Source organism: Salmo salar, chromosome 06 (genome assembly GCF_965601325.2).
Source record: "Salmo salar chromosome 06, fSalSal1, whole genome shotgun sequence".
In the NCBI taxonomy this organism is placed as follows: Eukaryota; Metazoa; Chordata; class Actinopteri; order Salmoniformes; family Salmonidae; genus Salmo; species Salmo salar.
In genome coordinates this window covers 10,572,525-10,644,613 of record NC_138296.1, presented here as the reverse complement: position 1 = coordinate 10,644,613, position 72,089 = coordinate 10,572,525, and the positions used below count along the sequence as shown (strand labels likewise).

The 72,089-nt window shown below is 43.8% G+C and overlaps 3 protein-coding genes across 5 annotated transcripts in view; 1 reads left to right on the top strand and 2 right to left on the bottom strand.

Annotated features, from left to right (window-relative positions):
• The window catches only part of LOC106601980 (epsin-3), a 63,384-nt gene extending 46,835 nt beyond the window's left edge, over positions 1-16,549 (bottom strand). For 2 of the 3 annotated variants that reach the window (XM_082976310.1, XM_082976312.1), the window contains exons 1-6: positions 16,195-16,549; positions 6,547-6,830; positions 4,428-4,586; positions 4,093-4,176; positions 3,813-3,926; positions 1,776-1,953 (exon numbers count right to left, since the gene is read on the bottom strand). In XM_082976310.1, the coding sequence (XP_082832436.1) occupies positions 1,776-1,953; positions 3,813-3,926; positions 4,093-4,176; positions 4,428-4,586; positions 6,547-6,615 (604 nt within the window). In that variant the 5' untranslated portion in view covers positions 6,616-6,830; positions 16,195-16,549. The remainder of the gene's footprint in view (positions 1-1,775; positions 1,954-3,812; positions 3,927-4,092; positions 4,177-4,427; positions 4,587-6,546; positions 6,831-16,194) is intronic. The other variant, XM_082976311.1, reaches the window with a different exon arrangement.
• Positions 16,550-38,753: 22,204 nt separating this feature from the next.
• Positions 38,754-40,219, top strand: LOC106601903 (dexamethasone-induced Ras-related protein 1). The gene is made up of 2 exons (XM_014194334.3): positions 38,754-39,496; positions 39,693-40,219. The coding sequence occupies exons 1-2, from the start codon at positions 38,812-38,814 to the stop codon at positions 40,217-40,219; spliced, it is 1,212 nt and encodes a 403-aa protein (XP_014049809.1). The 5' UTR covers positions 38,754-38,811.
• A 5,610-nt stretch (positions 40,220-45,829) lies between these two features.
• Positions 45,830-70,918, bottom strand: LOC106606365 (radical S-adenosyl methionine domain-containing protein 1, mitochondrial-like). The gene is made up of 10 exons (XM_082976317.1): positions 70,493-70,918; positions 69,875-70,008; positions 68,977-69,181; positions 67,826-68,048; positions 67,328-67,470; positions 66,378-66,441; positions 65,845-65,992; positions 60,517-60,571; positions 47,706-47,809; positions 45,830-46,624 (listed from the first exon to the last, which is right to left on the bottom strand). Exons 1-10 carry the CDS (start codon positions 70,634-70,636, stop codon positions 46,459-46,461), a joined length of 1,386 nt encoding a protein of 461 aa, XP_082832443.1. The 5' UTR covers positions 70,637-70,918; the 3' UTR covers positions 45,830-46,458.
• Between the last annotated feature and the right edge of the window lie 1,171 nt (positions 70,919-72,089).

Genomic DNA, 72,089 nt, shown 5'->3' with positions numbered 1-72,089 from the left:
ACTTTAATCATGTTTACATACTGTTTTACCCACTTCATATGTATATACTGTATTCTAGTCAAGGCTCATCCTATATAACTACTGCTGTACACACCTTTTCTATTTATATAATGTCCATTTATATAGAGTACCAGTCAAAAGTTTTGACACAACTATTCATTCAAGGGTTTTTCTTTATTTTTACTATTTTCTACATTGTAGAATAACAGTGAAGACATTAAAACTATGAAATAACACATATGGAATCTTGTATTAACCAAAACAGTGTTAAACAAATCAAAATATATTTTAAATATATATTATTCAAAGTAGCCACCCTTTTCCTTGACAGCTTTGCACACGCTTGGCATTCTCTCAACCAGCTTCACCTGGGGTCGAGTCCTGAATGCTGATTGGCTGAAAGGCGTGGTATATCAGACTGTATCCACGGGTATGATAAAACATTTATTTTTACTGCTCTAATCACATTGGTAACCAGTTTATAATAGCAATAAGGCACCTCTGGGTTTTGTGATATATGGCCAATATACCACGACTAAGGGCTGTATATAGTCACTCCACGTTGCGTCGCGCATAAGAACACGATATTGGCCATATACCACACCTCCTCAGGCCTTATTGCTTAAATATACAGTACCAGTCAAAGGTCTGGACACATATCAGTTAAAAATAGAACGTCATCATGTTTTGGTCACAAAGAAAAAAACACTTGGCTAGCTAGTTGGCTACAGCTGGTTGTACCATTTCACCATAGCCTGTAATCACTAGTTATTACTTCTAAACAAAATACCTTTTAGGGTGGATTCTTGTTGTTTGGTTTACTGTTTGAACAGTTGCTGAGATTATATTTGGTTATCAATGCAAAATAAGCAACTTTGATGAATAGCCTATATATTGTATAGATCAGATCTAGGAACCAAGTGACAACACTGCCCCCACAGCTGCAGAAGGAATGATATGGCGTCTCAATGTTAAGGAAGTTAAAGAAAATATGTTGAATGCCTGAGCGTATTTACAAGGAGCCGCCCCTTTTGTGACAAAAAATGATATTGCAACTCCATAGACCGTGTAGTAAGCTTTAGAATAATTAGGTTAAGGTTAGGAAAAGGATTTGGGTTAGCTGAAATGAAAAAAAATTGTCCCTGACCCGACTCAAACTTATCTAGCCACAACCTGGCCCGACCTCAGAATAGCCTTCTGTCACGTCCTGACCAGTATAAGGGGTTATTGTTTATTGTAGTTTGGTCAGGACGTGGCTGGGGGTATTTGTTTTATGTGGTTTGGGGTTTAATGGTATATGTATTTATGTAAGAGGGGTGTTTGATTTATCTGATCCGGGGTTTTTGGGTAATGTTCTTGTTTTGTATTTCTATGGTTTTCTATGTTGTGTATTTCTTTGTGTTGGCCTGGTATGGCTCTCAATCAGGAACAGCTGTACATCGTTGTTGCTGATTGAGAGTCATACTTAGGTAGCCCTGTTTCACCTGTCCGTTTGTGGGAAGTTGTTGTTGTACTGCTGTGTGTTAGCATGCAACACTGTTCGTTCGATTGTTTCCTGTTTTATGGTTGTTGGAGGTGTTTCTCCCAACCATGTATTTTTGCTGTGGGAGAAGTTTTATTGTGGTTTTGAGTAAATACGTTTTTGTTTGCACTCATCGCTGTGTCCTGTGCCTGACTCCGATACTTCTCCTAACGAAATCATTACACCTTTGTTTCCAATAACGCGATTGGGTGGGTGTGTGTGTGCATATTCCCAGTTGCATGGTACTACTCACAATTGAAAGAGGAATGGGACTCTCTGGACCGGCTGAAGTCATCCCCGTAGAGTGCAGTCATGCTGGGCTGGCTGGTACGGCGGCCTGGGTAGGGAGGAGGTAGAGAACCAGATCCCATCCCTGACCCTGCGGCTGCTCCAGCCATCCTCTCCTTGGTCTTCAGGGCCAGGGTCCTCTCCTAGACAAATAGATAGCTACTTATTTACAGACTGTAGATAGAGATTTTATTCATCACCGAGGGGACAATACCAGGACGGTTTCCTGGACACAGATTAAGCCTAGACCAGGACTAAAAAGTCCTGGTTGTATTGTGTAATGTGTCTGGAAAAACACCCTTTCATGTCAAACAGAAGTCCAGGACCAGGCATAATGTGTCTCATGTCAAACAGAAGTCCAGGACCAGGCATAATGTGTCTGATGTCAAACAGAAGTCCAGGACCAGGCATAATGTGTCTGATGTCAAACAGAAGTCCAGGACCAGGCATAATGTGTCTGATGTCAAACAGAAGTCCAGGACCAGGCATAATGTGTCTGATGTCAAACAGAAGTCCAGGACCAGGCATAATGTGTCTGATGTCAAACGGAAGTCCAGGACCAGGCATAATGTGTCTGATGTCAAACAGAAGTCCAGGACCAGGCATAATGTGTCTGATGTCAAACAGAAGTCCAGGACCAGGCATAATGTGTCTCTTGTCAAACAGAAGTCCAGGACCAGGCATAATGTGTCTGATGTCAAACAGAAGTCCAGGACCAGGCATAATGTGTCTCGTGTCAAACAGAAGTCCAGGACCAGGCATAATGTGTCTGATGTCAAACAGAAGTCCAGGACCAGGCATAATGTGTCTCATGTCAAACAGAAGTCCAGGACCAGGCATAATGTGTCTGATGTCAAACAGAAGTCCAGGACCAGGCATAATGTGTCTGATGTCAAACAGAAGTCCAGGACCAGGCATAATGTGTCTGATGTCCAACAGAAGTCCAGTACCAGGCATAATGTGTCTCATGTCAAACAGAAGTCCAGGACCAGGCATAATGTGTCTGATGTCAAACAGAAGTCCAGGACCAGGCATAATGTGTCTGATGTCAAACAGAAGTCCAGGACCAGGCATAATGTGTCTGATGTCCAACAGAAGTCCAGGACCAGGCATAATGTGTCTGATGTCAAACAGAAGTCCAGGACCAGGCATAATGTGTCTCGTGTCAAACAGAAGTCCAAGACCAGGCATAATGTGCCTGGGAAAACACCCTTTCATGTCAAACAGAAGTCCAGGACCAGGCATAATGTGTCTCATGTCAAACAGAAGTCCAGGACCAGGCATAATGTGTCTGATGTCAAACAGAAGTCCAGGACCAGGCATAATGTGTCTGATGTCAAACAGAAGTCCAGGACCAGGCATAATGTGTCTGATGTCAAACAGAAGTCCAGGACCAGGCATAATGTGCCTGGGAAAACACCCTTTCATGTCAAACAGAAGTCCAGGACCAGGCATAATGTGTCTCATGTCAAACAGAAGTCCAGGACCAGGCATAATGTGTCTGATGTCAAACAGAAGTCCAGGACCAGGCATAATGTGTCTGATGTCAAACAGAAGTCCAGGACCAGGCATAATGTGTCTGATGTCAAACAGAAGTCCAGGACCAGGCATAATGTGTCTGATGTCAAACAGAAGTCCAGGACCAGGCATAATGTGTCTCGTGTCAAACAGAAGTCCAGGACCAGGCATAATGTGTCTGATGTCAAACAGAAGTCCAGGACCAGGCATAATGTGTCTGATGTCAAACAGAAGTCCAGGACCAGGCATAATGTGTCTCGTGTCAAACAGAAGTCCAGGACCAGGCATAATGTGTCTGATGTCCAACAGAAGTCCAGGACCAGGCATAATGTGTCTGATGTCAAACAGAAGTCCAGGACCAGGCATAATGTGTCTGATGTCAAACAGAAGTCCAGGACCAGGCATAATGTGTCTCATGTCAAAGAGAAGCAGACACACATACTGTACAAAACCAAACCAACAGAATACAGGTACCATGTCATACCTGTTTCAGCCTCTCCTCATCCCTCATCAGGGCCACCAGCTGCTTGGCCTTCTCCCTAACATTCACCCCCTGGTCCCTGCCATCCCTGTCTGTGAACTGGAAGTCCCGTAGGGTCTAGAGAGGAGGAGGAGAAAGAGGAGGAAGTATACTTTATAATACTTTTTTTGCAGATAGTTTTTTTGGTTTCAACCCCCCTGAGAAAGAAACCATTCAGTAGCCAGCTCAGTGCACTCCCAGACATTTATCCCGACAGACTCGGGATTCGAACCGTCAACCTAACCTGTATGGTGTAGACGTTCTCCCTGCACTGCTGCGCCACACGTTCCGAGCCCGTTTTGATCAGGTAGTCGAGTAGTGTCAGGGCCTAGTAATAAAATAATAATCCACTTCACTTATACACAGCACATTTCAAACAGACACCGCACAACTCTAACAGTAGATAAAAAGACAAGGCACAGCGTTAAACAATAAAAACAGAATATGATGATAAAACATTTACAAAATACATAGGAACAGGATATTTAAAGAATGAAGGAATACTAACAATTGTATGTTGTAAATATCATAGAGAAAACAGTTAGTTTCCAAAGCCAGAACAAACAGGTGAATGTTGACCTTGTAGACGTGTCTCCAGTTCTTGCCGCTGTCGTTGAGGCGTTTCCAGATCATACCCATGACCTCAGTGAACGCCACCACGTTGAAGGTCAGGTCAGCGATCTCTGACATCAGAGAGGAGGGGGGGCCCCACGGGTCGTTGGAGGTCGCCTCGCGGACCTTAATATAATAATATTAATACATATTTAGTTTGAAAAAATATAATTCAGGCCGGGATTCAATCCGATCTCATTTTGTCAGCTATGCGCCATTTAAAAAGTCATTTCTGAATGAGTCGACATATGCAGCATCCACCGTTAATGGCGTCTCCGAAACATTCCCTTTAAAAGCACCAACAAAGCACCATCGGTTTGAATCCCAGCCTAAGATAAATTATAAACTTCAATACATAAGAATGATATATGATGGCTCTTTCCTCAGACCCAAAGAAGCTTTACAATATATACAGTTGAAGTTGGAAGTTTACAAACACTTATGTTGGAGTCATTAAAACTCCACCAATTTCTTGTTAACAAACTATAGTTTTGGCAAGTCGGTTAGGACATCTACTTTGTGCATGACATAAGTAATTTTTCCAACAATTGTTTACAGACAGATTATTTCACTTATAATTCCCTGTATCACAATTCCAGTGGGTCAGAAGTTTACATACACTAAGTTGACTGTGCCTTTAAACAGCTTGGAAAATGTCAGAAAATTATGTCATGGCTTTAGAAGCTTATGATAGGGTAATTGACATAATTTGAGTCAATTGGAGGTGTACCTGTGGATGTATTTCAAGGCCTACTTTCAAACTCGGTGCCTCTTTGCTTGACATCATTGGAAAATCTAAAGAAATCAGCCAAGACCTCAGAAAAAAAATCGTAGACCTCCACAAGTCTGGTTCATCCTTGGGAGCAATTTCCAAACGCCTGAAGGTACCACGTTCATCTGTACAAACAATAGTACACAAGTATAAACACCATGGGACCACGCAGCCGTCATACCGCTCAGGAAGGAGATGCGTTCTGTCTCCTAGAGATGAACGTACTTTGGTGTGAAAAGTGCAAATCAATCCCAGAACAACAGCAAAGGACCTTGTGAAGATGCTGGAGGAAACAGGTACAAAGTATCTATATCCACAGTAAAACGAGTCCTATATCAACATAACCTGAAAGGCCGCTCAGCAAGGAAGAAGCCACTGCTCCAAATCCGCCATTAAGAAAAACTGACTACGGTTTGCAACTGCACATAGGGACAAAGATCGTACTTTTTGGAGAAATGTCCTCTGGTCTGATGAAACAAAAATAGAACTGTTTGGCCATAATGACCATCGTTATGTTTGGAGGAAAAAGTGGGAGGCTTGCAAGCCGAAGAACACCATCCCTACTGTGAAGCACCGGGGGGGGCAGCATCATGTTGTGGGAGTGTTTTGCTGCAGGAGGGACTGGTGCACTTCACAAAATAGATGTCATCATGAGGACGGAAAATGATGTAGATATATTGAAGCAACATCTCAAGACATCAGTCAGGAAGTTAAAGCTTGGTCGCAAATGGGTCTTCCAAATGGACAATGACCCCAAGCATACTTCCAAAGTTGTGGCAAAATGGCTTAAGGACAACAAAGTCAAGGTATTGGAGTGGCCATCACCGAGCCCTGACCTCAATCCTATAGGACATTTTGGGCAGAACTGAAAAAGTGAGTGTGAGCAAGGAGGCCTACAAACCTGACTCAGTTATACCAGCTCTGTCAGGAGGAATGGGCCAAAATTCACCCAACTTATTGTGGGAAGCTTGTGGAAGGCTACCCTAAACGTTTGACCCAGGTTAAACTAATTAAAGGCAATGCTACCAAATACTAATTGAGTGTATGTAAACTTCTGACCCACTGGGAATGTGATGAAAGAAATAAAAGCTGAAATAAATCACTCTACTATTATTCTGACATTTCACATTCTCTTAAAATAAAGTGGTGATCCTAACTGACCTAAGACAGGGAATTTTTACTAGGATTAAATGTCAGGAATTGTAAAAAACTGAGTTTAAATGTATTTGGCTAAGGTGTATGTAAACTTCCGACTTCAACTGTAGGTAACCATACAAATGTTAAATAGCAACAACAACAATCACAACAACAAACCTTGATCTCTGCCTCTGAGTATTGGTTGACCATGTTCTTCACCTGGCGGCGGAGAGATGATGTCTGCATGGTGATTGGTCAGTGTTTCACAGGTGTTAAGAAGTAGGTAATGGAATCGTACAGTGGGCCCGCCCACTAGCTTTCTTCTCACAGGTAGAGTTAAGATGGGGGAGTCTTATACTGGGTTGGAGGAGGGAGGTGGGGGGGGTCAGTAGAGTTAAGATGGGGGAGGAGATGAGATGTGGTCCTCTAGATGAGTTCAGTGACGCCCAGAGTGTGTGTTCCTGGTCAGGAAGAGAACATCACAGTTTGACTGACATACAGATGCACACTGTAATATCAGTGACCAATAGACCAGGGCTGTGTCCCTAATGCACCCTATTCCCTATATACTGCACCCCATTAGATCAGGGCCCAAATGGCACCCTATTCCCTATATAGTGCACTACTTTAGACCAGGACCCATTGGGTAGAAGTGGTGCACTAAGTAGTGTACTAGGGAATAGGGTGCCTTTTGGGGTGAGAAGAGAAAGAGAGAAAGAGAAAGAGAGAGACATAGTGGGACATGACCACACACAGAGAGCTGACTATAGACGATCTACCATCCCTCTCTGTCCAGTCAGCCATTTCAGAGAGAGAGAGACATGGTGGGACATGACCACACACAGAGAGCTGACTATAGACGATCTACCATCCCTCTCTGTCCAGTCAGCCATTTCAGAGAGAAAGAGAGAGACATAGTGGGACATGACCACACACAGAGAGCTGACTATAGACGATCTACCATCCCTCTCTGTCCAGTCAGCCATTTCAGAGAGAAAGAGAGAGACATAGTGGGACATGACCACACACAGAGAGCTGACTATAGACGATCTACCATCCCTCTCTGTCCAGTCAGCCATTTCAGAGAGAAAGAGAGAGACATAGTGGGACATGACCACACACAGAGAGCTGACTATAGACGATCTACCATCCCTCTCTGTCCAGTCAGCCATTTCAGAGAGAAAGAGAGAGACATAGTGGGACATGACCACACACAGAGAGCTGACTATAGACGATCTACCATCCCTCTCTGTCCAGTCAGCCATTTCAGAGAGAAAGAGAGAGACATAGTGGGACATGACCACACACAGAGAGCTGACTATAGACGATCTACCATCCCTCTCTGTCCAGTCAGCCATTTCACAATCATCAAGGACAAAAGGACGTTTCTTTTTTTTTACAGGAATACAAATATTAGTTTTGAGGAGGGGGACTTAACCGTAAGGACACAGCCCTTTATAGCACACTACTTTTGACCAGAGTCTATAAGGGGACATATAGGGGATAGTGTGCATTTTGGGATGCATCCCTAGATAATAAAATCCTACACACTGCCATTGTCAGTATCACTTGTTTGTCAAGCTTACAGCCTTCGTCAAAGCTTTTGCTTTCATTTTGAGGGTGTAAAAATAACCAGTTAGGGCCCATCCCAAATGGCACCATATTCCCTATATAGTGCACTACTTTTGACTAAAAATAATCAGTTAGTGCCCATCCCAAATGGCACACTATTCCCTATATAGTGCACTACTTTTGACCAAAAAAAAGAATCAGTTAGGGCCCATCCCAAATGACACCCTATTCCCTATATAGTGCACTACTTTTGGTAGTACTTTTGGTAGTGCACTATATAGGGAATAGGGTGCCATTTGGGACGGGCTCTAACTGATTCTTTTTAGTCTGTAGTCATAGGAATTTTCTTCTTTGAAAGTTTTGTTATCACAACAGACAGGGAGGAGCCCACCCCCTGCTTGTTTTTCTAACAGGATTCCATCATCACCATGGCAGCAGAGCAGAAAAGTGGCTTGGGCACCTAAGGTGAGAGTTACTAAACAGCTACGGACAAACCTGTTACACTACTGTAACAGGAAACGGCTGTGGATTTACCTGTTACACTACTGTAATAAGAAAGTATAAGGCCCACCTGTCTGCACACTCTAACACACACCTGTCCCAGACCTGACCAAGATCCTTATAGGATACAAACGTTGTCAACTTATAATCATACATGTTGGAGAAATTCATTGTGCGGGACTATTTTCCTATTACAAGATTGTTTCATCCCAGCAGCACCCCACGAAAAGTGATGTGACTAACTACATACACTCTGGTAAAACATTATGCACTCTCTTCTGTGTCCAGTCTTTTAGAAGAAACAACAGGTATAGAATAGTACAACAACAGAACAGAACAGGTCTGGACTGGACTACAACAAACTACTTAATGTGTACCAGCATGCTGCCAGGGCCCTGAGTCAGCCCAGGTCTGGACTGGACTACAACAAACTACTTAATGTTACCAGCATGCTGCCAGGGCCCTGAGTCAGCCCAGGTCTGGACTGGACTACAACAAACTACTTAATGTTACCAGCATGCTGCCAGGGCCCTGAGTCAGCCCAGGTCTGGACTGGACTACAACAAACTACTTAATGTTACCAGCATGCTGCCAGGGCCCTGAGTCAGCCCAGGTCTGGACTGGACTACAACAAACTACTTAATGTTACCAGCATGCTGCCAGGGCCCTGAGTCAGCCCAGGTCTGGACTGGACTACAACAAACTACTTAATGTTACCAGCATGCTGCCAGGGCCCTGAGTCAGCCCAGGTCTGGACTGGACTACAACAAACTACTTAATGTTACCAGCATGCTGCCATGGCCCTGAGTCAGCCCAGGTCTGGACTGGACTACAACAAACTACTTAATGTTACCAGCATGCTGCCAGGGCCCTGAGTCAGCCCAGGTCTGGACTGGACTACAACAAACTACTTAATGTTACCAGCATGCTGCCAGGGCCCTGAGTCAGCCCAGGTCTGGACTGGACTACAACAAACTACTTAATGTTACCAGCATGCTGCCATGGCCCTGAGTCAGCCCAGGTCTGGACTGGACTACAACAAACTACTTAATGTTACCAGCATGCTGCCAGGGCCCTGAGTCAGCCAAAACACCACCATCATGCCAGTAACTTTCCTCTCATAATTCAGCAGTACCTATTAAACAAAGTGTTAAGAGCAAGCAGACTGAGGATCTATCCTCGAACTCAGTCAGAAGTTGACCTGGCCGTACATCTCCATGTCTGAAACTTCTAGAGGCTTTAGGATTGAAGGCTGGTTAATTAGTGAATGGTACACTATATATACAAAAGTATGTGGACACCCCTTCAAATTCGTGGATTCGGCTATAACATCCACACCCGTTGCTGACAGGTGTATAAAATTGAGCACAACGCCACGCAATCTCCATAGACAAACAGCCCGGCCCATACTGAAGAGGTCAGTGACTCTTCAGTTGACATCCTAGGACGCCGTCAACAGTTGGGGAAGGCCCTTTCTTGTTTCAGCGTAACAATGCCCCCGTGCACAAAGTGAGGTCCATGCAGAAATGGTTTGTCGAGATCAGGCTTAATCGCCCAACATCAGTGCCCCACTAATGCTCTTGTGGCTGAATGGAAGCAAGTCCCCGCAGAAATGTTCCAACATCTAGAGGAAAGCCTTCCCAGAAGAGTTGAGGCTGTTATAGCAGCAAAGTGGGGAACAACTTCATATTAATGCCCATGATTTTGGGATGAGATGTTCGACGAGCAGGTGTCCACATACTGTTAGTCATGTAGTGTAAATGGTGTGTTTTAGAAGCAGTGCTATTGACTTGTATTGATCCAGCTGAAGCCCTCTTGAATGTATCGATCCAGCTGAAGCCCTCTTGAATGTATCGATCCAGCTGAAGCCCTCTTGAATGTATCGATCCAGCTGAAGCCCTCTTGAATGTATCGATCCAGCTGAAGCCCTCTTGAATGTATTGAAAATGTGATTTAATAATCTGGCCGCATTACCAAAGTCCCAGAGAAAAGAAGTGCTTCGTTGCAAAACCTGGTTTTTGACAAGACTGGTATATAGATTATAGATATTTACTACTAATAAACCCTAATAAACCTTAATAAACCCCCTAATAAACCCCCTAATAAACCCCTTATAAATAATTTATAAAGTCCACCTTCATGTAAAATGTTACCTAGATAAAACAAGTCTATTCACCAATACATAGATGACAAAATGATCAACAATTAAGACAACAGGTACATTGACATTAACAATTATTCAGTAGAATGTCAAGTAACTCTTTTCATGTGAACGCTGGCCTCCGGCCTGCTAATGTCACAAGTGTTGGGAGAGAGATTACAGGTAACTGACTAGAATAAGATCATGACTCAGTAGGTGTACCTAGCCTCCATTGCTGTGATATAGGGCCATATGGCTACAACTGTACAGTAACATCAGTGTCATAGTCCTGGTTGAAAATAGACTGGTGTCTGATGAAAACAGCCATGGATGCTTCCTGTACGGTCAGATGACCACTACCACTATCTCCAGTGGTCCTTACACATCCAGGCCAGAAACAACCCCACTACCACTATCTCCAGTGGTCCTTACACATCCAGGCCAGAAACAACCCATACTTCTTGACCTCTTATATTAGGGGTGGCAAGTAGCCTAGTGGTTAGTAACCGAAAGGTTGCTAGATCAAATCCCCAAGCTGACAAGGTAAAAATCTGTCGTTCTGCCCCTGAACAAGGCAGTTAACCCACTGTTCCTAGGCCGTCATTGTAAATAAAAATGTGTTCTTAACTGACTTGCCTAGTTAAATAAATAAAATAAAAAAATATTAGTTAGATGGAACCTTCCCCATAGGATTCACACTGACTTCAGATCTCCACAAGTCAAGTATCCCACTACCAGGGGTCGTTTTGACAAGGGCCTATAGGGGATAGGGGTCGTTTTGACAAGGGCCTATAGGGGATAGGGGTCATTTTGACAAGGGCCTATAGGGATAGGGGTCGTTTTGACAAGGGCCTATAGGGGATAGGGGTCGTTTTGACAAGGGCCTATAGGGGATAGGGGTCATTTTGACAAGGGCCTATAGGGATAGGGGTCGTTTTGACAAGGGCCTATAGGGGATAGGGGTCGTTTTGACAAGGGCCTATAGGGGATAGGGGTCATTTTGGCAAGGGCCTATAGGGGATAGGGGTCGTTTTGACAAGGGCCTATAGGGATAGGGGTCGTTTTGACAAGGGCCTATAGGGGATAGGGGTCGTTTTGGCAAGGGCCTATAGGGGATAGGGGTCGTTTTGACAAGGGCCTATAGGGGATAGGGGACTTTCTGTACAAGGCCTCAGTCACCAGGCCAGTTCAATGTTCAGCTCCTAGCTACGTATGCATTGTATTTGGCTTCATTTCCTCCCTCTACCATCTACTGGCCCTGGGACAACACTGATGTATTCCTGGCATTCCTGTGTTGGAGTCTGTACAGGAAATAGCTATAAAAATGCTCATGTTAGAGAACCCTGTGCCCTGCAGGAGAGAGTGGAGTTGGGAATAGATGGAGGGTGTATGTGTGTGTGTGTGTGTGTGTGTGTGTGTGTGTGTGTGTGTGTGTGTGTGTGTGTGTGTGTGTGTGTGTGTGTGTGTGTGTGTGTGTGTGTGTGTGTGTGTGCGCGCATCACAACCTAAAGGTCATCATTCCATTGGTCCATAGTGATCAATCCCCTACTTCACAAAAAAAAAACTATAATATCCTGTTAGGGCTAGGGGGCAGTATTTACACGGCCGGATAAAAAACTTACCCGATTTAATCTGGTTATTACTACTGCCCAGAAACTAGAATATGCATATAATTATTGGCTTTGGATAGAAAACACCCTAAAGTTTCTAAAACTGTTTGAATGGTGTCTGTGAGTATAACAGAACTCATATGGCAGGCAAAAACCTGAGAAGATTCTGTACAGGAAGTACCCTCTCTGACCATTCCTTGGGCTTCTTGGCTCTGTTTATTGAAAACTTAGGATCTTTGCTGTAACGTGACACTTCCTACGGCTCCCATAGGCTCTCAGAACCCGGGAAAAAGCTGAATGATGTAATTCCAGCCCCTGGCTGAAAAACATTAGCGCCTTTGGTAAGTGGTCTATCAGAGTACTATGAGACTGAGGCGCGTGCACGGGGCGACACCATGTTTTTATTTTCTCTCTCTTTGTACTAAAACACGATTTCCCGGTTGGAATATTATGGCTTTTTTACGAGAAAAATTGCATAAAAATTGATTTTAAACAGCGGTTGACATGCTTCGAAGTACGGTAATGGAATATTCTTTACCCTTTCGGATAGTGTCTTGAACACACGAACAAAACGCCGCTATTTGGATATAACTATTGATTATTTTGAACCAAACCAACATTTGTTATTGAAGTAGAAGTCCTGGGAGTGCATTCTGACGAAGAACAGCAAAGGTAATAACATTTTTCTTATAGTAAATCTGACTTTGGTGAGGGCTAAACTTGTTGGGTGTCTAAATAGCTAGCCCTGTGATGCCGGGCTATCTACTTAGAATATTGCAAAATGTGCTTTCACCGAAAAGCTATTTTAAAATCGGACATAGCGAGTGCATAGAGGAGTTCTGTATCTATAATTCTTAAAATAATTGTTATGTTTTTTGTGAACGTTTATCGTGAGTAATTTAGTAAATTCACCGGAAGTTTGCGGGGGGTATGCTAGTTCTGAACGTCACATGCTAATGTAAAAAGCTGTTTTTTTATATAAATATGAACTTGATTGAACAAAACATGCATGTATTGTAAAACATAATGTCCTAGAAGTGTCATCTGATGAAGATCATCAAAGGTTAGTGCTGCATTTAGCTGTGGTTTGGGTTTATGTGACATTATATGCTAGCTTGAAAAATGGGTGTCTGATTATTTCTGGCTGGGTACTCTGCTGACATAATCTAATGTTTTGCTTTCGTTGTAAAGCCTTTTTGAAATCGGACAGTGTGGTTAGATCAACGAGAGTCTTGTCTTTAAAATGGTGTAAAATAGTCATATGTTTGAGAAATTGAAGTAATAGCATTTCTAAGGTATTTGAATAACGCGCCACGGGATTCCACTGGCTGTTACGTAGGTGGGACGAAATCGTCCCACTGGCCCTAGAGAAGATATTATCCTGTAGTTAATTAAATTATTCTGCAGCTAGGACCTAGCCTGGTCCCAGATCTGTTTTCTCCTTCTATAGCCTGGTCCCAGATCTGTTTTCTCCTTCTATAGCCTGGTCCCAGATCTGTTGTCTCCTTCTATAGCCTGGTCCCAGATCTGTTGTCTCCTTCTATAGCCTGGTCCCAGATCTGTTTTCTCCTTCTATAGCCTGGTCCCAGATCTGTTGGCTCATCCTATAGCCTGGTCCCAGATCTATTTTCTCCTTCTATAGCCTGGTCCCAGGTCTGTTGTCTCCTTCTATAGCCTGGTCCCAGATCTGTTTTCTCCTTCTATAGCCTGGTCCCAGATCTGTTGTCTCCTTCTATAGCCTGGTCCCAGATCTGTTTTCTCCTTCTATAGCCTGGTCCCAGATCTGTTGTCTCCTTCTATAGCCTGGTCCCAGATCTGTTGTCTCCTTCTATAGCCTGGTCCCAGGTCTGTCGTCTCCTTCTATAGCCTGGTCCCAGGTCTGTCGTCTCCTTCTATAGACTGGTCCCAGGTCAGGCTAGGTCCTAGCTGGAGTAACATTCAGGCTAGGTCCTAGCTGCTGTAACACTCAGGCTAGGTCCTAGCTGCTGTAACACTCAGGCTAGGTCCTAGCTGCTGTAACACTCAGGCTAGGTCCTAGCTGCTGTAACACTCAGGCTAGGTCCTAGCTGCTGTAACACTCAGGCTAGGTCCTAGCTGCTGTAACACTCAGGCTAGGTCCTAGCTGCTGTAACAGTCAGGCTAGGACCTAGCTGTAACACTCAGGCTAGGTCCTAGCTGTAACACTCAGGCTAGGTCCTAGCTGTAACACTCAGGCTAGGTCCTAGCTGTAACACTCAGGCTAGGTCCTAGCTGTAACACTCAGACTAGGTCCTAGCTGTGACACTCAGGCTAGGTCCTAGCTGTAACACTCAGGCTAGGTCCTAGCTGTAACACTCAGGCTAGGTCCTAGCTGTAACACTCAGGCTAACTAGGCCTCTGTTTTCTATCTAAATCAGGAATTGGTTCTATTTCCTTTCTCTTTCCTCACTCCATCCATAATGCAGGCTTGAGGATAGAACTACACCCTGTGTACCTAACAGTATATCCACCTTGACATGCCTACACGGTACCAGCTCCTTCTTTCATTCAGTCAGTGGGTCAAAGAGAAACAGTGGGCACTGGGCAGCTCTCACACACACACACCAACACACCAACACACTTCATATATACTCACAGACAAACAGGGCTGGTCTGACAAACCAACACTCCACTCCGACCCTAAAGACAAACTCATCAATACAAAACAAATATAAGAGCATACTTAAAGGGGCAATCCGTAGTTGAAACAATAACAAAGTGTAGCCCTCGTCACTGTTTCTGTAAAAACCTGAGGGATGGGGCTGGAGAAATTTAACCAATCTCATATTCATAGACAGAGCTATGGATGCAAAGACTGACCATCCGTGATAAAATGATAGTTTTAACCGTGTTTTGAGGCTACACGGTGTTTGTTTACGTTTACTTTGTTTACATAAATTGGAGTAAAACCAGTTTATATTTTGGGTTGTGATGGGGTACGACAGTTGAACTAAGCTCCTGAGGAAGTTATAAGTTATATTCTTCAATAATCAATGGATACATATTATTCATTTCTAAGTCTGATGTAGCAACGGCAGATTTCCCCTTTAATATGTGTTGTCTCTAAGAGGACATAATGATTGCCTCATACAACTGAGAGACCATGACCTAGCCCTTGATTAAACAGACCTCCCACCCTGCATGAGCACAAGTACAGTACAAGTTATAAATGATGTATGACTAAGCATGAAGACGTGTTATAGGCCTATTCTTGATGTAGGATCAAAGGCCTGCAAGTGTAGACAGCACTGGTGGGTAGGGACCTGTACATCCCTGGGTTGGACACAGGTAGACCTACGTGAGTTTATGTAGCCTAATGCTGGACAGGTAGACCTACATGAGACTGTGTAATGTAGGTGGAATCATGGTTTCATTTGAATGTTTAAAACCTTAGAAAGAGGCCCACAAATCATGTCTGACAATAGTCCATCTCTGGATTGATTTCAGAATTGGCTACGTTGTAAAGAATCTTCAGAGACCTTGCTGAAGTTTGTTACATTGTAACGAATGAGTAGGCTATCGGCCACATGCCTACAATAGCCTTCATCACTTAACATCATAGGTGTGTCAGATTTAAGCAATCGGGGAGTTTTCTTGTTCATGTTCTGCTATCCTTACTGTCGACAAGTGTCTGCCCAACCTAGCACCTGGGTCTACCGTTTTAACAAGCTTGTAGCTATATCCTAGATTAATTGCCCTGTCCAAGGTATCAGTTTCGCCCTCCGTGTTTAGGTATAAAATGGGGCAATGAACCCACATCATGCAGCACATTGCGTCAGATAGGACAGGGCAGGGCCCGGTTTCCCAAAACAGTAGGGCAGAACAGAGCAGCGAGCCCAACCAGGCAGGCACAGAGCACAACAGTGACTCAGCTATCGGTGCTAATAGATAAATACTAAACCGACCAAACGAACCGCTCAAACAAACCGAAAATCATGTCTACCAAACCACTGGGCAGTTTCCCGAAACCCCTTTCCTTCTTACCTCTTGCATCGCGCGTCATTGGCGTCCCAACTTCGGGAACCTTTCAAAAGAAATACCTCCTCTCCTCAACATGTTTCCGAGATCCCGTTTCGAATGAAACACATATCGTTGAAAAGGGTACTAAAAGCCACAAACGAAAAAAGATCTCCAGAGCAGTTCAGGATTATGTTCGGAATAAATGTTCCGAATATTATTGATTTCGGTGCAGGTGTCTTTGAAATTCTATCTGGTGTCCGGTAGAAAAGTTTATTGTGTGTGCATAAGACTGAACACACAAACACATGAGCGCGGTGCTCGCAGATGGTAAAGAAACCCCCTGAGCACACACAGTAAAATGGAACGACAGAGGGAGAGAGAGGTAGAATAGGGAGGGGTGCGTTGTGCCTGCGGAGTCAGGCTTTAACCCGCTGTATCCCGGGTGGTAAGCAACTTCATTCTCTCTCTCTCGCAATCCAATTTATTTTTCAATTTAAGGGGCTTTATTGGCATGGGAATATATGTTTACATTGCCAAAGCAAGTAAAATAGATAATAAACAAAAGTGAAATAAACAATAATTCATTTACAGTATACAGTACACTCACAAAAGTTCCAAAAGAATAAAGACATTCTCTCCAGTCAGAGGCCAAATGACCTGTCACAGACCAGTGTTGTGGGGACACTTTCACATACAGGGTGTCAGACACAGCTCTTAGTCTGTTTGGGGAGTACTTTAACAAATGGTCCTTCATTTCTCATCATACAGATATATACTGGTGTGTTACTGCACTGTTTATTGGCGGGTGAGATTTACATGGAGAGTCAGTATCTATGACAGATTATAGAGCGTTAGATGGAGAGTCAGTATCTATGACAGATTATAGAGAGCTAGATGGAGAGTCAGTGTCTATGACAGATTATAGAGAGATAGATGGAGTGTCAGGATCTATGACAGATTATAGAGAGATAGATGGAGTGTCAGGATCTATGACAGATTATAGAGAGATAGATGGAGTGTCAGGATCTATGACAGATTACAGAGAGATAGATGGAGTGTCAGGATCTATGACAGATTATAGAGAGATAGATGGAGTGTCAGGATCTATGACAGATTATAGAGAGATAGATGGAGAGTGAGTATCTATGACAGATTATAGAGAGATAGACGGAGAGAAAACCTAATTGACATAGGCCATATATACAGTGCATTCGTAATGTAATCAGACCCCTTGACCTTTTCCACATTTTGTTATGTTACAGCCTTATTCTACAATGGATTAAAATGTTTTTTTTCCCTCACTCATTAATCCTCACACAATACCTCATAATGACAAAGCAAAAAACGTTTTTTAGAAATGTGTTGAAATGTATAAAAAATAAAACACAGAAAAATTGCATTTACATAAGTATTCAGACCCTTTACTCAGTACTTTGTTGAAGCACCTTTGGCAGTGATTACAGCCTTGAGTCTTCTTGGGTATGATGCTACCAGCATGGCACACCTGTATTTGGGGAGTTTCTCTCATTCTTCTCTGCAGATGCTCTCGAGCTCTGTCAGGTTCGATGGGGAGTGTTGCTACACAGCTACTTTCAGTTCTCCCCAGAGATGTTCGATCAGGTTCAAGTCCGGGCTCTGGCTGGGCCACTCAAGGATATTCAGAGACTTGTCCTGAAGCCACTCCTGTGTTGTCTTGGCTGTGTGCTTAGGGTCATTGTCCTGTTGGAAGTTGAACCTTCTCCCCAGTCTGAGGTCCTGAGTGCTCTGGAGAAGGTTTTCATCAAGAATCTCTCTGTACTTTGCTCCATTCGTCTTTGCCCGATCCTGACTAGTCTCCCAGTCCTTGCCGCTGAAAAACATCCCCACAGCATGATGCTGCCATCACCATGCTTCACTGTAGGGATGGCATTCAGGCCAAAGAGTTCAATCTTGGTTTCATCAGACCAGAGAATCTTGTTTCTCATGGTCTGAGTCTTTAGGTGCCTTTTGGCAAACTCCAAGCAGCCTGTCATGTGCCTTTCACTGAGGAGTGGCTTCCATCTGGCCACTCTAACATAAAGGCCTGATTGATGGACTGCTGCAGAGATGGTTGTCCTTCTAGAAGGTTCTCCCATCTCCACAGAGGAGCTCTGGAGGTCTGTCAGAGTGACCATCGGGTTCTTGGTCACCTCCCTGACCAAGGCCCTTCTTCCCCGATTGCTCAGTTTGGCCGAGGGGCCAGCTTGGTGGTTCCAAACTTCTTCCATTTAAGAATGATGGAGGCCACTGTGTTCTTGGGGACCTTCAACGCTTCAGACATTTTTGGTACCCTTCCCCAGATCTGTGCCTCGACACAATCCTGTCTCGGAGCTCTACGCACAATTCCATCGACCTCATGGCTTGGTTTATGTTCTGACATGCACTGTCAACTGTGGGACATATAGACAGGTGTGTGCCTTTCCAAATCATGTCCAATCAATTGCATTTGCCACAGGTGGACTCCAATCAAGTTGTAGAAACATCTCAAGGATGATCAATGGAAACAGGATGCATCTGAGCTCAATTTCGAGACTCATAGCAAAGGGTCTGAATACTTATGTAAATTGGGTATTTCTGTTTTTTAATACATTTGCAAAATTTTTCGAAAAACCAGTTTTTGCTTTGTCATTATGGGGGTATTGTGATGTCATTATGGGGTATTGTGTGTACATTGATGAGGGAAAAAATGCATTTTTAATCCATTTTAGAATAAGGCTGACAGATTAGAATAACGTAACAAAATGTGGAAAAAGTCAAGGGGTCTGAATACTTTCCGAATACACTGTATGTACTGTAGTTATGTGATGCTGCAGCTGGTGATGATGACAAGGATGACTATAGGAATGAAGATGAAGGTGGTGATGATGATGACTATATGAATGACGATGAAGGTGGTGATGATGATGATGATGACGATGATGATGATTATAGGAATGACGATGAAGGTGGTGATGATGATGATGATGATGATTATAGGAATGACGATGAAGGTGGTGATGATGATGATGATGATGATTATAGGAATGACGATGAAGGTGGTGATGATGATGATGATGATGATGATTGTAGGAATGACGATGAAGGTGGTGATGATGATGATGATTATAGGAATGACGATGAAGGTGGTGATGATGATTATAGGAATGACGATGAAGGTGGTGATGATGATGATGACTCACAGCACTTACAGTAATGACATTCTCTCAGGGTCATATTAAGACAGAGTGGAGATCCAAATGGATTCCCCCATGCACACACACACACACACACACACACACACACACACACACACACACACACACACACACACACACACACACACACACACACACACACACACACACACACACACACACACACACACACACACACACACACACACACTACGCTCTCTTGCTCTTGACTTGTCTCCACTAATGGGATGTTGTGTGATGTCATGTCTTTATGCATAATACAGTGCAAGCCTGTCCTCTGAATCAGTTTCTCTCTCAGAGAAAATAAGGACACATTCTCTTCTGTGTGTGTGTGTGTGTGTGTGTGTGTGTGTGTGTGTGTGTGTGTGTGTGTGTGTGTGTGTGTGTGTGTGTGTGTGTGTGTGTGTGTGTGTGTAGGCTACATAGATAATGCTTATGACGAACACACAAACACGGGCGGCAGGTAACCTAGTGGTTAGAGCGTTGGGCCAATCCCCGAAAGGATCAAATCCCCGAGCTGACAAGGTAAAAATCTGTCATTCTGCCCCTGAGCAATGCAGTTAACCCACTGTTCCCCATGTGCCAATAACGTGGATGTCGATTAAGGCAGCCCCCCGCACCTCTCTGATTCAGAAGGGTTGGGTTAAATGCGCAAGACACATTTCAGTTGAAGGCATTCAGTTGTACAACTGACTAGGTATGCCCCCTTTCCCCATTTCTCACACACACACACACACACACACACACACACACACACACACACACACACACACACACACACACACACACACACACACACACACACACACACACACACACACACACACACACACACACACACACACAACACACACATAATAATAATAAAGCAGAGATGAACCTGTACCCAACTGTAATCAAAGTGAAAGAGCATTCCTATACAGTTGGACATAGGACGTCTGCTGATCCTGTGACTGACTCCATGGTTGGAGAGGAATCAGGATATTCAGGAAATACCTGCTCCCTCCGCCTTGAAGTGACAAAGAATCCACTTAAAGAGACTGTGTACCAAATGGCACCCTATTCCCTATATAGTGCACTACTTTTGACCAGAGCCCAATGGCACCCTATTCCCTATATAGTGCACTACTTTAGACCAGAGCCTTATAAGAATAGGGTGCTCTTTGAGGACACAGTATCCCCTGCCTCATTTCTTCTCTCTAGGCCTCCATCCCTCTCTGTCAGGTCGCCGCCACTAGCCTGTCTTTATTCCTCCTGAAAACAGACTCCTGTCTTTATTCCTTTCTGAAAACAGACTCCTGTCTTTAGTCCTCCTGAAAACAGACACCTGTCTTTATTCCTCCTGAAAACAGACTCCTGTCTTTATTCCTTTCTGAAAACAGACTCCTGTCTTTATTCCTCCTGAAAACAGACACCTGTCTTTATTCCTCCTGAAAACAGACTCCTGTCTTTATTCCTTTCTGAAAAAAAACTCCTGTCTTTATTCCTCCTGAAAACAGACTCCTGTCTTTATTCCTTCTGAAAACAGAGACCCGTCTTTATTCCTCCTGAAAACAGACTCCTGTCTTTATTCCTTCTGAAAACAGAGACCTGTCTTTATTCCTTTCTGAAAACAGAGACCTGTCTTTATTCCTTTCTGAAAACAGACTCCTGTCTTTATTCCTTTCTGAAAACAGAGACCCGTCTTTATTCCTCCTGAAAACAGACTCCTGTCTTTATTCCTTCTGAAAACAGAGACCTGTCTTTATTCCTTTCTGAAAACAGAGACCTGTCTTTATTCCTTTCTGAAAACAGACTCCTGTCTTTATTCCTCCTGAAAACAGAATCCTGTCTTTATTTCTCCTGAAAACAGAATCCTGTCTTTATTCCTTTCTGAAAACAGACTCCTGTCTTTATTCCTCCTGAAAACAGAATCCTGTCTTTATTCCTCCTGAAAACAGAATCCTGTCTTTATTCCTTCTGAAAACAGAGACCTGTCTTTATTCCTCCTGAAAACAGAATCCTGTCTTTATTCCTTTCTGAAAACAGAGACCCGTCTTTATTCCTCCTGAAAACAGAATCCTGTCTTTATTCCTCCTGAAAACAGAATCCTGTCTTTATTCCTTTCTGAAAACAGAGACCTGTCTTTATTCCTTTCTGAAAAGACTTCTGTCTTTATTCCTCCTGAAAACAGACTCCTGCGCAGTCTTTGTGCCCAAACAAAGAGAGGCCTGCTGATGTCACTGCAGAGAAAGAGAGGCACACTGATGTCACTGCAGACGGGGGTGGGAGATGGAGTGGGGGGGAACAAGAGGAGGACAGCAGCAGAGGAGGTGGGCGGGAGAGGACAAGAGGAGGATAGCAGCAGAGGAGGCGGGGCAGGGGGGACAAGAGGAGGATAGCAGCAGAGGAGGTGGGGCAGGGCAGGGGGGACAAGAGGTGGTCAGCAGCAGAGGAGGTGGGGTGGGGCGGGAGAGGACAAGAGGAGGACAGCAGCAGAGGAGGTGGGGTGGGAGAGGACAAGAGGAGGACAGCAGCAGAGGAGGTGGGGCTGGAGAGGACAAGAGGAGGACAGCAGCAGAGGAGGAGGGGTGGGAGAGGACAAGAGGAGGACAGCAGCAGAGGTGGAGGGGTGGGAGAGGACAAGAGGAGGACAGCAGCAGAGGAGGTGGGGTGGGGCAGGGGGACAAGAGGAGGACAGCAGCAGAGGAGGTGGGGCTGGAGAGGACAAGAGGAGGACAGCAGCAGAGGAGGAGGGGTGAGAGAGGACAAGAGGAGGACAGCAGAAGAGGAGGTGGGGTGGGGCAGGGGGACAAGAGGAGGACAGCAGCAGAGGAGGTGGGGTGGGGTGGGGCGGGAGAGGACAAGAGGAGGACAGCAGCAGAGGAGGTGAGGTGGGGCAGGGGGACAAGAGGAGGACAGCAGCAGAGGAGGTGGGGCGGGGGAGCACAAGAGGAGGACAGCAGGCTAGTGACATCACATGCGGATGGGAACTTGTGAAGTCAGGTTCCTTGGGATAATCATGACAGAGAGGGAGAGATAAACTAAGGAAGGAAAGAGAGAGAATCCGAATCAAAGCCCTTAGTCTACTAACAACTAGCATGGTCTGTCTACAAAGCCCTTAGTCTACTAACAACTACCATGGTCTGTCTACAAAGCCCTTAGTCTACTATCAACTACCATGGTCTGTCTACAAAGCCCTTAGTCTACTATCAACTACCATGGTCTGTCTACAAACCCTTAGTCTACTAACAACTACCATGGTCTGTCTACAAAGCCCTTAGTCTACTCACAACTACCATGGTCTGTCTACAAAGCCCTTAGTCTACTATCAACTACCATGGTCTGTCTACAAAGCCCTTAGTCTACTATCAACTACCATGGTCTGTCTACAAACCCTTAGTCTACTAACAACTACCATGGTCTGTCTACAAAGCCCTTAGTCTACTAACAACTACCATGGTCTGCCTACAAAGCCCTTAGTCTACTAACAACTACCATGGTCTGTCTACAAAGCCCTTAGTCTACTATCAACTACCATGGTCTGTCTACAAAGCCCTTAGTCTACTAACAACTACACTGAGTATACTAAACATTAGTATTCTAAACCCCACCCCACCCCCCTTACCCTCAGAACAGCCTCAATTCGTTGTGGCATGGCCTCTACAAGGTGTTGAAAGCGTTCCACAGGAATGCTGGCCCATGTTGACTCCAATGCTTCCCACGGTTGTCAAGTTGGCTGGATGTCCTTTGAGTGGTGGCCATGCTTGATACACACGGGAAACTGTTAAGCGTGAAAAACCCAGCAGCGATGCAGTTCTTGACACAAACCGGTGTGCCTGGCACCTACTACCATACCCCGTTCAAAGGCACTTAAATATTTTGTCTTGCCCATTCACCCTCTGAATGGCACACATACACAATCCATGCCTCAATTGTTTCAATCCTTCTTTAACCCTCCCCTTCATCTACACTGATTGAAGTGGATTTAACAAGTGACATCAATAAGGGATCATAGCTTTCACCTGGATTCACCTGGTCAGTCTTTGTCATGGAAGGTGTTCTTGATGTTTTGTCATTGTGAAATCGACCATGTCTTCCTCTCTGCTGCCCTCATGTGGTTTTGCCTCAACAGTGTCTCTGCTCTTTTCTGAGGTTGTGTTTTTTTATCTGTAGTTTCATCAGAATGTCTTATCAAGTGAGGACTGCAAACAGAAAAAGTCGATGTCATGCAGGTTGGCATTTATTGCCATGAATCTTGTTCTGGAGGCAGCTCTGCAGAGTGGTCACTCGCTGGCACAGCCACAAAGTCATCACATCTGATTTTGGACTGAACCTTAAGCTTATCCACACTGCTAACCGTAATGTCTGGCCCAAACCTTAACAACAACCTTAACCACACTGCTAACCGTAATGTCTGGCCCAAACCTTAACAATAACCTTAACCACACTGCTAACCGTAATGTCTGGCCCAAACCTTAACAATAACCTTAACCACACTGCTAACCGTAATGTCTGGCCCAAACCTTAACAATAACCTTAACCACACTGCTAACCGTAATGTCTGGCCCAAACCTTAACGATAACCTTAACCACACTGCTAAACCTAATGTCTGGCCCAAACCTTAACAATAACCTTAACCACACTGCTAAACCTAATGTCTGGCCCAAACCTTAATAATAAGCTTAACCACACTGCTAAACCTAATGTCTGGCCCAAACCTTAACAATAACCTTAACCACACTGCTAAACCTAATGTCAGACCCAAACCTTAACAATAACCTTAACCACACTGCTAACCGTAATGTCTGGCCCAAACCTTAACGATAACCTTAACCACACTGCTAAACCTAATGTCTGGCCCAAACCTTAACAATAACCTTAACCACACTGCTAACTGTAATGTCTGGCCCAAACCTTAACGATAACCTTAACCACACTGCTAACCGTAATGTCTGGCCCAAACCTTAACAATAACCTTAACCACACTGCTAAACCTAATGTCTGGCCCAAACCTTAACAATAACCTTAACCACACTGCTAAACCTAATGTCTGGCCCAAACCTTAACAATAACCTTAACCACACTGCTAACCGTAATGTCTGGCCCAAACCTTAACAATAACCTTAACCACACTGCTAACCGTAATGTCTGGCCCAAACCTTAACGATAACCTTAACCACACTGCTAAACCTAATGTCTGGCCCAAACCTTAACAATAACCTTAACCACACTGCTAAACCTAATGTCTGGCCCAAACCTTAATAATAAGCTTAACCACACTGCTAAACCTAATGTCTGGCCCAAACCTTAACAATAACCTTAACCACACTGCTAAACCTAATGTCAGACCCAAACCTTAACAATAACCTTAACCACACTGCTAACCGTAATGTCTGGCCCAAACCTTAACGATAACCTTAACCACACTGCTAAACCTAATGTCTGGCCCAAACCTTAACAATAACCTTAACCACACTGCTAACTGTAATGTCTGGCCCAAACCTTAACGATAACCTTAACCACACTGCTAACCGTAATGTCTGGCCCAAACCTTAACAATAACCTTAACCACACTGCTAAACCTAATGTCTGGCCCAAACCTTAACAATAACCTTAACCACACTGCTAACCGTAATGTCTGGCCCAAACCTTAACGATAACCTTAACCACACTGCTAAACCTAATGTCTGGCCCAAACCTTAACAATAACCTTAACCACACTGCTAAACCTAATGTCAGACCCTAACCCTAATTTTTGTTTTCATGATTTTAACTTTGCAGCTGGACTATCTTGCTGGAAATTGCTCAGTTCTGCCTCCAGGGAAAGATTCATGACAATAAACGTCAACTTGTACAAATGACACCCTATTCCCTACATAGTGCATTACTTTTGATCAGGTCCCATAGTGTTCTGGTCAAAAGTAGTACACTATATAGGGAATATTATGCCATTTGGGACTCAAATCTCTTGACCAGACTATCCTACTGTCTGATTCCTCTCTTCACACCATAGACTATGAGCCTCAATGAGTTTGAAATGTCACAGAATATCTACTGAATGTATTTTATACTGTTTCCATAGGCCTGTGTGGGTGGCAAATACCTCAAAGTAATGCATTTTACCCTTAAAAAAAAAACTAAAAAAACATTATGTGCTTGACATTTTAAAAACTGTTTATTACAGATTTCACTTTAAGGACAAGGGTTGTGGGCTTGTGTCAGGCCTCTAGACTCTTCAGTAGGCGACAGAACGTTGAAGTGGTGATAGAATGGAGCCTTGAGTTCCGAGACTTAGCAACAAGAGAGCTGTTTCCATGGCAACGTGGATCTACCTTCCCTTTCCTCTATCAGGAGCACACTGAGTCACATTACTCTGTTGTGTGTGGAGAAAACAACTGTCTCTCTGTTCCAAATGGTACCCTATTCTCTATATAGTCCACTACTTTTGAACAGAGTCCTATGGGCCTTGGCTAAAAGTAGTGCACTACATAGGGAATAGGGTGCCATTTCGGATGCAACAAGTGTGGCTGTGTGGAGAAAATAACTCCTATGTGCTGTGTACTCGTTCAAGACAGTGGCCTTGATTAGAATAAAGGAGTGGAGATGGAGAGATGGAGACATGGGGAGATTTGAGAGATGGAGACATGGGGAGATGGAGAGATGAAGAGAGGGAGACATGGGGAGATGGAGACATGGAGAGATGGAGACATGGAGAGATGGAGACATGGGAGATGAAGAGAGGGAGACATGGAGACATGGGGAGATGGAGACATGGGGAGATGAAGAGAGGGAGACATGGGGAGATGAAGAGAGGGTGACATGGGGAGATGGAGACATGGAGAGATGGAGACATGGAGAGATGGAGACATGGGGAGATGAAGAGAGGGAGACATGGGGAGATGAAGAGAGGGAGACATGGGGAGATGGAGACATGGAGAGATGGAGACATGGGGAGATGGAGACATGGAGAGATGGTGACATGGGGAGATGGAGACATGGAGACATGGGGAGATGGAGAGATGGAGACATGGAGACATGGGGAGATGGAGACATGGGGAGATGAAGAGAGGGAGACATGGGGAGATGGAGAGATGGAGACATGGAGAGATGGAGACATGGGAGATGAAGAGAGGGAGACATGGAGACATGGGGAGATGGAGACATGGGGAGATGAAGAGAGGGAGACATGGGGAGATGAAGAGGGAGACATGGGGAGATGGAGACATGGAGAGATGGAGACATGGAGAGATGGAGACATGGGGAGATGAAGAGAGGGAGACATGGGGAGATGAAGAGAGGGAGACATGGGGAGATGGAGACATGGAGAGATGGAGACATGGGGAGATGGAGACATGGAGAGATGGAGACATGGGGAGATGGAGACATGGAGACATGGGGAGATGGAGAGATGGAGACATGGAGACATGGGGAGATGAAGACATGGGGAGATGAAGAGAGGGAGACATGGGGAGATGGAGACATGGAGAGATGGAGACATGGGGAGATGGAGACATGGAGAGATGGAGACATGGGGAGATGAAGACATGGGGAGATGAAGAGAGGGAGACATGGGGAGATGGAGACATGGAGAGATGGAGACATGGGGAGATGGAGAGACAGAGAGAGGGATGGAGAGACAGAGAGAGGGATGGAGAGATGGAGAGAGGGATGGAGAGACAGAGAGACAGAGAGAGGGATGGAGAGAGAGAGAGATGAAGAGAGGGAGACATGGGGAGATGGAGATGAAGAGAGGGAGACATGGGGAGATGAAGAGAGGGAGACATGGGAGATGGAGACATGGGGAGATGGAGAGAGGGAGACATGGGGAGATGAAGAGAGGGAGACATGGGGAGATGAAGAGAGGGAGACATGGGGAGATGGAGACATGGGGAGATGAAGAGAGGGAGACATGGGGAGATGAAGAGAGGGAGACATGGGGAGATGGAGACATGGGGAGATGAAGAGAGGGAGACATGGGGAGAGGGAGACATGGGGAGATGGAGACATGGGGAGATGAAGAGAGGGAGACATGGGGAGATGGAGACATGGGGAGATGAAGAGAGGGAGACATGGGGAGATGAAGAGAGGGAGACATGGGGAGATGGAGACATGGGGAGATGAAGAGAGGGAGACATGGGGAGAGGGAGACATGGGGAGATGGAGACATGGGGAGATGAAGACATGGGGAGATGAAGACATGGGGAGAGGGAGACATGGAGACATGGGGAGATGGAGACATGGGGAGATGAAGACATGGGGAGATGAAGAGAGGGAGACATGGGGAGATGAAGACATGGGGAGATGAAGAGAGGGAGACATGGGGAGATGAAGAGATGGGGAGATGAAGAGAGGGAGACATGGGGAGATGGAGACATGGGGAGATGGAGAGACAGAGAGAGGGATGGAGAGACAGAGAGACAGAGAGAGGGATGGAGAGACAGAGAGAGGGATGGAGAGATGGAGAGAGAGACAGAGAGAGGGATGGAGAGACAGAGAGAGGGATGGAGAGACAGAGAGAGGGATGGAGAGACAGAGAGACAGAGAGAGGGATGGAGAGACAGAGAGACAGAGAGAGGGATGGAGAGACAGAGAGAGGGATGGAGAGATGGAGAGAGGGATGGAGAGATGGAGAGACAGAGAGACAGAGAGAGGGATGGAGAGACAGGGAGAGGGATGAGAGACAGAGAGAGGGATGGAGAGACAGAGAGAGGGATGGAGAGATGGAGAGACAGAGAGACAGAGAGAGGGATGGAGAGACAGAGAGAGGGATGGAGAGACAGAGAGAGGGATGGAGAGACAGAGAGAGGGATGGAGAGACAGAGAGAGGGATGGAGAGATGGAGAGACAGAGAGAGGGATGGAGAGACAGAGAGAGGGATGGAGAGACAGAGAGAGGGATGGAGAGACAGAGAGAGGGATGGAGAGACAGAGAGAGGGATGGAGAGACAGAGAGAGGGGGAGGCGGGGGGTGGAGACATGGAGAGACAGAGAGACAGAGAGAGGGATGGAGAGACAGAGAGAGGGATGGAGAGACAGAAAGAGGGTTGGAGAGACAGAGAGAGGGATGGAGAGACAGAGAGAGGGATGGAGAGACAGAGAGAGGGTTGGATAGACAGAGAGAGGGATGGAGAGACAGAGAGAGGGATGGAGAGATGGAGAGAGAGAGACAGAGAGAGGGATGGAGAGACAGAGAGAGGGATGGAGGAGTGGGTAGTTGTTTTGATGTATTGTTGCGTCTGTTCGGTTATTGCGTGTCACTCTGTCTCCACTCCAATATCTGGTTTACACTTAATGTGAAACTGCAAGGCATTGTCTGTACCTCACGATCTGTAATCCAGAAACCTTCAACAGTCAATCCTACTCCACAGGGCTGGTTTACCCAGACTCTCCACTGAGTCTGCTTTTAGCAGATAGAAAGTCTATTCCTGAAATAAAATAAACATTTCAGTAGAGAGTCACAGTTGGTTTTTCATTGACGTCAAAGTGTTTGAATGTGTGACTTCTCCAAGAGTAGGGTGCAGCACAGAATGTTCACAGAATGGCACAGAATGTTCTCTGCTTTTAACCTAGGTGCATTCTGGCCCAGAATGTTCTCTGCTTGCAGCACACAGGCACAGAATATTCTCTGCTTTTAACCTAGGTGCATTCTGGCCCAGAATGTTCTCTGCTTTTAACCTAGGTGCATTCTGGCCCAGAATGTTCTCTGCTTTTAACCTAGGTGCAGCACACGGGCCCAGAATGTTCTCTGCTTTTAACCTAGGTGCAGCACACTGGTCCAGAATGTTCTCTGCTTTTAACCTAGGTGCAGCACACTGGCCCAGAATGTTCTCTGCTTTTAACCTAGGTGCAGCACACTGGCCCAGAATGTTCTTTGCTTTTAACCTAGGTGCAGCACACTGGCCCAGAATGTTCTCTGCTTTTAACCTAGGTGCAGCACGCTGGCCCAGAATGTTCTCTGCTTTTAACCTAGGTGCAGCACACTGGCCCAGAATGTTCTCTGCTTTTAACCTAGGTGCATTCTGGTCCAGAATGTTCTCTGCTTTTAACCTAGGTGCAGCACACTGGCCCAGAATGTTCTCTGCTTTTAACCTAGGTGCATTCTGGTCCAGAATGTTCTCTGCTTTTAACCTAGGTGCAGCATTTGACATCTTCTGGTATCAGACAGTATGGTACCTGGAACATAGTCTGGACAGACTCAGGACCCAACATGTAACAATACTGATATTCTGTTCCTGTAGTCCTGTTTATCCTTTCCATTCGGAGAAGTAATGTGTTCAAAAAGAGGTGTGATGTCATGTGTTGTCTCTCCTTTTCATGTGATGATGATGATGATGATGATGCGTCCTTCTCTGTCACATGTTGATTTTCCCACGGATGACCAGGCACAGCAGCTGTCACGTTCAGTGTTCCCCCCTGGACATACAGGCAAAGCAGGTGTCACGGTCAAAGTGTTCCCCCTCTGGACATACAGGCACAACAGGTGTCATGATCAAAGTGTTCCCCCCTGGACATACAGGCAAAGCAGGTGTCACAGTCAAAGTGTTCCTCCTCTGGACATACAGGCAAAGCAGGTGTCACGGTCAAAGTGTTCCCCCTCTGGACATACAGGCAAAGCAGGTGTCACGGTCAAAGTGTTCCCCCTCTGGACATACAGGCAAAGCAGGTGTCACGGTCAAAGTGTTCCCCCTCTGGACATACAGGCAAAGCAGGTGTCACGGTCAAAGTGTTCCCCCTCTGGACATACAGGCAAAGCAGGTGTCACGGTCAAAGTGTTCCCACTAGACCCACTGACACAATGATGTAGACACAGAGAGACACAGAAAGAGAGAGAGAGAGAGAGAGAGAGAGAGAGAGAGAGAGAGAGAGAGAGAAGCATTTGTGAGAAAGATGAACATATTGATGGATAGGACAGACAGCAAATTGAGGGACAGATCTGTTGTTGTGCGTTTCTGTTTTTCTCAGGTAATTGTAGGTGACTGCTAAATCACATTACTGTTCTTCCTTTAGATTACTAGCTGGATGACTCATCGCTGGGTGGTGTTGTCTTGAACAGTGTAGGCCTATCATTGAAATACAACCCACTGGCTGGGTTCTGAACCTCCATCATGTAATATGAAGTATGAACATGATGTGCCCTTTCTTCCCTCTCTGAAAGTGAGATGGTGTCCGCATCCCAAAACGGCACCCTATTCCCTACGTAGTGCACTACCACGGGTCTGAAGTAGTGCACGGGAGTAGGATATAGAGGTGCCATTTGGAATGCACTAATTATGACACAATCAAATATGATCCAGTTTATCACTTCGGTTCTACAGAGCGACTGCATCAGTAGTTATTGTGATTCATAGCAGCCCTTGAGGGTGTTAGTTAATATTTAGGTGTCTGTCACAAATGGCACCCTATTCCCAGCCCCATTGGCCCTGGTCAAAAGTAGAGCACTATATAGGAAATAGGCTGGCATTTGGGACGCTAACGAAGTCTCTCCACAGAAGGGATAAAGTAAGTAGCCTGTGAAAGGCGTGATCACAGTGAAAACTGAACACGATGAGGCTCAAAAACATAATGTGTCACACGGCAGAAAGCTCTAGAACTATTGAGCTGCAGGGTAAATAACAACCAGCCACAGCAAATAGACCAACCTGTTGTTGTTGTACTGCTGCATGGGACACTGATCCTTTACTGCTGCATGGGACACTGATCCTTTACTGCTGCATGGGACACTGATCCTTTACTGCTGCATGGGACACTGATCCTTTACTCCTGCATGGGACACTGATCCTTTACTGCTGCATGGGACACTGATCCTTTACTCCTGCATGGGACACTGATCCTTTACTGCTGCATGGGACACTGATCCTTTACTGCTGCATGGGACACGTATCCTTTACTGCTGCATGGGACACGTATCCTTTACTGCTGCATGGGACACTGATCCTTTACTGCTGCATGGGACACTGATCCTTTACTGCTGCATGGGACACTGATCCTTTACTCCTGCATGGGACACTGATCCTTTACTGCTGCATGGGACACTGATCCTTTACTGCTGCATGGGACACGGATCCTTTACTGCTGCATGGGACACTGATCCTTTACTGCTGCATTAAACACTGATCCTTTACTGCTGCATGGGACACGGATCCTTTACTGCTGCATGGGACACTGATCCTTTACTGCTGCATGGGACACTGATCCTTTTCTCCTGCATGGGACACGGATCCTTTACTACTGCATTAAACACTGATCCTATACTGCTGCATGGGACACTGATCCTTACTGCTGCATGAGACACTGATCCTTTACTGCTGCATTAAACACTGATCCTTTACTGCTGCATGGGACACGGATCCTTTACTGCTGCATGGGACACGGATCCTTTACTGCTACATGGGACACTGATCCTTTACTGCTGCATGGGACACGGATCCTTTACTGCTGCATGGGACACTGATCCTTACTGCTGCATGGGACACTGATCCTTTACTGCTGCATGGGACACGGATCCTTTACTGCTACATGGGACACTGATCCTTTACTGCTGCATGGGACACGGATCCTTTACTGCTGCATGGGACACTGATCCTTACTGCTGCATGGGACACTGATCCTTTACTGCTGCATGGGACACGGATCCTTACTGCTGCATGGGACACTGATCCTTTTCTGCTGCATTAAACACTGATCCTTTACTGCTGCATGGGACACTGATCCTTTTCTGCTGCATTAAACACTGATCCTTTACTGCTGCATGGGACACTGATCCTTTTCTGCTGCATTAAACACTGATCCTTTACTGCTGCATGGGACACTGATCCTTTTCTGCTGCATTAAACACTGATCCTTTACTCCTGCATGGGACACGGATCCTTTACTGCTGCATTAAACACTGATCCTATACTGCTGCATGGGACACGGATCCTTTACTGCTGCATGGGACACTGATCCTTTACTGCTGCATGGGACACGGATCCTTTACTGCTGCATGGGACACTGATCCTATACTGCTGCATGGGACACTGATCATTTACTGCTGCATTAAACACTGATCCTTTACTGCTGCATGGGACACTGATCCTTTACTGCTGCATGGGACACGGATCCTTATTGCTGCATGGGACACTGATCCTATTCTGCTGCATTAAACACTGATCCTTTACCTCTTGCATGGGACACTGATCCTTTTCTGCTGCATTAAACACTGATCCTTTACTGCTGCATGGGACACTGATCCTTTTCTGCTGCATTAAACATTGATCCTTTACTCCTGCATGGGACACGGATCCTTTACTGCTGCATGGGACACGGATCCTTTACTGCTGCATGGGACACTGATCCTTTTCTGCTGCATGGGACACGGATCCTTTTCTGCTGCATTAAACACGGATCCTTTACTGCTGCATGGGACACTGATCCTTACTGCTGCATGGGACACTGATCCTTTTCTGCTGCATTAAACACTGATCCTTACTGCTGCATGGGACACTGATCCTTTTCTGCTGCATTAAACACTGATCCTTTACTCCTGCATGTGACACGGATCCTTTACTGCTGCATGGGACACTGATCCTTTATTGCTGCATTAAACACTGATCCTTTACTGCTGCATGGGACACGGATCATTTTCTGCTGCATGGGACACGGATCCTTTACTCCTGCATGGGACACGGATCCTTACTGCTGCATGGGACACGGATCCTTTACTCCTGCATGGGACACTGATCCTTTACTGCTGCATGGGACACTTATCATTTATGGAACACTGATCCTTTACTGCTGCATTAAACACTGATCCTTTACTGCTGCATGGGACACGGATCCTTTACTGCTGTATTAAACACTGATCCTTTACTGCTGCATTAAACACTGATCCTTTACTGCTGCATTAAACACTGATCCTTTACTGCTGCATTAAACACTGATCCTTTACTTCTGCATGGGACACTGATCCTTTACTGCTGTGTGGAACACGGATCCTTTACTGCTGCGTGGGACACGGATCCTTTACTGCTGCATTAAACACTGATCCTTTACTGCTGCATGGGACACGGATCCTTTACTGCTGCATGGGACACAGATCCTTTATTGCTGCATTAAACACTGATCCTTTACTGCTGCATGGGACACGGATCCTTTACTGCTGCATTAAACACTGATCCTTTACTGCTGCATGGGACACGGATCCTGGGACTTCACAGAGAATCATTATATTATGCTGCAAACAACGTGATGCTTTTTAATTTGCTCCGTTTATTATCCACACAAACCCTGACCCTGTCCATCATGGAAATACTGTGATGCTTTTGAAAAGTCTAATTTAATACATTTTTTATAAAAAACCTTCATCTATTTTTATAGCACACAAATTAGCCAACCTGGTCACAAAGCTGAAACATTAGGAAACCAATTAGTGACTACAGACAGATAACAATGATCTTAATAATTACTGCAGTGTATCATACAGGGGAAACACAATGCCGTTTACTGCAGTGTATCATACAGGGGAAACACAATGCCGTTTACTGCCGTGTATCATACAGGGGAAACACAATGCCGTTTACTGCAGTGTATCATACAGGGGAAACACAATGCCTGTTACTGCAGTGTATCATACAGGGGAAACACAATGCCGTTTACTGCAGTGTATCATACAGGGGAAACACAATGCCTGTTACTGCAGTGTATCATACAGGGGAAACACTATGCCGTTTACTGCAGTGTATCATACAGGGGAAACACAATGCCTGTTACTGCAGTGTATCATACAGGGGAAACACAATGCCGTTTACTGCAGTGTATCATACAGGGGAAACACTATGCCGTTTACTGCAGTGTATCATACAGGGGAAACACAATGCCGTTTACTGCAGTGTATCATACAGGGGAAAGACAATGCCTGTTACTGCAGTGTATCATACAGGGGAAACACAATGCCTGTTACTGCAGTGTATCATACAGGGGAAACGCTATGCAGTTTACTGCAGTGTATCATATAGGGGAAACACTATGCAGTTTACTGCAGTGTATCATACAGGGGAAACACTATGCAGTTTACTGCATTGTATCATACAGGGGAAACACAATGCCGTTTACTGCAGTGTATCATACAGGGGAAACACTATGCCGTTTACTGCAGTGTATCATACAGGGGAAACACAATGCCGTTTACTGCAGTGTATCATACAGGGGAAACACAATGCCGTTTACTGCAGTGTGTCATACAGGGGAAACACAATGCCGTTTACTGCAGTGTATCATACAGGGGAAACACAATGTCTGTTACTGCCGTGTATCATACAGGGGAAACACAATGCCGTTTACTGCAGTGTATCATACAGGGGAAACACAATGCCTGTTACTGCAGTGTATCATACAGGGGAAACACAATGCCGTTTACTGCAGTGTATCATACAGGGGAAACACAATGCCGTTTACTGCAGTGTATCATACAGGGGAAAGACAATGCCTGTTACTGCAGTGTATCATACAGGGGAAACACAATGCCTGTTACTGCAGTGTATCATACAGGGGAAACGCTATGCAGTTTACTGCAGTGTATCATATAGGGGAAACACTATGCAGTTTACTGCAGTGTATCATACAGGGGAAACACAATGCCGTTTACTGCAGTGTATCATACAGGGGAAACACTATGCCTGTTACTGCAGTGTATCATACAGGGGAAACACAATGCCTGTTACTGCAGTGTATCATACAGGGGAAACACAATGCCTGTTACTGCAGTGTATCATACAGGGGAAACACTATGCCGTTTACTGCAGTGTATCATACAGGGGAAACACAATGCCGTTTACTGCAGTGTATCATACAGGGGAAATACTATGCCTGTGTGCACACGGTGAATGATGATCTGTCACGTTTCCCAGGAACATTCCCCACCTACGTGTGAGCCCCAGGTCCCATGATGACTAGCTAGCTGGATGATGTGGGTAGAGAGCCATCACATTATTACAGAGAGAGGGGAGAACAGGGCCAGGGGTGTCCCGTCGCCCACGTCTCATCGGATGTCCAGAAATAGCCAAAATCGAATGTCTAAATATACCCCATATACCTCATATACCTATAATTATACCCCATATACCCCTAATTATACCCCATATATCTCTAAATATACCCCATATACCTCATATACCTATAATTATACCCCATATACCCCTAATTATACCCCATATATCTCTAAATATACCCCATATACCTCATATACCTATAATTATACCCCATATACCCCTAATTATACCCCATATACCTCTAATTATACCCCATATACCCCTAATTATACCCCATATACCTCTAATTATACCCCATATTCCTGTAATTATACCCCATTTACCTCTAATTATACCTCATATACCCCTAATTATACCCATATACCTCTAATTATACCCCATATACCCCTAATTATACCCCATATACCTCTAATTATACCCCATATACCCCTAATTATACCCCATATACCTCTAATTATACCCCATATACCTCTAATTATACCCCATTTACCTCTAATTATACCCCATATACCCCTAATTATACCCCATATACCTCTAATTATACCCCATATACCTCTAATTATACCCCATTTACCTCTAATTATACCCATATACCTCTAATTATACCCATATACCTCTAAGTATACCCCATATACCCCTAATTATACCCCATATACCTCTAATTATACCCATATACCTCTAATTATACCCATATACCTCTAAATATACCCCATATACCCCTAATTATACCCCATATACCTCAAATTATACCCATATACCTCAAATTATACCCCATATACCTCAAATTATACCCCATATACCTCGAATTATACCCCTAATTATACCCCTAATTATACCCCATATACCTCTAATTATACCCATATACCTCTAATTATACCCATATACCTCTAAATATACCCCATATACCCCTAATTATACCCCATATTCCTCTAATTATACTCCATTTACCTCTAATTATACCCCATATATCCCTAATTATACCCATATACCTCTAATTATACCCCATATACCCCTAATTATACCCCATATACCTCAAATTATACCCCATATACCCCTAATTATACCCCATATACCTCTAATTATACCACATATACCTCTAATTATACCCCATTTACCTCAAATTATACCCCATATACCCCTAATTATACCCCATATACCTCTAATTATACCCCATATACCCCTAATTATACCCCATATACCTCTAATTATACCCATATACCTCTAATTATACCCATATACCTCTAAATATACCCCATATACCCCTAATTATACCCCATATACCTCAAATTATACCCATATACCTCAAATTATACCCCATATACCTCGAATTATACCCCATATACCTCGAATTATACCCCTAATTATACCCCATATACCCCTAATTATACCCCTAATTATACCCCATATACCCCTAATTATACCCCATATACCTGTAAATATACCCCATATACCCCTAATTATACCCCATACACCCCTAATTATACCCCATATACCTCTAATTATACCCCATATACACCTCTAAATATACCCCATATACCCCTAATTATATCCCATATACCCCTAATTATACCCCATATACCCCTAATTATAGCTGTGCTCCATCTCTATCTCTAGCTGTGATCCATCTCTAGCTATGCTCCATCTCCATCTCTAGCTGTGCTCCATCTCCATCTCTAGCTGTGCTCCATCTCTAGCCGTGCTCCATCTCCATCTCTAGCTGTGCTCCATCTCCATCTCTAGCTGTGCTCCATCTCTAGCTGTGCTCCATCTCTAGCTGTGCTCCATCTCCATCTCTAGCTGTGCTCCATCTCTAGCTGTGCTCCATCTCTAGCTGTGCTCCATCTCTATCTCTAGCTGTGCTCCATCTCTAGCTGTGCTCCATCTCCATCTCCAGCTGTGCTCCATCTCTAGCTGTGCTGCATCTCCATCTCTAGCTGTGCTCCATCTCCATCTCTAGCTGTACTCCATCGCTAGCTGTGCTCCATCTCTAGCTGTGCTCCATCTCCATCTCCAGCTGTGCTCCATCTCTAGCTGTGCTCCATCTCCATCTCTAGCTGTGCTCCATCTCCATGTCTAGCTGTGCTCCATCTCCATCTCTAGCTGTGCTCCATCTCTAACTGTGCTCCATCTCTAGCTGTGCTCCATCTCTAACTGTGCGCCATCTCTAACTGTGCTCCATCTCTAACTGTGCTCCATCTCTATCTCTAGCTGTGCTCAATCTCTAGCTGTGCTCCCTCTCTATCTCTAGCTGTGCTCCATCTCTATCTCTAGCTGTGCTCCATCTCTAGCTGTGCTCCATCTCCCTCTGTAGCTGTGCTCCATTTCTAGCTGTGCTCCATCTCCATCTCTAGCTGTGCTCCATCTCTAGCTGTGCTCCATCTCTAACTGTGCTCCATCTCTAACTGTGCTCCATTTCTAACTGTGCTCCATCTCTATCTCTAGCTGTGCTCCATCTCAAGCTGTGTTCCATCTCTAGCTGTGCTCCATCTCTAACTGTGCCTCATCTCCATCTCCATCTCTAGCTGTGCTCCATCTCTAGCTGTGCTCCATCTCTAGCTGCGCTCCATCTCCATCTCTAGCTGTGCTCCATCTCTAACTGTGCCTCATCTCCATCTCTAGCTGTGCTCCATCTCTAGCTGTGCTCCGTCTCTATCTCTAGCTGTGCTCCATCTCTAGCTGTGCTCCATCTCTATCTCTAGCTGTGCTCCATCTTTAACTGCGCTCCATCTCCAACTGTGCTCCATCTCCATCTCTAGCTGTGCTCCATCTCCAGCTGTGCTCCATCTCTAGCTGTGCTCCATCTCCATCTCTAGCTGTGCTCCATCTCTAGCTGTGCTCCATCTCTAGCTGTGCTCCATCTTTAGCTGTGCTCCATCTCCATCTCTAGCTGTGCTCCATCTTTAGCTGTGCTCCATCACTAGCTGTGCTCCATCTCTATATATGCTCCATCTCCATCTCTAGCTGTGCTCCATCTCTAGCTGTGCTCCATCTCCATCTCTAGCTGTGCTCCATCTCTTGCTGTGCTCCATCTCTATCTCTAGCTGTGCTCCATCTCTAGCTGTGCTCCCACTCCATCTCTAGCTGTGCTCCATCTCTAGCTGTGCTCCATCTCTATCTGTGCTCCATCTCTATCTGTGCTCCATCTCTAGCTGTGCTGTGGGTTTCCCTGACATGTGTATTGGAAGGCTATAGCCTACACTTGACTGATATCACATGATTACAGATATTTCTATGATACTACCATAAAAGGAGCGGAGTGTTGATGCGATGTGATGATTCTATCTAATGACGTAGCAACCAATATGCCCAGCCATACTCTATAAATACCCGCGCCGACGCTCCTCTCCGCACACTGCAACGCTCCGCTGCAACGCATCACATGGTGAAGCAACAAGTGTAACAGACCTGTAACAACCAACAGGATGATCCCCGTGCCTGGAAGGAACATGGAGGTGAACACAACAGAGAAAGTAGTCTACCTTTCCGTTGATGGCACCACCGACACGTTCAGCTCTTGTGCCACTGCCGGGCATCCACAGACCCAGCTCAGCATGAACTATAATGTTGAACAAACGATTTCCACCCAGCTTCCCAATGTTAAAGTCACAGGTGTCAACTGTCAATCACCTACAATCTTCATGCAATTCAAAAAGGTCTCGAGCATGACCAAGGCAAGTAAAGGGATCTTTAATACGGTCACTGAGCACTGGAGACACACGGACAAGAAGACGAGGGTGGTCCGGTCTTCCAGCACGGGGACCACTCAGGCTACATCCTCAGAAAGGTTCCCAAAAAGAAGATCCTTCGACCCGCTAGCGACGTTGACCCTCCCGGACCAGACTCCATGCACCGCGCCACTGGAGGAGATGCGCCTCACCAAGCCCCGTAACTGCCGGCGCGTTGTACTACTCGGCGCGCCCAGAGTGGGCAAGACGAACATTCTCAGGCGGTTCCTGCGCGACGGGTTCGAGGAACAGTACGAGCCGACAGCAGAAGACTTCCACAGGAAGTTGTACCAGATCCGAGGAGAAACCTATCAGATTGATATCCTGGACGCAGCGAAGGAGAGAGACTTCCCCGCTAGACGGAGGCTGTCCATACTGACAGGTGTGTAGGTTATGAGTGTATAGGCTATTGATTGAGTATAGATCTAATTGAGTTGGACAATGAAAAGTGTTTTTGTGTGCATTGAATTGGCCTTTGCATAACCTTGATCTAATACATTGAGTTGGAAAATGAATGTGGGTGTTTTTTGTTGTTGCATTGAATTAAATCACTAAATCTGTACTCTTCTCTACAACAGGTGACATATTTCTCCTGGTGTTCAGTGTGGATGACAGAGACTCCTTCAAAGAGGTGTACACACTGCGCAAAGAGATAATAGCAGCCAAGACCAAGCTGATGAAGCTCAAAGAGAATGCCCGGGTTCCCATAGTGATATGCGGCAACAAAGTGGACTTAGAGGCGGAGAGGGTCATCAGTCGTCTGGAGATGTTCCAAGCTCTTGGGGAGGACACGGCGCTCTTCGAGACATCAGCCAAAGACAGTACCAGTCTAGAAGAGATGTTCCAAGCCCTTGTCAAGCTAGGCGGTCTCCCTACCGAGACGCGTCCGTCGCAGCACCGCGAGATCTCCATACGTACCTATCAGGCGCTGAGCACCAGCAGAAGCCGTTGCGGCAGACGTAGTCGTGCGTTGGTTCCAGACGCGCCATGCGGTGCGGTGTACCCACTGGCCCGCCGCCCCAGCTTTAACAGCGACCTACAGCGGGTAATGGGCCCCAGCCCCACTAAACGGAGCAAACCCATAGAGAAGTGTCAAATTCAATGAATTGAGGGACTTCTCAGTACAAGAAACATATTGTAGTATTACAATATATAACCACTATGTCAAGAGTTATACTCTGCTTTAGGCTATTGGCTGGACCAGTTGAGCCAACTATGTAAATGTATTTTCTTTGTGTACTGTGAAATAATAAAAAATGTATTATCATATTGATATGAGTGTGTTGTGATATTTTAGGTAGACTATCATTTTACACTTAGCAGGCGCCCAGAGCGAGATTCAACTAAGTTAGTAGGGAGAAAAAAAAACATCAGACAATTTGAAACAAGTGATTGATAAACAATTTACTCTTTATTGGTATTGGTTATATATATATATATATTCCATTTAACAGACGCTTTAAATGGAATCCAAAGCGACTTACATTCACGCGTGCATAAATGTTACATGTGGGTGGTCCCAGGTATCGAAACAACTAGCCTGGTGTTGCAAGCGCCATGATCTATCAGCTGAGCTACAACGCTTCATATCAAATACGTAGGATGACCATTTCTGGACAGATTGACAGGGAAAGTACGTGGGTGGTAAAAGCCTGCAGGGGTGCTATGTTCTATAACACCACTCCAGTGGGCACGGCCGTTGTCTCCTTTCTGCTAACAGCTCAAGGCACTGCGGTTTCAGAAAAGACAGTGACAGACAATAAACTGCACATAATTCCTTTTAGGGGCAAGTAGACAAAACCATTCATTCTGAATGTGAAAACATTGAGAGAGAGTACAACGAAGAATACATATTATTCCAAAACATTATTCTATAAATGTATTTTATGATAGAGCTTACTGTCCTGCCCTTGTCTAAAGCAAACGTTGACCACATTGAATTTCCTTTAATTATAAAAAACGAATACAAATAAACAGACTGTTTATCAAAATGACAAATCTGAACACTCAAACAATGTGTGACGTAGTAATTGAAGAGTTTCATTCCAAAAAGCTATATATCCATTTTCAGAAATGTTGGTAAATTAGCTTTTATAGTTTAAATAAATGATGAAAGAGATTGGTGTGTTTTTTCACTATCTAAATCACTCATGTGGCTGTTCAATGACAGACGTGTTTACTTTTAAATAACTTGTTTCATTTTAGAGACAAATAATCATGTTTTTTTGCTAAATGCTATATATCTGCGTCACTCTCAGAGAAATAAGCAGAACTGGTCAGTTTTACAAAGTCAAATGTAACAACAATTTTTTTTTTTTATTAAGAACTGAAAAAATAATACGTGACAAAAAAAAAAGTTAACAATTATTCAATACAGTAATTTGAGATCTGTATGTAAAACATTTACATTTCTAATTGTAGTCATTTAGGAGATGCTCTTATCCAGTGCATTAATCTTAAGATATGGTGAGACGACCACATATCACAGTCAAATATACAGGATAGGAACATAACATTCCAGCTAAACTGTAGTGTTTCGCAAAAAAAACAATTTTCATACACATCTAAAATCTACTAATAAAAAAATAATAACTATCTATGAATAATAACAATAATATTTTATAGACACATGAAGGCACCCATAAGCAATCATTTCTGATGAAAAAACACAAATGTGAAAACGTGCTTAGTTAAATAAAAGGGTTAAAAAAATGTTTTTACAAAAAATTGTGTTTTGGAAATAAACTCATCAATTATGTAGGCAATTAAAGGCTGTGGGTCTTCACTATTCTTCCCATAGAATGTATCATTCTATGATCCTACCTGCCTGGTATATTGGGTCATAGAGGTCCATCAATGAATGATTCATTTGTATTCATTGGGTCCTTGTCAACAGCCTCCAATTTGACTGCATCTGCAGATGCTCCACTATTGAAATGCAAAAAAACCTCAGCAGCACGTTGTAGGAGTGGTGAACATTACCCAGTAGTGTCAGTACTGGGAAACATCTGCTCACATTACTGCTAATCCTTCATCCAAATATTTCTGAAGAACAGACCAGCACGAGTATAGGCCTATCATGACACCAAGGAGGTCTCCTAAATGGAACTCTATTCCCTACATAATGCACTACTTTAGACCAGAACCCTATGGGTCAAATGTAGCGCACTACACAGGGAATAGAGTGCCATTTGAGTCTCCTTCTCTATACAGGTCAACACAGGGCCCTTCTCTATACAGGTCAACACAGGGCCCTTCTCTAGACAGGTCAACACAGGGCCCTTCTCTATACAGATCAAAACACGGGGCCCTTCTCTATACAGGTCAACACAGGGCCCTTCTCTAGACAGGTCAACACAGGGCCCTTCTCTAGACAGGTCAACACAGGGCCCTTCTCTAGACAGGTCAACACAGGGCCCTTCTCTATACAGGTCAACACAGGGCCCTTCTCTATACAGGTCAACACAGGGCCGATCTCTATACAGGTCAACACAGGGCCCTTCTCTAGACAGGTCAACACAGGGCCCTTCTCTAGACAGGTCAACACAGGGCCCTTCTCTATACAGGTCAACACAGGGCCCTTCTCTAGACAGGTCAACACAGGGCCCTTCTCTATACAGGTCAACACAGGGCCCTTCTCTATACAGGTCAACACAGGGCCCTTCTCTAGACAGGTCAACACAGGGCCCTTCTCTAGACAGGTCAACACAGGGCCCTTCTCTAGACAGGTCAACACAGGGCCCTTCTCTAGACAGGTCAACACAGGGCCCTTCTCTATACAGGTCAACACAGGGCCCTTCTCTAGACAGGTCAACACAGGGCCCTTCTCTATACAGGTCAACACAGGGCCCTTCTCTAGACAGGTCAACACAGGGCCCTTCTCTATACAGGTCAACACAGGGCCGATCTCTATACAGGTCAACACAGGGCCGATCTCTATACAGGTCAACACAGGGCCCTTCTCTAGACAGGTCAACACAGGGCCCTTCTCTAGACAGGTCAACACAGGGCCCTTCTCTAGACAGGTCAACACAGGGCCCTTCTCTAGACAGGTCAACACAGGGCCCTTCTCTATACAGGTCAACACAGGGCCCTTCTCTAGACAGGTCAACACAGGGCCCTTCTCTATACAGATCAAAACACGGGGCCCTTCTCTATACAGGTCAACACAGGGCCCTTCTCTAGACAGGTCAACACAGGGCCCTTCTCTATACAGGTCAACACAGGGCCCTTCTCTAGACAGGTCAACACAGGGCCCTTCTCTAGACAGGTCAACACAGGGCCCTTCTCTAGACAGGTCAACACAGGGCCCTTCTCTAGACAGGTCAACACAGGGCCCTTCTCTATACAGGTCAACACAGGGCCCTTCTCTATACAGGTCAACACAGGGCCGATCTCTATACAGGTCAACACAGGGCCCTTCTCTAGACAGGTCAACACAGGGCCCTTCTCTAGACAGGTCAACACAGGGCCCTTCTCTAGACAGGTCAACACAGGGCCCTTCTCTAGACAGGTCAACACAGGGCCCTTCTCTATACAGGTCAACACAGGGCCCTTCTCTAGACAGGTCAACACAGGGCCCTTCTCTATACAGGTCAACACAGGGCCCTTCTCTATACAGGTCAACACAGGGCCCTTCTCTAGACAGGTCAACACAGGGCCCTTCTCTAGACAGGTCAACACAGGGCCCTTCTCTAGACAGGTCAACACAGGGCCCTTCTCTAGACAGGTCAACACAGGGCCCTTCTCTATACAGGTCAACACAGGGCCCTTCTCTAGACAGGTCAACACAGGGCCCTTCTCTATACAGGTCAACACAGGGCCCTTCTCTATACAGGTCAACACAGGGCCCTTCTCTAGACAGGTCAACACAGGGCCCTTCTCTAGACAGGTCAACACAGGGCCCTTCTCTAGACAGGTCAACACAGGGCCCTTCTCTATACAGGTCAACACAGGGCCGATCTCTATACAGGTCAACACAGGGCCGATCTCTATACAGGTCAACACAGGGCCCTTCTCTAGACAGGTCAACACAGGGCCCTTCTCTAGACAGGTCAACACAGGGCCCTTCTCTATACAGGTCAACACAGGGCCCTTCTCTATACAGGTCAACACAGGGCCCTTCTCTAGACAGGTCAACACAGGGCCTTCTCTATACAGGTCAACACAGGGCCCTTCTCTATACAGGTCAACACAGGGAACAGGGGAAACGACAAGTTTAGAGTAATAGGCAGAGAAACAGAGAGAGATCTAATTCCTACATGCTCCATTTAACATGACAGTAATGTCCTGACATGGAGAGATGACAACCCACACCACATAGCCACAGCTGATATTGTGTGCATTCCAAATGGCATCCTATTCCCTATGTAATGCACTCATTTTGGTTAGGGCTCAGGTCAGGGCTCATAGGGCTCAGGTCAGGGCTTATAGGGCTCAGGTCAGGGCTCAGGTCTCACAGGGCTCAGGTCAGGGCTCATAGGGCTCAGGTCAGGGCTTATAGGGCTCAGGTCTCACAGGGCTCAGGTCAGGGCTCAGGTCTCACAGGGCTCAGGTCAGGGCTCATAGGGCTCAGGTCAGGGCTTATAGGGCTCAGGTCAGGGCTCAGGTCAGGGCTCAGGTCTCACAGGGCTCAGGTCAGGGCTCATAGGGCTCAGGTCAGGGCTTATAGGGCTCAGGTCAGGGCTCAGGTCTCACAGGGCTCAGGTCAGGGCTCATAGGGCTCAGGTCAGGGCTTATAGGGCTCAGGTCAGGGCTCAGGTCAGGACTCAGTTCAAAAGAAGTTACAATTTTAGGGAATGCACACAATTTCTTTAATTAGCATGAATGAACATTAATATCAGAATGAATAGTAGAAAGCACTTTACATTTTTATTGAGTAAGAAATTGAACCAACTATGCATTTCTCAGTCTATCTTAATTGGCAATCGGTTATAATTATCCTATTATAAATGTGTTCTTCTTATTAACCCATGTACACTATAACTACAATACACCCAGCGTGTCAAGAGGCCCATCTCAACAAGCCTCCACAACACGCTCCAGTCTACAGTGTTGTGGTGCTGTCTTCATGCTTAAACAACACGCTCCAGTCTACAGTGTTGTGGTGCTGTCTTCATGCTTAAACAACACGCTCCAGTCTACAGTGTTGTGGTGCTGTCTTCATGCTTAAACAACACGCTCCAGTCTACAGTGTTGTGGTGCTGTCTTCATGCTTAAACAACACGCTCCAGTCTACAGTGTTGTGGTGCTGTCTTCATGCTTAAACAACACGCTCCAGACTACAGTGTTGTGGTGCTGTCTTCATGCTTAAACAACACGCTCCAGTCTACAGTGTTGTGGTGCTGTCTTCATGCTTAAACAACACGCTCCAGACTACAGTGTTGTGGTGCTGTCTTCATGCTTAAACAACACGCTCCAGACTCTTCCTGGTGGATTACATGCTGTGTACCTGTCAGACCAAGCCTTTCATCACAGTTGATGGACAACAGAAGGTTTAAGCCTGTCTGTCTAATCTGGGATCTGCTCTGCACCTGGGCCAGATACAGGGACCACGACCACATCACTCTGCCCAAACACACACACACACACACACACACACACACACACACACACACACACACACACACACACACACACACACACACACACACACACACACACACACACACACACACACACACACACACACACACACACACACACACACCACACACACACACACACACACACACTCTCTCTCTCTCTCTCTCTCTCTCTCTGTCTGTCTCTGCCAGGTGATCCAGCCCCCTGCTCACGCTACATCTTCTCACACTATGATGATGGGGATGCAGAGCTCCAGTAGAGGGACCTTGACAATAACAGTGGTTCACTACAGCTCTGATGACAGATAACTAGATAAGCGTGGAGAAACTGGAGTCCGTGGCACGCTAACCTTCATAAACAACCTATTTAACTGCTGCTTTTGGTAACTGCTTGTCGTGTGTGTGTGTGTGAGATTACCTCTACTACATTGAAGGGGAGAATGATTTGTTCATAGAGGACATGGTGTGGAGAACCTTTCCTGAGTCCCGACAGCATCCTGTTCAACTGTAAATATCCTGTACAGAGCTTTATCAGCATCTCAGGCCCATCTAACCTGTCACTGATCAGAACATGGTGCCTACAGTTTAGTGTTATCTTACTGCAGCTGATCTACTTCATCAGTGTAGATGATAGATTTGACCAATATCTACAGTTCATAGTGGCTGCCGGGTCAGTCTCCGGGTCAGTCTCCGGGTCAGTCTCCGGGTCAGTCTCCGGGTCAGTCTCCGGGTCAGTCTCCGGGTCAGTCTCCCCTGTCTGTCAGCCAGGCTTGGAGACCCTCTGTCCTCCATCTCTCTGGTCTCCTATGGTGGCCCCCCTGGCCTGCTGCTCCTGGAGACCCTGGGTGTAAGCCTCCAGCAGCAGCAGCAGAGTGGGTAACATGCTGTCCAGTAAGGCCAGGCCCTGCCACGAGCACCGCAGACCCCTACACACAAGACAAAAGGGGTTGTCAGTGTTTCCCAAACTCAGTCCCGGGGACCCCAAGGGGTGCACGTTTTGGTTTTTGCCCCTACCACTACACAGCTGATTCAAATAGACTCATACAGACACGGAGATACAACTACTGGGTCCCACTTTAAACAAACCACAAGTTATAAGGATTAGAAGACCTGTCTGTTGAAGGTCTGGGTTACCTGTCATCCAGGATTAGAACGCCTGTCTGTTGAAGGTCTGGGTTACCTGTCATCCAGGATTAGAACGCCTGTCTGTTGAAGGTCTGGGTTACCTGTCATCCAGGATTAGAAGACCTGTCTGTTGAAGGTCTGGGTTACCTGTCATCCAGGATTAGAAGCCGCGGAGGCGGGCCTGTCTCGGTGGCCTGCGGAAGGTCTGGGTTACCTGTCATCCAGGATTAGAAGACCTGTCTGTTGAAGGTCTGGGTTACCTGTCATCCAGGATTAGAAGACCTGTCTGTTGAAGGTCTGGGTTACCTGTCATCCAGGATTAGAACGCCTGCGCTGGGTCTGGGCCTGCACCAGGTGGCCTGCGGGGTCTGGGACCTGTCATCCAGGATTAGAAGCCGCGGAGGCGGGCCTGTCTCCGGTTGAACGCCGTCTGCGGGTCTGGGACCTGTCATCCAGGATTAGAAGCCGCGGAGGCGGGCCTGTCTCCGGGGCCGCGTTGAAGGTCTGGGTTACCTGTCATCCAGGATTAGAACGCCTGTCTGTTGAAGGTCTGGGTTACCTGTCATCCAGGATTAGAAGACCTGTCTGTTGAAGGTCTGGGTTACCTGTCATCCAGGATTAGAAGACCTGTCTGTTGAAGGTCTGGGTTACCTGTCATCCAGGATTAGAACGACCTGTCTGTTGAAGGTCTGGGTTACCTGTCATCCAGGATTAGAACGCCTGTCTGCTGAAGGTCTGGGTTACCTGTCATCCAGGATTAGAACGCCTGTCTGTTGAAGGTCTGGGTTACCTGTCATCCAGGATTAGAAGACCTGTCTGTTGAAGGTCTGGGTTACCTGTCATCCAGGATTAGAAGACCTGTCTGTTGAAGGTCTGGGTTACCTGTCATCCAGGATTAGAACGCCTGTCTGTTGAAGGTCTTGTACTTCAGAGGATGAGCTGAGAATCTGGTGTAGATCTGCCCTGGGACTGAACAACTGCCAATGCTGCCACAGAAATAGCATGAATCAGAGACATAAAGACAGATGTAGACAGGAAGTAAGGTGAACCAGAGACATAAAGACAGAAAGTAAGGTGAACCAGAGACATAAAGACAGAAAGTAAGGTGAACCAGAGACATAAAGACAGAAAGTAAGGTGAACCAGAGACATAAAGACAGAAAGTAAGGTGAACCAGAGACATAAAGACAGAAAGTAAGGTGAACCAGAGACATAAAGACAGAAAGTAAGGTGAACAAGAGACATAAAGACAGAAAGTAAGGTGAACCAGAGACATAAAGACAGAAAGTAAGGTGAACCAGAGACATAAAGACAGAAAGTAAGGTGAACAAGAGACATAAAGACAGATGTAGACAGGAAGTAAGGTGAACCAGAGACATAAAGACAGAAAGTAAGGTGAACCAGAGACATAAAGACAGATGTAGACAGGAAGTAAGGTGAACCAGAGACATAAAGACAGAAAGTAAGGTGAACCAGAGACATGAAGACAGATGTAGACAGGAAGTAAGGTGAACCAGAGACATAAAGACAGAAAGTAAGGTGAACCAGAGACATGAAGACAGATGTAGACAGAAAGTAAGGTGAACCAGAGACATAAAGACAGAAAGTAAGGTGAACCAGAGACATAAAGACAGAAAGTAAGGTGAACCAGAGACATAAAGACAGAAAGTAAGGTGAACCAGAGACATAAAGACAGAAAGTAAGGTGAACAAGAGACAAAGACAGATGTAGACAGAAAGTAAGGTGAACCAGAGACATAAAGACAGAAAGTAAGGTGAACCAGAGACATAAAGACAGAAAGTAAGGTGAACCAGAGACATAAAGACAGAAAGTAAGGTGAACCAGAGACATAAAGACAGAAAGTAAGGTGAACCAGAGACATAAAGACAGAAAGTAAGGTGAACCAGAGACATAAAGACAGAAAGTAAGGTGAACCAGAGACATAAAGACAGAAAGTAAGGTGAACCAGAGACATAAAGACAGAAAGTAAGGTGAACAAGAGACATAAAGACAGAAAGTAAGGTGAACCAGAGACATAAAGACAGAAAGTAAGGTGAACCAGAGACATAAAGACAGAAAGTAAGGTGAACAAGAGACATAAAGACAGAAAGTAAGGTGAACCAGAGACATAAAGACAGAAAGTAAGGTGAACCAGAGACATAAAGACAGAAAGTAAGGTGAACCAGAGACATAAAGACAGAAAGTAAGGTGAACCAGAGACATAAAGACAGAAAGTAAGGTGAACAAGAGACATAAAGACAGAAAGTAAGGTGAACAAGAGACATAAAGACAGAAAGTAAGGTGAACCAGAGACATAAAGACAGAAAGTAAGGTGAACCAGAGACATAAAGACAGAAAGTAAGGTGAACCAGAGACATAAAGACAGAAAGTAAGGTGAACCAGAGACATAAAGACAGAAAGTAAGGTGAACCAGAGACATAAAGACAGAAAGTAAGGTGAACCAGAGACATAAAGACAGAAAGTAAGGTGAACAAGAGACAAAGACAGAAAGTAAGGTGAACAAGAGACATAAAGACAGAAAGTAAGGTGAACCAGAGACATAAAGACAGAAAGTAAGGTGAACCAGAGACATAAAGACAGAAAGTAAGGTGAACAAGAGACAAAGACAGAAAGTAAGGTGAACCAGAGACATAAAGACAGAAAGTAAGGTGAACCAGAGACATAAAGACAGAAAGTAAGGTGAACCAGAGACATAAAGACAGAAAGTAAGGTGAACCAGAGACATAAAGACAGAAAGTAAGGTGAACCAGAGACATAAAGACAGAAAGTAAGGTGAACCAGAGACATAAAGACAGAAAGTAAGGTGAACCAGAGACATAAAGACAGAAAGTAAGGTGAACAAGAGACATAAAGACAGATGTAGACAGAAAGTAAGGTGAACCAGAGACATAAAGACAGAAAGTAAGGTGAACCAGAGACATAAAGACAGAAAGTAAGGTGAACCAGAGACATAAAGACAGAAAGTAAGGTGAACAAGAGACAAAGACAGAAAGTAAGGTGAACCAGAGACATAAAGACAGAAAGTAAGGTGAACCAGAGACATAAAGACAGAAAGTAAGGTGAACCAGAGACATAAAGACAGAAAGTAAGGTGAACAAGAGACATAAAGACAGATGTAGACAGAAAGTAAGGTGAACCAGAGACATAAAGACAGAAAGTAAGGTGAACCAGAGACATAAAGACAGAAAGTAAGGTGAACCAGAGACATAAAGACAGAAAGTAAGGTGAACCAGAGACATAAAGACAGAAAGTAAGGTGAACCAGAGACATAAAGACAGAAAGTAAGGTGAACCAGAGACATAAAGACAGAAAGTAAGGTGAACAAGAGACATAAAGACAGATGTAGACAGAAAGTAAGGTGAACCAGAGACATAAAGACAGAAAGTAAGGTGAACCAGAGACATAAAGACAGAAAGTAAGGTGAACCAGAGACATAAAGACAGAAAGTAAGGTGAACAAGAGACAAAGACAGAAAGTAAGGTGAACCAGAGACATAAAGACAGAAAGTAAGGTGAACCAGAGACATAAAGACAGAAAGTAAGGTGAACCAGAGACATAAAGACAGAAAGTAAGGTGAACAAGAGACATAAAGACAGATGTAGACAGAAAGTAAGGTGAACCAGAGACATAAAGACAGAAAGTAAGGTGAACCAGAGACATAAAGACAGAAAGTAAGGTGAACCAGAGACATAAAGACAGAAAGCAAGGTGAACCAGAGACATAAAGACAGAAAGTAAGGTGAACCAGAGACATAAAGACAGAAAGTAAGGTGAACCAGAGACATAAAGACAGAAAGTAAGGTGAACCAGAGACATAAAGACAGAAAGTAAGGTGAACCAGAGACATAAAGACAGAAAGTAAGGTGAACAAGAGACATAAAGACAGAAAGTAAGGTGAACCAGAGACATAAAGACAGAAAGTAAGGTGAACCAGAGACATAAAGACAGAAAGTAAGGTGAACAAGAGACATAAAGACAGAAAGTAAGGTGAACCAGAGACATAAAGACAGAAAGTAAGGTGAACCAGAGACATAAAGACAGAAAGTAAGGTGAACCAGAGACATAAAGACAGAAAGTAAGGTGAACCAGAGACATAAAGACAGAAAGTAAGGTGAACAAGAGACATAAAGACAGAAAGTAAGGTGAACAAGAGACATAAAGACAGAAAGTAAGGTGAACCAGAGACATAAAGACAGAAAGTAAGGTGAACCAGAGACATAAAGACAGAAAGTAAGGTGAACCAGAGACATAAAGACAGAAAGTAAGGTGAACCAGAGACATAAAGACAGAAAGTAAGGTGAACCAGAGACATAAAGACAGAAAGTAAGGTGAACCAGAGACATAAAGACAGAAAGTAAGGTGAACAAGAGACAAAGACAGAAAGTAAGGTGAACAAGAGACATAAAGACAGAAAGTAAGGTGAACCAGAGACATAAAGACAGAAAGTAAGGTGAACCAGAGACATAAAGACAGAAAGTAAGGTGAACAAGAGACAAAGACAGAAAGTAAGGTGAACCAGAGACATAAAGACAGAAAGTAAGGTGAACCAGAGACATAAAGACAGAAAGTAAGGTGAACCAGAGACATAAAGACAGAAAGTAAGGTGAACCAGAGACATAAAGACAGAAAGTAAGGTGAACCAGAGACATGAAGACAGAAAGTAAGGTGAACCAGAGACATAAAGACAGAAAGTAAGGTGAACCAGAGACATAAAGACAGAAAGTAAGGTGAACAAGAGACATAAAGACAGAAAGTAAGGTGAACAACAGACATAAAGACAGAAAGTAAGGTGAACAAGAGACAAAGACAGAAAGTAAGGTGAACCAGAGACATAAAGACAGAAAGTAAGGTGAACCAGAGACATAAAGACAGAAAGTAAGGTGAACCAGAGACATAAAGACAGAAAGTAAGGTGAACCAGAGACATAAAGACAGAAAGTAAGGTGAACCAGAGACATAAAGACAGAAAGTAAGGTGAACCAGAGACATAAAGACAGAAAGTAAGGTGAACCAGAGACATAAAGACAGAAAGTAAGGTGAACCAGAGACATAAAGACAGAAAGTAAGGTGAACCAGAGACATAAAGACAGAAAGTAAGGTGAACCAGAGACATAAAGACAGAAAGTAAGGTGAACCAGAGACATAAAGACAGAAAGTAAGGTGAACAAGAGACAAAGACAGAAAGTAAGGTGAACCAGAGACATAAAGACAGAAAGTAAGGTGAACCAGAGACATAAAGACAGAAAGTAAGGTGAACCAGAGACATAAAGACAGAAAGTAAGGTGAACAAGAGACATAAAGACAGATGTAGACAGAAAGTAAGGTGAACCAGAGACATAAAGACAGAAAGTAAGGTGAACCAGAGACATAAAGACAGAAAGTAAGGTGAACCAGAGACATAAAGACAGAAAGCAAGGTGAACCAGAGACATAAAGACAGAAAGTAAGGTGAACCAGAGACATAAAGACAGAAAGTAAGGTGAACCAGAGACATAAAGACAGAAAGTAAGGTGAACCAGAGACATAAAGACAGAAAGTAAGGTGAACCAGAGACATAAAGACAGAAAGTAAGGTGAACAAGAGACATAAAGACAGAAAGTAAGGTGAACCAGAGACATAAAGACAGAAAGTAAGGTGAACCAGAGACATAAAGACAGAAAGTAAGGTGAACAAGAGACATAAAGACAGAAAGTAAGGTGAACCAGAGACATAAAGACAGAAAGTAAGGTGAACCAGAGACATAAAGACAGAAAGTAAGGTGAACCAGAGACATAAAGACAGAAAGTAAGGTGAACCAGAGACATAAAGACAGAAAGTAAGGTGAACCAGAGACATAAAGACAGAAAGTAAGGTGAACCAGAGACATAAAGACAGAAAGTAAGGTGAACCAGAGACATAAAGACAGAAAGTAAGGTGAACCAGAGACATAAAGACAGAAAGTAAGGTGAACCAGAGACATAAAGACAGAAAGTAAGGTGAACCAGAGACATAAAGACAGAAAGTAAGGTGAACAAGAGACATAAAGACAGAAAGTAAGGTGAACCAGAGACATAAAGACAGAAAGTAAGGTGAACCAGAGACATAAAGACAGAAAGTAAGGTGAACAAGAGACATAAAGACAGATGTAGACAGGAAGTAAGGTGAACCAGAGACATAAAGACAGAAAGTAAGGTGAACCAGAGACATAAAGACAGATGTAGACAGGAAGTAAGGTGAACCAGAGACATAAAGACAGAAAGTAAGGTGAACCAGAGACATGAAGACAGATGTAGACAGAAGTAAGGTGAACCAGAGACATAAAGACAGAAAGTAAGGTGAACCAGAGACATGAAGACAGATGTAGACAGAAAGTAAGGTGAACCAGAGACATAAAGACAGAAAGTAAGGTGAACCAGAGACATAAAGACAGAAAGTAAGGTGAACCAGAGACATAAAGACAGAAAGCAAGGTGAACCAGAGACATAAAGACAGAAAGTAAGGTGAACCAGAGACATAAAGACAGAAAGTAAGGTGAACCAGAGACATAAAGACAGAAAGTAAGGTGAACCAGAGACATAAAGACAGAAAGTAAGGTGAACCAGAGACATAAAGACAGAAAGTAAGGTGAACAAGAGACATAAAGACAGAAAGTAAGGTGAACCAGAGACATAAAGACAGAAAGTAAGGTGAACCAGAGACATAAAGACAGAAAGTAAGGTGAACAAGAGACATAAAGACAGAAAGTAAGGTGAACCAGAGACATAAAGACAGAAAGTAAGGTGAACCAGAGACATAAAGACAGAAAGTAAGGTGAACCAGAGACATAAAGACAGAAAGTAAGGTGAACCAGAGACATAAAGACAGAAAGTAAGGTGAACAAGAGACATAAAGACAGAAAGTAAGGTGAACAAGAGACATAAAGACAGAAAGTAAGGTGAACCAGAGACATAAAGACAGAAAGTAAGGTGAACCAGAGACATAAAGACAGAAAGTAAGGTGAACCAGAGACATAAAGACAGAAAGTAAGGTGAACCAGAGACATAAAGACAGAAAGTAAGGTGAACCAGAGACATAAAGACAGAAAGTAAGGTGAACCAGAGACATAAAGACAGAAAGTAAGGTGAACCAGAGACATAAAGACAGAAAGTAAGGTGAACAAGAGACAAAGACAGAAAGTAAGGTGAACAAGAGACATAAAGACAGAAAGTAAGGTGAACCAGAGACATAAAGACAGAAAGTAAGGTGAACCAGAGACATAAAGACAGAAAGTAAGGTGAACAAGAGACAAAGACAGAAAGTAAGGTGAACCAGAGACATAAAGACAGAAAGTAAGGTGAACCAGAGACATAAAGACAGAAAGTAAGGTGAACCAGAGACATAAAGACAGAAAGTAAGGTGAACCAGAGACATAAAGACAGAAAGTAAGGTGAACCAGAGACATAAAGACAGAAAGTAAGGTGAACCAGAGACATAAAGACAGAAAGTAAGGTGAACCAGAGACATAAAGACAGAAAGTAAGGTGAACAAGAGACATAAAGACAGATGTAGACAGAAAGTAAGGTGAACCAGAGACATAAAGACAGAAAGTAAGGTGAACCAGAGACATAAAGACAGAAAGTAAGGTGAACCAGAGACATAAAGACAGAAAGTAAGGTGAACAAGAGACATAAGACAGAAAGTAAGGTGAACCAGAGACATAAAGACAGAAAGTAAGGTGAACCAGAGACATAAAGACAGAAAGTAAGGTGAACCAGAGACATAAAGACAGAAAGTAAGGTGAACAAGAGACATAAAGACAGATGTAGACAGAAAGTAAGGTGAACCAGAGACATAAAGACAGAAAGTAAGGTGAACCAGAGACATAAAGACAGAAAGTAAGGTGAACCAGAGACATAAAGACAGAAAGTAAGGTGAACCAGAGACATAAAGACAGAAAGTAAGGTGAACCAGAGACATAAAGACAGAAAGTAAGGTGAACCAGAGACATAAAGACAGAAAGTAAGGTGAACCAGAGACATAAAGACAGAAAGTAAGGTGAACCAGAGACATAAAGACAGAAAGTAAGGTGAACCAGAGACATAAAGACAGAAAGTAAGGTGAACCAGAGACATAAAGACAGAAAGTAAGGTGAACCAGAGACATAAAGACAGAAAGTAAGGTGAACAAGAGACATAAAGACAGAAAGTAAGGTGAACCAGAGACATAAAGACAGAAAGTAAGGTGAACCAGAGACATAAAGACAGAAAGTAAGGTGAACCAGAGACATAAAGACAGAAAGTAAGGTGAACCAGAGACATAAAGACAGAAAGTAAGGTGAACAAGAGACATAAAGACAGAAAGTAAGGTGAACCAGAGACATAAAGACAGAAAGTAAGGTGAACCAGAGACATAAAGACAGAAAGTAAGGTGAACCAGAGACATAAAGACAGAAAGTAAGGTGAACCAGAGACATAAAGACAGAAAGTAAGGTGAACCAGAGACATAAAGACAGAAAGTAAGGTGAACCAGAGACATAAAGACAGAAAGTAAGGTGAACAAGAGACAAAGACAGAAAGTAAGGTGAACAAGAGACATAAAGACAGAAAGTAAGGTGAACCAGAGACATAAAGACAGAAAGTAAGGTGAACCAGAGACATAAAGACAGAAAGTAAGGTGAACAAGAGACATAAGACAGAAAGTAAGGTGAACCAGAGACATAAAGACAGAAAGTAAGGTGAACCAGAGACATAAAGACAGAAAGTAAGGTGAACCAGAGACATAAAGACAGAAAGTAAGGTGAACCAGAGACATAAAGACAGAAAGTAAGGTGAACCAGAGACATAAAGACAGAAAGTAAGGTGAACCAGAGACATAAAGACAGAAAGTAAGGTGAACCAGAGACATAAAGACAGAAAGTAAGGTGAACAAGAGACATAAAGACAGAAAGTAAGGTGAACAAGAGACATAAAGACAGAAAGTAAGGTGAACCAGAGACATAAGACAGAAAGTAAGGTGAACCAGAGACATAAAGACAGAAAGTAAGGTGAACCAGAGACATAAAGACAGAAAGTAAGGTGAACCAGAGACATAAAGACAGAAAGTAAGGTGAACCAGAGACATAAAGACAGAAAGTAAGGTGAACCAGAGACATAAAGACAGAAAGTAAGGTGAACCAGAGACATAAAGACAGAAAGTAAGGTGAACCAGAGACATAAAGACAGAAAGTAAGGTGAACCAGAGACATAAAGACAGAAAGTAAGGTGAACCAGAGACATAAAGACAGAAAGTAAGGTGAACCAGAGACATAAAGACAGAAAGTAAGGTGAACAAGAGACATAAAGACAGAAAGTAAGGTGAACCAGAGACATAAAGACAGAAAGTAAGGTGAACCAGAGACATAAAGACAGAAAGTAAGGTGAACCAGAGACATAAAGACAGAAAGTAAGGTGAACCAGAGACATAAAGACAGAAAGTAAGGTGAACCAGAGACATAAAGACAGAAAGTAAGGTGAACCAGAGACATAAAGACAGAAAGTAAGGTGAACCAGAGACATAAAGACAGAAAGTAAGGTGAACCAGAGACATAAAGACAGAAAGTAAGGTGAACCAGAGACATAAAGACAGAAAGTAAGGTGAACCAGAGACATAAAGACAGAAAGTAAGGTGAACCAGAGACATAAAGACAGAAAGTAAGGTGAACCAGAGACATAAAGACAGAAAGTAAGGTGAACCAGAGACATAAAGACAGAAAGTAAGGTGAACCAGAGACATAAAGACAGAAAGTAAGGTGAACCAGAGACATAAAGACAGAAAGTAAGGTGAACCAGAGACATAAAGACAGAAAGTAAGGTGAACCAGAGACATAAAGACAGAAAGTAAGGTGAACCAGAGACATAAAGACAGAAAGTAAGGTGAACCAGAGACATAAAGACAGAAAGTAAGGTGAACCAGAGACATAAAGACAGAAAGTAAGGTGAACCAGAGACATAAAGACAGAAAGTAAGGTGAACCAGAGACATAAAGACAGAAAGTAAGGTGAACCAGAGACATAAAGACAGAAAGTAAGGTGAACCAGAGACATAAAGACAGAAAGTAAGGTGAACCAGAGACATAAAGACAGAAAGTAAGGTGAACCAGAGACATAAAGACAGAAAGTAAGGTGAACAAGAGACAAAGACAGAAAGTAAGGTGAACAAGAGACAAAGACAGAAAGTAAGGTGAACAAGAGACATAAAGACAGAAAGTAAGGTGAACCAGAGACATAAAGACAGAAAGTAAGGTGAACCAGAGACATAAAGACAGAAAGTAAGGTGAACAAGAGACAAAGACAGAAAGTAAGGTGAACCAGAGACATAAAGACAGAAAGTAAGGTGAACCAGAGACATAAAGACAGAAAGTAAGGTGAACCAGAGACATAAAGACAGAAAGTAAGGTGAACCAGAGACATAAAGACAGAAAGTAAGGTGAACCAGAGACATAAAGACAGAAAGTAAGGTGAACCAGAGACATAAAGACAGAAAGTAAGGTGAACCAGAGACATAAAGACAGAAAGTAAGGTGAACAAGAGACATAAAGACAGAAAGTAAGGTGAACCAGAGACATAAAGACAGAAAGTAAGGTGAACAAGAGACATAAAGACAGAAAGTAAGGTGAACAAGAGACATAAAGACAGAAAGTAAGGTGAACAAGAGACAAAGACAGAAAGTAAGGTGAACCAGAGACATAAAGACAGAAAGTAAGGTGAACCAGAGACATAAAGACAGAAAGTAAGGTGAACCAGAGACATAAAGACAGAAAGTAAGGTGAACCAGAGACATAAAGACAGAAAGTAAGGTGAACCAGAGACATAAAGACAGAAAGTAAGGTGAACCAGAGACATAAAGACAGAAAGTAAGGTGAACCAGAGACATAAAGACAGAAAGTAAGGTGAACCAGAGACATAAAGACAGAAAGTAAGGTGAACAAGAGACATAAAGACAGAAAGTAAGGTGAACCAGAGACATAAAGACAGAAAGTAAGGTGAACCAGAGACATAAAGACAGAAAGTAAGGTGAACCAGAGACATAAAGACAGAAAGTAAGGTGAACAAGAGACATAAAGACAGAAAGTAAGGTGAACCAGAGACATAAAGACAGAAAGTAAGGTGAACCAGAGACATAAAGACAGAAAGTAAGGTGAACCAGAGACATAAAGACAGAAAGTAAGGTGAACCAGAGACATAAAGACAGAAAGTAAGGTGAACCAGAGACATAAAGACAGAAAGTAAGGTGAACCAGAGACATAAAGACAGAAAGTAAGGTGAACCAGAGACATAAAGACAGAAAGTAAGGTGAACAAGAGACAAAGACAGAAAGTAAGGTGAACAAGAGACATAAAGACAGAAAGTAAGGTGAACCAGAGACATAAAGACAGAAAGTAAGGTGAACCAGAGACATAAAGACAGAAAGTAAGGTGAACCAGAGACATAAAGACAGAAAGTAAGGTGAACCAGAGACATAAAGACAGAAAGTAAGGTGAACCAGAGACATAAAGACAGAAAGTAAGGTGAACCAGAGACATAAAGACAGAAAGTAAGGTGAACCAGAGACATAAAGACAGAAAGTAAGGTGAACCAGAGACATAAAGACAGAAAGTAAGGTGAACCAGAGACATAAAGACAGAAAGTAAGGTGAACCAGAGACATAAAGACAGAAAGTAAGGTGAACCAGAGACATAAAGACAGAAAGTAAGGTGAACCAGAGACATAAAGACAGAAAGTAAGGTGAACCAGAGACATAAAGACAGAAAGTAAGGTGAACCAGAGACATAAAGACAGAAAGTAAGGTGAACAAGAGACATAAAGACAGAAAGTAAGGTGAACAAGAGACAAAGACAGAAAGTAAGGTGAACCAGAGACATAAAGACAGAAAGTAAGGTGAACCAGAGACATAAAGACAGAAAGTAAGGTGAACCAGAGACATAAAGACAGAAAGTAAGGTGAACCAGAGACATAAAGACAGAAAGTAAGGTGAACCAGAGACATAAAGACAGAAAGTAAGGTGAACCAGAGACATAAAGACAGAAAGTAAGGTGAACCAGAGACATAAAGACAGAAAGTAAGGTGAACCAGAGACATAAAGACAGAAAGTAAGGTGAACCAGAGACATAAAGACAGAAAGTAAGGTGAACAAGAGACATAAAGACAGAAAGTAAGGTGAACCAGAGACATAAAGACAGAAAGTAAGGTGAACAAGAGACAAAGACAGAAAGTAAGGTGAACCAGAGACATAAAGACAGAAAGTAAGGTGAACCAGAGACATAAAGACAGAAAGTAAGGTGAACCAGAGACATAAAGACAGAAAGTAAGGTGAACAAGAGACATAAAGACAGAAAGTAAGGTGAACCAGAGACATAAAGACAGAAAGTAAGGTGAACCAGAGACATAAAGACAGAAAGTAAGGTGAACAAGAGACATAAAGACAGAAAGTAAGGTGAACCAGAGACATAAAGACAGAAAGTAAGGTGAACCAGAGACATAAAGACAGAAAGTAAGGTGAACAAGAGACATAAAGACAGAAAGTAAGGTGAACCAGAGACATAAAGACAGAAAGTAAGGTGAACCAGAGACATAAAGACAGAAAGTAAGGTGAACCAGAGACATAAAGACAGAAAGTAAGGTGAACCAGAGACATAAAGACAGAAAGTAAGGTGAACCAGAGACATAAAGACAGAAAGTAAGGTGAACAAGAGACAAAGACAGAAAGTAAGGTGAACCAGAGACATAAAGACAGAAAGTAAGGTGAACCAGAGACATAAAGACAGAAAGTAAGGTGAACCAGAGACATAAAGACAGAAAGTAAGGTGAACCAGAGACATAAAGACAGAAAGTAAGGTGAACCAGAGACATAAAGACAGAAAGTAAGGTGAACCAGAGACATAAAGACAGAAAGTAAGGTGAACCAGAGACATAAAGACAGAAAGTAAGGTGAACCAGAAAAAATGGTGTGAACATACAAATACTGAACACAACATCAGGTTAAAAAAAATGCTTTTATCACTGATGGCCCCTATTGATGCAAACAATGAATCTAGAAACAACTGAAACCTCCTCTTGTGTATATATACTGTGTATATATATATACTGTATAGTATGTGGACAGACTATGTAAACATAATCTGACCAAATTATGTGAGATTTTTGGTTCTGGGTTAACTGAGATTACCTGGTGGGTGATGCCGTCAGTATTCTGGGTTAAACGAGATTACCTGGTGAGTGATGCCGTCAGTATTCTGGGTTAAACGAGATTACCTGGTGAGTGATGCCGTCAGTATTCTGGGTTAACTGAGATTACCTGGTGGGTGATGCCGTCAGTATTCTGGGTTAACTGAGATTACCTGGTGAGTGATGTCGTCAGTATTCTGGGTTAACCGAGATTACCTGGTGAGTGATGCCGTCAGTATTCTGGGTTAACTGAGATTACCTGGTGGGTGATGCCGTCAGTATTCTGGGTTAACTGAGATTACCTGGTGAGTGATGTCGTCAGTATTCTGGGTTAACCGAGATTACCTGGTGGGTGATGCCGTCAGTATTCTGGGTTAACTGAGATTACCTGGTGAGTGATGTCGTCAGTATTCTGGGTTAACCGAGATTACCTGGTGAGTGATGCCGTCAGTATTCTGGGTTAACCGAGATTACCTGGTGAGTGATGCCGTCAGTATTCTGGGTTAACTGAGATTACCTGGTGAGTGATGCCGTCAACCAAACGCAGTCCCATGACCAACACTTCCTCCAATCTGCAATCAGTTGAATAAAGTTAACAAGTTGCTACAGTATATCATCTGCCATGCTGTGAGAAAGGAAGCCTTGTCCGAGTCAGAATGGCCCATAGGTCAGCATTTCCTGTTTCTGTAGCGTGAGCACTTGATGTACAAATATAACCCTTGAATAGAATCCCATGTTATGAGTGAGTCTGGAGTATTATTAGAAGTAGGTCATTAATGTGCAGCACCGTATGAACTCTGCAGGTGAACAGTATTATTAGAAGTAGGTCATTAATGTGCAGCACCGTATGAACTCTGCAGGTGAACAGTATTATTAGAAGTAGGTCATTAATGTGCAGCACCATATGAACTCTGCAGGTGAACAGTATTATTAGAAGTAGGTCATTAATGTGCAGCACCGTATGAACTCTGCAGGTGAACAGTATTATTAGAATTAGGTCATTAATGTGCAGCACCATATGAACTCTGCAGGTGAACAGTATTATTAGAAGTAGGTCATTAATGTGCAGCACCGTATGAACTCTGCAGGTGAACAGTATTATTAGAAGTAGGTCATTAATGTGCAGCACCATATGAACTCTGCAGGTGAACAGTATTATTAGAAGTAGGTCATTAATGTGCAGCACCGTATGAACTCTGCAGGTGAACAGTATTATTAGAAGTAGGTCATTAATGTGCAGCACCGTATGAACTCTGCAGGTGAACAGTATTATTAGAAGTAGGTCATTAATGTGCAGCACCGTATGAACTCTGCAGGTGAACAGTATTATTAGAAGTAGGTCATTAATGTGCAGCACCGTATGAACTCTGCAGGTCAACAGTATTATTAGAAGTAGGTCATTCATGTGCAGCACCGTATGAACTCTGCAGGTGAACAGTATTATTAGAAGTAGGTCATTAATGTGCAGCACCGTTTGAACTCTGCAGGTGAACAGTATTATTAGAAGTAGGTCATTAATGTGCAGCACCGTATGAACTCTGCAGGTGAACAGTATTATTAGAAGTAGGTCATTAATGTGCAGCACCGTATGAACTCTGCAGGTGAACAGTATTATTAGAATTAGGTCATTAATGTGCAGCACCGTATGAACTCTGCAGGTGAACAGTATTATTAGAAGTAGGTCATTAATGTGCAGCACCGTATGAACTCTGCAGGTGAACAGTATTATTAGAAGTAGGTCATTAATGTGCAGCACCGTATGAACTCTGCAGGTGAACAGTATTATTAGAAGTAGGTCATTAATGTGCAGCACCGTATGAACTCTGCAGGTGAACAGTATTATTAGAAGTAGGTCATTAATGTGCAGCACCGTATGAACTCTGCAGGTGAACAGTATTATTAGAAGTAGGTCATTAATGTGCAGCACCGTATGAACTCTGCAGGTGAACAGTATTATTAGAAGTAGGTCATTAATGTGCAGCACCGTATGAACTCTGCAGGTCAACAGTATTATTAGAAGTAGGTCATTAATGTGCAGCACCATATGAACTCTGCAGGTGAACAGTATTATTAGAAGTAGGTCATTAATGTGCAGCACCGTATGAACTCTGCAGGTGAACAGTATTATTAGAAATAGGTCATTAATGTGCAGCACCATATGAACTCTGCAGGTCAACAGTATTATTAGAAGTAGGTCATTAATGTGCAGCACCATATGAACTCTGCAGGTGAACAGTATTATTAGAAGTAGGTCATTAATGTGCAGCACCGTATGAACTCTGCAGGTGAACAGTATTATTAGAAGTAGGTCATTAATGTGCAGCACCGTATGAACTCTGCAGGTGAACAGTATTATTAGAAGTAGGTCATTAATGTGCAGCACCGTATGAACTCTGCAGGTGAACAGTATTATTAGAAGTAGGTCATTAATGTGCAGCACCGTATGAACTCTGCAGGTGAACAGTATTATTAGAAGTAGGTCATTAATGTGCAGCACCGTATGAACTCTGCAGGTGAACAGTATTATTAGAAGTAGGTCATTAATGTGCAGCACCATATGAACTCTGCAGGTGAACAGTATTATTAGAAGTAGGTCATTAATGTGCAGCACCGTATGAACTCTGCAGGTGAACAGTATTATTAGAAGTAGGTCATTAATGTGCAGCACCGTATGAACTCTGCAGGTGAACAGTATTATTAGAAGTAGGTCATTAATGTGCAGCACCGTATGAACTCTGCAGGTGAACAGTATTATTAGAAGTAGGTCATTAATGTGCAGCACCGTATGAACTCTGCAGGTCAACAGTATTATTAGAAGTAGGTCATTCATGTGCAGCACCGTATGAACTCTGCAGGTGAACAGTATTATTAGAAGTAGGTCATTAATGTGCAGCACCGTTTGAACTCTGCAGGTGAACAGTATTATTAGAAGTAGGTCATTAATGTGCAGCACCGTATGAACTCTGCAGGTGAACAGTATTATTAGAAGTAGGTCATTAATGTGCAGCACCGTATGAACTCTGCAGGTGAACAGTATTATTAGAATTAGGTCATTAATGTGCAGCACCGTATGAACTCTGCAGGTGAACAGTATTATTAGAAGTAGGTCATTAATGTGCAGCACCGTATGAACTCTGCAGGTGAACAGTATTATTAGAAGTAGGTCATTAATGTGCAGCACCGTATGAACTCTGCAGGTGAACAGTATTATTAGAAGTAGGTCATTAATGTGCAGCACCGTATGAACTCTGCAGGTGAACAGTATTATTAGAAGTAGGTCATTAATGTGCAGCACCGTATGAACTCTGCAGGTGAACAGTATTATTAGAAGTAGGTCATTAATGTGCAGCACCGTATGAACTCTGCAGGTGAACAGTATTATTAGAAGTAGGTCATTAATGTGCAGCACCGTATGAACTCTGCAGGTCAACAGTATTATTAGAAGTAGGTCATTAATGTGCAGCACCATATGAACTCTGCAGGTGAACAGTATTATTAGAAGTAGGTCATTAATGTGCAGCACCGTATGAACTCTGCAGGTGAACAGTATTATTAGAAATAGGTCATTAATGTGCAGCACCATATGAACTCTGCAGGTCAACAGTATTATTAGAAGTAGGTCATTAATGTGCAGCACCATATGAACTCTGCAGGTGAACAGTATTATTAGAAGTAGGTCATTAATGTGCAGCACCGTATGAACTCTGCAGGTGAACAGTATTATTAGAAGTAGGTCATTAATGTGCAGCACCGTATGAACTCTGCAGGTGAACAGTATTATTAGAAGTAGGTCATTAATGTGCAGCACCGTATGAACTCTGCAGGTGAACAGTATTATTAGAAGTAGGTCATTAATGTGCAGCACCGTATGAACTCTGCAGGTGAACAGTATTATTAGAAGTAGGTCATTAATGTGCAGCACCGTATGAACTCTGCAGGTGAACAGTATTATTAGAATTAGGTCATTAATGTGCAGCACCGTATGAACTCTGCAGGTGAACAGTATTATTAGAAGTAGGTCATTAATGTGCAGCACCGTATGAACTCTGCAGGTGAACAGTATTATTAGAAGTAGGTCATTAATGTGCAGCACCGTATGAACTCTGCAGGTGAACAGTATTATTAGAAGTAGGTCATTAATGTGCAGCACCGTATGAACTCTGCAGGTGAACAGTATTATTAGAAGTAGGTCATTAATGTGCAGCACCGTATGAACTCTGCAGGTGAACAGTATTATTAGAAGTAGGTCATTAATGTGCAGCACCGTATGAACTCTGCAGGTGAACAGTATTATTAGAAGTAGGTCATTAATGTGCAGCACCGTATGAACTCTGCAGGTCAACAGTATTATTAGAAGTAGGTCATTAATGTGCAGCACCATATGAACTCTGCAGGTGAACAGTATTATTAGAAGTAGGTCATTAATGTGCAGCACCGTATGAACTCTGCAGGTGAACAGTATTATTAGAAATAGGTCATTAATGTGCAGCACCATATGAACTCTGCAGGTGAACAGTATTATTAGAAGTAGGTCATTAATGTGCAGCACCATATGAACTCTGCAGGTGAACAGTATTATTAGAAGTAGGTCATTAATGTGCAGCACCGTATGAACTCTGCAGGTGAACAGTATTATTAGAAGTAGGTCATTAATGTGCAGCACCGTATGAACTCTGCAGGTGAACAGTATTATTAGAAGTAGGTCATTAATGTGCAGCACCATATGAACTCTGCAGGTGAACAGTATTATTAGAAGTAGGTCATTAATGTGCAGCACCGTATGAACTCTGCAGGTGAACAGTATTATTAGAAATAGGTCATTAATGTGCAGCACCGTATGAACTCTGCAGGTGAACAGTATTATTAGAAGTAGGTCATTAATGTGCAGCACCGTATGAACTCTGCAGGTGAACAGTATTATTAGAAATAGGTCATTAATGTGCAGCACCGTATGAACTCTGCAGGTGAACAGTATTATTAGAAGTAGGTCATTAATGTGCAGCACCATATGAACTCTGCAGGTGAACAGTATTATTAGAAGTAGGTCATTAATGTGCAGCACCATATGAACTCTGCAGGTGAACAGTATTATTAGAAGTAGGTCATTAATGTGCAGCACCGTATGAACTCTGCAGGTGAACAGTATTATTAGAAGTAGGTCATTAATGTGCAGCACCGTATGAACTCTGCAGGTGAACAGTATTATTAGAAGTAGGTCATTAATGTGCAGCACCATATGAACTCTGCAGGTGAACAGTATTATTAGAAGTAGGTCATTAATGTGCAGCACCGTATGAACTCTGCAGGTGAACAGTATTATTAGAAGTAGGTCATTAATGTGCAGCACCGTATGAACTCTGCAGGTGAACAGTATTATTAGAAGTAGGTCATTAATGTGCAGCACCGTATGAACTCTGCAGGTGAACAGTATTATTAGAAGTAGGTCATTAATGTGCAGCACCATATGAACTCTGCAGGTGAACAGTCTGAAGAGCAGACAGTAGATCAGCTGACTCAGTCAACCAGTCTGTCTATGCCCTCTATTGGCTGATATTGAGAGTGCACTTACTGATTTTTTAAGCATCATGAAATGTGATAGTTTGTTATTCCCAATCTAGTGACGAGAAGCTTATCGCGATGACGTGGCACGACACGATTTTCTGTTTGCACAGACGGACCACTTAGAAGTCAAATCATGGTGAAAATAGTTATCTTACCCACTCAGAGATCATAGATTATTAACAAATTGACAGGAGTTTCATTCTGGAGTGGATTATCCCTTTAATGAGCAGCACGGTGTGAACTCTGCAGGTAAACAGCCTGAAGCGGAAAGTAGTTGACTCACAGTCCCAGGTGGGTGAGGGGTATCCTGCGTCGAGTCCCGTGACCCCTCTGCTGCACCTCTCTCAACCAGACATCAGGCTCCAGAGTCTGGGTGCGGGCCTCTCGACACACATCCTCCTCTCCATGGGGGACGAAGCGACCATGGGCACCTGGCAGACAGAAGAGTCCCACTTCAAATAAACAACCACTGATAAAGGCTTTATAGAGCATTCATAACGGTGTTATAGAGCATTCATAACGGTGATATAGAGCATTCATAGTCTTTAGAGCATTCATTGCGGTGTTATAGGGCATTCATAACGGTGTTATAGAGCATTCATAACGTCTTTATAGAGTATTCATAAAGGTGTTATAGAACATTCATAAAGTCTTTATAAAGCATTCATAAAGGTGTTATAAAGCATTCATAGTCTTTACAGAGCATTCATAAAGGTGTTATAGAACATTCATAAAGTATTCATAAAGCATTCATAAAGGTGTTATAAAGCATTCATAAAGGTGTTATAAAGCATTCATAAAGCACTATTAACTCACCTGGGCCCACTCCAAGGTACTGACTGGCCTTCCAGTAGCTCATATTGTGTTGGCTGATGGCACCCTTCAAAACAAACAGAAAATACACAAGGTATATTACAGATGTGTGCTGACTGTAGCAGGTAATATTCATATTCAATAGTGATGACAACCAATACAGCACAGAGAACAGCCTGGTGTTTCTACTGCAGAGTTTTCTACTAAAGGTATTTCTACAGCAGGGTTTTCTACTAAAGGTATTTCTACTGCAGGGTTTTCTACTAAAGGTATTTCTACAGCAGGGTTTTCTACTAAAGGTATTCCTACTGCAGGGTTTTCTACTAAATTAATTTCTACTGCAGGGTTTTCTACTAAAGGTATTTCTACTAAAGGTATTTCTACAGCAGGGTTTTCTACTAAAGGTATTTCTACAGCAGGGTTTTCTACAAAATGAATTTCTACAGCAGGGTTTTCTACTAAAAGTATTTCTACTGCAGGGTTTTCTACTAAATTAATTTCTACAGCAGGGTTTTCTACAGCAGGGTTTTCTCCTAAATTAATTTCTACTGCAGGGTTTTCTACAGCAGGGTTTTCTACTAAAGGTATTTCTACAGCAGGGTTTTCTACAGCAGGGTTTTCTACTAAAGGTATTTCTACAGCAGGGTTTTCTACTAAAGGTATTTCTACAGCAGGGTTTTCTACTAAAGGTATTTCTACACCAGGGTTCTCTACTAAATTAATTTCTACAGCAGGGTTTTCTACTAAAGGTATTTCTACACCAGGGTTTTCTACTAAATGAATTTCTACACCAGGGTTTTCTACTAAAGGTATTTCTACACCAGGGTTTTCTACTAAAGGTATTTCTACAGCAGGGTTTTCTACTAAATGAATTTCTACACAATTTCTACTATAGCACAGTGGTAGGACAGACACAATGACACACACCCACAGAGAAAGAGAGTAGAACTTACATTTCTTGCAAAGTTGGACACCTCATACTGCAGATAGCCTCTCTTCTGAAGAATCCTCCTGGCTGATTCATACATGACAGCTGTGATGTCATCACTGGGCACGCTCAGTTGGCCTTTCTGGACCTGTCTGAAGAGCTGTGTGCCTGCAGTTGACATGTTTACATTGGAGTCATTTAGCAGCAGAATCTCTTATCCAGAGTGACTTACAGTCAGGTCATATATTCATTTGGATACCTATTACCTGTCAATCACTACAGCTACTAATTCAACTACAGTAAGTAAAAACAACCACATATCACAGTCACTGCAAGTAAAACCTTCTACAAAATATCTGCAAACTCAGTCTGCTGGGGGCGGTGTAGTGGTGGTGTTCCTGTTACTGTCTCTCCTGTAGTCCTCTCCTCCATCTCCCCATCTCATTTTCTCATCTGTACCTGTCAATTCAACTTCTAAATACCCACGTACAAAAACTCTCAGTGTCAGTAAGAAAAGACATGCCTCTCTCCAGGGTCAGCTGGTACAGGGAGACATGGTCATCACACACCGACAGCAGCTCATCCAATTCCAACTCCCAGGATGCAACACTCTGACCAGGACGTCCAAACATGACGTCGACCGACACCCTACCCGGGCAGAGCCTCCGAGCCTCTGCTACAGTCTGCAAAGCATGCTGGGAGTTATGGTCTCTCCCCAGAACCTTCAGGTCGTCGTCCCGGAGAGACTGTTGGTTGAAAATAAGCAGACATATGAGACATGTAAAAACAGTGTTTCATAAAGCTCAACTTCAGCTCCGCGACCAGCTCCCCGACCTGCTCCACATAGAAAAAGGACAATTTGTTCTCAGAACAAAGCTAGTGATCAGTGACCGACTGTTCAGAACAAAGCTAGTGATCAGTGACCGCCTGTTCAGAACAAAGCTAGTGATCAGTGACTGACTGTTCAGAACAAAGCTAGTGATCAGTGACTGACTGTTCAGAACAAAGCTAGTAATCAGTGACTGACTGTTCAGAACAAAGCTAGTGATCAGTGACTGACTGTTCAGAACAAAGCTAGTAATCAGTGACTGACTGTTCAGAACAAAGCTAGTAATCAGTGACTGACTGTTCAGAACAAAGCTAGTGATCAGTGACTGACTGTTCAGAACAAAGCTAGTGATCAGTGACCGCCTGTTCAGAACAAAGCTAGTGATCAGTGACTGACTGTTCAGAACAAAGCTAGTGATCAGTGACCGCCTGTTCAGAACAAAGCTAGTGATCAGTGACTGACTGTTCAGAACAAAGCTAGTGATCAGTGACTGATTGTTCAGAACAAAGCTAGTGATCAGTGACTGATTGTTCAGAACAAAGCTAGTGATCAGTGACTGACTGTTCAGAACAAAGCTAGTGATCAGTGACTGACTGTGTTGCATCACACTCTTATCCTCCAGGGACTCCTCCTCTCCTTCCTCCCTTTCCACCATTAACAATGTTTTCTGTTGTTTCAGTTTCCGTAGCAGAAAAGGTTTTATGGGAAAGGGTTGCTAGCCTAACCGTTCCCATTAATCTTGTAGCCCAGGGGATGTACAGTAGAAGGACGTACTTCAACACTTCTGAGAACGCTTTCTGGAAATCTACTATGTGCAACTGACTGAACACCAGCCTTAATCTCACCTGCACCCCGATGGAAAAACGGTTGACACCAGCATGGAGGAAGTCCTCCAACTTAGAGCTTCCTACGGGGGTGGGGTTGACCTCCAGAGTGACCTCCGCCTCCTCTGATAGTCCAGCGTGCCTGGCAACTGTCTCTAGGACCGCAGCGATAGTGGAGGGGTGGGCCAGGCTAGGAGTCCCACCTCCAAAAAACACAGAGGTGATCCTGAAGATGAGAGAGACATGGAGAGAGAGAAAGAGAGAGAGAGGGGGGGAGACAGAGAGAGAGACAGAGAGAGAGAGTTAGAAAGAGACATGGAGAGAGAGAGAGAGACAGGGAGAGAGACAGGGAGAGAGAGAGAGAGAGAGAGACAGGGAGACAGAGAGAGACAGGGAGAGACAGGGAGAGACAGAGAGAGACAGAGAGAGAGACAGGGAGAGAGACAGGGAGAGAGAGAGAGAGGGAGACAGAGAGAGAGACAGGGAGAGAGAGACAGAGAGAGACAGGGAGAGAGACAGGGAGAGAGACAGGGAGAGAGAGAGAGAGGGAGACAGAGAGAGAGACAGGGAGAGAGAGACAGAGAGAGACAGGGAGAGACAGAGAGAGACAGGGAGAGAGAGAGAGACAGGGAGAGAGAGAGAGGGAGACATGGAGAGAGAGACAGAGAGGGAGAAAGACAGAGAGATGTTAAAATAGAAAGAAGAAAAAAGACTATTGTGTTTGGAGTTGAACTCCAGGAGGTGGAGGAGCAGCCTGAGTCTGAAAATGGCCCCCTGTTCCCTCCATAGTCAGCCTTAGGCACTCTGGAAATAGTGCACTGTTTAGGGAATAGGGTGCCATTTCAGATGTTCCCATGGAGACACTAAAGCTAAAGGTGATGGCCCACAGAGGAGGGTTGAATTTAGACGGTAAACCTACCGGGACACCTGGCTGAGCTTTAGTAAGGTCTCCGTCTCCCTCTGGAGACACTCCAACATGACGTCCTGCTTGTCAGAGCGAGGGATGTACTTGTTGAAGTTACAGTAGAAGCATCTCTTCAGACAGTAAGGCCACTATGAACAGGAGAGGATCAGGGTTAATATCAGGGATGTACTTGTTGTTACAGTAGACAGAGGAGGCTGGTGGGAGGAGCTATAGGAGGACAGGCTCATTGTAATGGTTGGAGTGGACTCAATAGAACTGAGTCCAACACACTGTTCCCATGTGTTAGGCACCATTTCATTTTTTAAACATTTAACCTTTATTTAACTAGGCAAGTCAGTTAAGAACAAATTCTTATTTACAATGATGGCCTAACCCGGCCAAACCCGGACGACGCTGGGCCAATTGTGCACCGCCCTATGGGACTCCCAATCACGGCCGGTTGTGATACAGCCTGGAATCCATTACAGCCATAATAATGAGCCCATCCTCCTATAGCATCTCCCACCAGCCTCCTCTGCAGTAGGCACATCCCTTCAGACAGTATGGCCACTGTGTGTGTGTGTGTGTGTGTGTGTGTGTGTGTGTGGTGGGGTGGGGTCTACCAATACTCACGTGCACATAGAGTGAAGCCTCCGTTGACAATGGTGGAGAGGAGAAACCGGCTAACGTGGAAACTGCACCACTCACTTCCCTACTGAAACAGCGACCCACGCAGACCGCAGGCCCGCGGACAGCTGTTAAACATGTTTTCAGCATCCTTTCACTCAATATGTGAGCGAATGTCAGACAATCATTTCAAGTTGTTGCACTACTGTACAGTAACGTTACATCGTAAGTTGGTTGCCTTTGAACTGTAGCACCTACCACATGCAAGTCAAACTAACCGGTTATTTTGGTAACGATGTATCTATCCGTGATTTACCGCGGTATAATCATAACATGACACAATGTAGCTAAAACGTTACTGTCCACAGACCGTGCAATAGCATGCGATCAACTTCCTACCACAACACACTTCTAGAAACAGGAAGACAACAAACCGATTTCCGTTGTGTAATACCTACTACAACCAGACGGTGGTGCTGTTTCGTTTAATGTAAATTTGCCACCTTGCTGTACTGGCAGAATGATTGGTCAGGCTGATGGGCCAGACCATTAATTTTTCCCAGGGCCAGGAGTTGTTCCTGGTAAAGTAAAGTGCTCGGGAAAAAACGCATCATATATTTTGGCCTCCAAAACAGTCAGGCTATAAGTGTAACTTTATGTAGAGATGTGACCACTGAGCACCATATACAGCTGGCTAATCTCATCTCTAACCATATTGTAGATCGGGAAATGTCAGATGTCTCCAGGCAACAGGTCTGAAATGTAAGAGAAATAGAGCCGTAGCAGGAGTTTGACTATCTAGACGATGTGGATGTGTTCACATGGACCAAACATCATGTTTGGAATCTGAGACGACAAGAGCTACATGGCATTTAAAAAAAATATATATTTCACCTTTATTTAACCAGGTAGGCTGGTTGAGAACAAGTTCTCATTTACAACTGTGGCCAAGATAAAATAAAGCAGTGCAACAAAAACAACAACAGAGTTACAACATGGAATAAACAAACATACAGTCAATAATACAATAGAAAAAGTCTATATACAGTGTGTGCAAATGAGGTAAGATTAGGGAGGTAAGGCAATAAATAGGCCGTAGTGGCAAAATAATTACAATTTAGCAATTAAACACAAGTGATAGATGTGCAGAAGATGAATGTGGGCCAGGCTAGAGTCCCACCTCCAAAAAACACAGAGGTGATCCTGAAGATGAGAGAGACATGGAGAGAGAGAAAGAGAGAGAGAGGGGGGGAGACAGAGAGAGAGACAGAGAGAGAGAGTTAGAAAGAGACATGGAGAGAGAGAGAGACAGGGAGAGAGACAGGGAGAGAGAGAGAGAGACAGGGAGACAGAGAGAGAGAGACAGGGAGACAGAGATACTGGGGTGCAAAGGAGCAAAAATAAATAAATAACAATATGGGGATGAGGTAGTTGGATGGGCTATTTACAGATAGGCTATGTACAGGTGCCATGATCTGTAAGCTGCTCTGACAGCTGATGCTTAAAGTTAGTGAGGGAGATATGAGTCTCCAGCTTTAGTGATTTTTGCAATTTGTTCCAGTCATTGGCAGCAGAGAACTGGAAGGAAAGGCGGCCAAAAGAG

Coding starts and splice junctions, on each gene's coding strand:
- LOC106601903 (XM_014194334.3), top strand. CDS start 38,812: ATGATCCCCGTGCCTGGAAGGAACATGGAGGTGAACACAACAGAGAAA. Junction 39,497..39,692: donor GAGGCTGTCCATACTGACAG/GTGTGTAGGTTA, acceptor TCTCTACAACAG/GTGACATATTTCTCCTGGTG.
- LOC106606365 (XM_082976317.1), bottom strand. CDS start 70,636: ATGCTGAAAACATGTTTAACAGCTGTCCGCGGGCCTGCGGTCTGCGTG. Junction 68,049..68,976: donor GTTTTTCCATCGGGGTGCAG/GTGAGATTAAGG, acceptor TTCAACCAACAG/TCTCTCCGGGACGACGACCT. Junction 46,625..47,705: donor GTTCTAATCCTGGATGACAG/GTAACCCAGACC, acceptor TCTTGTGTGTAG/GGGTCTGCGGTGCTCGTGGC.